Source organism: Pseudophryne corroboree, unplaced genomic scaffold (assembly GCF_028390025.1).
Source record: "Pseudophryne corroboree isolate aPseCor3 unplaced genomic scaffold, aPseCor3.hap2 scaffold_428, whole genome shotgun sequence".
NCBI classification, from domain to species: Eukaryota; Metazoa; Chordata; class Amphibia; order Anura; family Myobatrachidae; genus Pseudophryne; species Pseudophryne corroboree.
In genome coordinates this window covers 277060-333804 of record NW_026970060.1, presented here as the reverse complement: position 1 = coordinate 333804, position 56745 = coordinate 277060, and the positions used below count along the sequence as shown (strand labels likewise).

The 56745-nt window shown below is 39.8% G+C and overlaps 5 non-coding genes across 5 annotated transcripts; all 5 read left to right on the top strand.

Moving 5' to 3' along the window:
• The first annotated feature begins 20397 nt into the window (after positions 1–20397).
• TRNAN-AUU (transfer RNA asparagine (anticodon AUU)) lies at positions 20398–20471 on the top strand. The gene has a single exon. It is a non-coding gene; the product is annotated as a tRNA-Asn (tRNA).
• Positions 20472–23898: 3427 nt separating this feature from the next.
• TRNAN-AUU (transfer RNA asparagine (anticodon AUU)) lies at positions 23899–23972 on the top strand. The gene has a single exon. It is a non-coding gene; the product is annotated as a tRNA-Asn (tRNA).
• A 3432-nt stretch (positions 23973–27404) lies between these two features.
• TRNAN-AUU (transfer RNA asparagine (anticodon AUU)) lies at positions 27405–27478 on the top strand. The gene has a single exon. It is a non-coding gene; the product is annotated as a tRNA-Asn (tRNA).
• Positions 27479–30906: 3428 nt separating this feature from the next.
• On the top strand, positions 30907–30980 carry TRNAN-AUU (transfer RNA asparagine (anticodon AUU)). The gene has a single exon. It is a non-coding gene; the product is annotated as a tRNA-Asn (tRNA).
• A 1093-nt stretch (positions 30981–32073) lies between these two features.
• Positions 32074–32147, top strand: TRNAN-AUU (transfer RNA asparagine (anticodon AUU)). Its single transcript has one exon. It is a non-coding gene; the product is annotated as a tRNA-Asn (tRNA).
• The last annotated feature ends 24598 nt before the right edge of the window (positions 32148–56745 follow it).

The window sequence follows — 56745 nt, the reverse complement described above, 5'->3', positions numbered from 1 at the left end:
TGCATCATTGAAATTCAAGCTGGAAAGATGATTTTAATATATCACTTGTACATTTTGTATTGCTCTTCTGGTGACAATGTAGTTTGTTTTTGTCAATTACCATTTTAATAATAGGGTAAAGAAAATGAAGTGGATTTTTGAAAGAAAACAATACTGTCAATATACTATTAAAACAAATTAAAATGGTAAAAGTTATTGTACTTTAAGTAAAAATAAAAGAGCCAAAATATCAATCCCAGTTTTGGATTACTTTAATTAACAAAAAAAAAATGCATATAGCAGAGGATAGTTTCAATCTGCCTACCTCTGGGTTATGGGCCCAGCATGCTTCCATTGCAGTACTCTGCTGCACATGTAAGTGCAAGAGATCCTGAAGCACTCACTCATCATGGGAAAGTACCAATGTGTTTCTTCATTGGTTGATGGAAGAAACATCTTACAAAAACTCTCCAGATTATTGACTTTTTAAAGTTTTTCTAGGAAACGTTTTAGATGAATGCTTATTAGCCTTTGTCAGTATGAACTTTTGCAAAGTGTCTCTGTGGCGCAATCAGTTAGTATGTACGGCTATTAACCAAAAGGTTGGTGGTTCAATCCCACCCAGGGACCTAATTGACCTTGTTATCAGATTTTGGTGATCTTTAAGTAGACAAGTTAAAATTTCAAACCCCCTGTTATGGTGTAGGGTACCTGGCCTTCTCTGATGTAATCAGAGTTAGATTTGATTCAGTGATTTTATAAAAACAGCTAGGAAGCACAATTTAGCAGTGGGTTGCAGAGAAAAAAAATATGCTGGCAGAAAAATCCAATTGAGTGATTAAACAGCTCTTTATTTTCTGGCTTTATTTTTATGCTAACAAATTTGTTCTCTGAAAAGTGTCCACAAAGCCAAGTCTCTGATTAACACCTTTGTAAGGATGGTTTTTCACCTATTACTAAATTAAACTTGCTTCATTGGAAAGGCAGCAAGATGCATCCTCATTTCAATGTCTACTGAAATAATACAGGTTGACACCAGGAAACATTAACGCCACTGCATCCTTGCTGCTTTCTCATGTGGAAGTATGTTTAATGTGAAAACAAGGTGATATCTAATTAGCACACAGGTAAGGAATTAAGAAAATCTTTATTTAAGGGTGAAGATGTTTCTCACAAAATCGTTGCCCCAATACATCATTGAAATTCAAGCTGGAAAGATGATTTTAATATATCACTTGTACATTTTGTATTGCTCTTCTGGTGACAATGTAGTTTGTTTTTGTCAATTACCATTTTAATAATAGGGTAAAGAAAATTACGTGGATTTTTGAAAGAAAACAATACTGTCAATATACTATTAAAACAAATTAAAATGGTAAAAGTTATTGTACTTTAAGTAAAAATAAAAGAGCCAAAATATCAATCCCAGTTTTGGATTACTTTAATTAACAAACAAAAAAATGCATATAGCAGAGGATAGTTTCAATCTGCCTACCTCTGGGTTATGGGCCCAGCATTCTTCCATTGCTGTACTCTGCTGCACATGTAAGTGCAAGAGATCCTGAAGCACTCACTCATCATGGGAAAGTACCAATGTGTTTCTTCGTTGGTTGATAGAAGAAACATCTTACAAAAACTCTCCAGATTATTGACTTTTTTAAGTTTTTCTAGGAAACGTTTTAGATGAATGCTTATTAGCCTTTGTCAGTATGAACTTTCGCAAAGTGTCTCTGTGGCGCAATCAGTTAGTATGTACGGCTATTAACCAAAAGGTTGGTGGTTCAATCCCACCCAGGGACCTAATTGACCTTGTTATCAGATTTTGGTGATCTTTAAGTAGACAAGTCAAAATTTCAAACCCCCTGTTATGGTGTAGGGTACCTGGCCTTCTCTGATGTAATCAGAGTTAGATTTGATTCAGTGATTTTATAAAAACAGCTAGGAAGCACAATTTAGCAGTGGGTTGCAGAGAAAAAAAATATGCTGGCAGAAAAATCCAATTGAGTGATTAAACAGCTCTTTATTTTCTGGCTTTATTTTTATGCTAACAAATTTGTTCTCTGAAAAGTGTCCACAAAGCCAAGTCTCTGATTAACACCTTTGTAAGGATGGTTTTTCACCTATTACTAAATTAAACTTGCTTCATTGGAAAGGCAGCAAGATGCATCCTCATTTCAATGTCTACTGAAATAATACAGGTTGACACCAGGAAACATTAACGCCACTGCATCCTTGCTGCTTTCTCATGTGGAAGTATGTTTAATGTGAAAACAAGGTGATATCTAATTAGCACACAGGTAAGGAATTAAGAAAATCTTTATTTAAGGGTGAAGATGTTTCTCACAAAATCGTTGCCCCAATGCATCATTGAAATTCAAGCTGGAAAGATGATTTTAATATATCACTTGTACATTTTGTATTGCTCTTCTGGTGACAATGTAGTTTGTTTTTGTCAATTACCATTTTAATAATAGGGAAAAGAAAATTACGTGGATTTTTGAAAGAAAACAATACTGTCAATATACTATTAAAACAAATTAAAATGGTAAAAGTTATTGTACTTTAAGTAAAAATAAAAGAGCCAAAATATCAATCCCAGTTTTGGATTACTTTAATTAACAAACAAAAAAATGCATATAGCAGAGGATAGTTTCAATCTGCCTACCTCTGGGTTATGGGCCCAGCATTCTTCCATTGCTGTACTCTGCTGCACATGTAAGTGCAAGAGATCCTGAAGCACTCACTCATCATGGGAAAGTACCAATGTGTTTCTTCGTTGGTTGATAGAAGAAACATCTTACAAAAACTCTCCAGATTATTGACTTTTTTAAGTTTTTCTAGGAAACGTTTTAGATGAATGCTTATTAGCATTTGTCAGTATGTACTTTTGCAAAGTGTCTCTGTGGTGCAATCAGTTAGTGTGTACGGCTATTAACCAAAAGGTTGGTGGTTCAATCCGACCCAGGGACGTAATTGACCTTGTTTTCAGATTTTGGTGATCTTTAAGTAAACAAGTCAAATTTCATACCCCCTGTTATGGTGTAGGGTACCTGGCCTTCTCTGATGTAATCAGAGTTAGATTTGATTCAGTGATTTTATAAAAACATCTAGGAAGCACAATTTAGCAGTGGGTTGCAGAGAAAAAGAAATATGCTGGCAAAAAAATCAAATTGCGTGATTAAACAGCTCTTCATTTTCTGGCTTTATTTTTATGCTAACAAATTTGTTCTCTGAAAAGTGTCCACAAAGCCAAGTCTCTGATTAACACCTTTGTAGGGATGGTTTTTCACCTATTACTAAATTAAACTTGCTTCATTGGAAAGGCAGCAAGATGTATCCTCATTTCAATGTCTACTGAAATAATACAGGTTGACACCAGGAAACATTAACACCACTGCATCCTTGCTGCTTTCTCATGTGGAAGTCTGTTTAATGTGAAAACAAGGTGATATCTAATTAGCACACAGGTAAGGAATTAAGAAAATCTTTATTTAAGGGTGAAGATGTTTCTCACAAAATCGTTGCCCCAATGCATCATTGAAATTCAAGCTGGAAAGATGATTTTAATATATCACTTGTACATTTTGTATTGCTCTTCTGGTGACAATGTAGTTTGTTTTTGTCAATTACCATTTTAATAATAGGGTAAAGAAAATGAAGTGGATTTTTGAAAGAAAACAATACTGTCAATATACTATTAAAACAAATTAAAATGGTAAAAGTTATTGTACTTTAAGTAAAAAAAAAAGAGACAAAATATCAATCCCAGTTTTGGATTACTTTAATTAACAAAAAAAATGCATATAGCAGAGGATAGTTTCAATCTGCCTACCTCTGGGTTATGGGCCCAGCATGCTTCCATTGCAGTACTCTGCTGCACATGTAAGTGCAAGAGATCCTGAAGCACTCACTCATCATGGGAAAGTACCAATGTGTTTCTTCGTTGGTTGATGGAAGAAACATCTTACAAAAACTCTCCAGATTATTGACTTTTTAAAGTTTTTCTAGGAAACGTTTTAGATGAATGCTTATTAGCCTTTGTCAGTATGGACTTTTGCAAAGTGTCTCTGTGGCGCAATCAGTTAGTATGTACGGCTATTAACCAAAAGGTTGGTGGTTCAATCCCACCCAGGGACCTAATTGACCTTGTTATCAGATTTTGGTGATCTTTAAGTAGACAAGTCAAAATTTCAAACCCCCTGTTATGGTGTAGGGTACCTGGCCTTCTCTGATGTAATCAGAGTTAGATTTGATTCAGTGATTTTATAAAAACAGCTAGGAAGCACAATTTAGCAGTGGGTTGCAGAGAAAAAAAATATGCTGGCAGAAAAATCCAATTGAGTGATTAAACAGCTCTTTATTTTCTGGCTTTATTTTTATGCTAACAAATTTGTTCTCTGAAAAGTGTCCACAAAGCCAAGTCTCTGATTAACACCTTTGTAAGGATGGTTTTTTACCTATTACTAAATTAAACTTGCTTCATTGGAAAGGCAGCAAGATGCATCCTCATTTAAATGTCTACTGAAATAATACAGGTTGACACCAGGAAACATTAACGCCACTGCATCCTTGCTGCTTTCTCATGTGGAAGTCTGTTTAATGTGAAAACAAGGTGATATCTAATTAGCACACAGGTAAGGAATTAAGAAAATCTTTATTTAAGGGTGAAGATGTTTCTCACAAAATCGTTGCCCCAATGCATCATTGAAATTCAAGCTGGAAAGATGATTTTAATATATCACTTGTACATTTTGTATTGCTCTTCTGGTGACAATGTAGTTTGTTTTTGTCAATTACCATTTTAATAATAGGGTAAAGAAAATTAAGTGGATTTTTGAAAGAAAACAATACTGTCAATATACTATTAAAACAAATTAAAATGGTAAAAGTTATTGTACTTTAAGTAAAAATAAAAGAGCCAAAATATCAATCCCAGTTTTGGATTACTTTAATTAACAAACAAAAAAATGCATATAGCAGAGGATAGTTTCAATCTGCCTACCTCTGGGTTATGGGCCCAGCATTCTTCCATTGCTGTACTCTGCTGCACATGTAAGTGCAAGAGATCCTGAAGCACTCACTCATCATGGGAAAGTACCAATGTGTTTCTTCGTTGGTTGATAGAAGAAACATCTTACAAAAACTCTCCAGATTATTGACTTTTTTAAGTTTTTCTAGGAAACGTTTTAGATGAATGCTTATTAGCATTTGTCAGTATGTACTTTTGCAAAGTGTCTCTGTGGTGCAATCAGTTAGTGTGTACGGCTATTAACCAAAAGGTTGGTGGTTCAATCCCACCCAGGGACGTAATTGACCTTGTTATCAGATTTTGGTGATCTTTAAGTAGACAAGTCAAATTTCATACCCCCTGTTATGGTGTAGGGTACCTGGCCTTCTCTGATGTAATCAGAGTTAGATTTGATTCAGTGATTTTATAAAAACATCTAGGAAGCACAATTTAGCAGTGGGTTGCAGAGAAAAAGAAATATGCTGGCAAAAAAATCAAATTGCGTGATTAAACAGCTCTTCATTTTCTGGCTTTATTTTTATGCTAACAAATTTGTTCTCTGAAAAGTGTCCACAAAGCCAAGTCTCTGATTAACACCTTTGTAGGGATGGTTTTTCACCTATTACTAAATTAAACTTGCTTCATTGGAAAGGCAGCAAGATGTATCCTCATTTCAATGTCTACTGAAATAATACAGGTTGACACCAGGAAACATTAACGCCACTGCATCCTTGCTGCTTTCTCATGTGGAAGTCTGTTTAATGTGAAAACAAGGTGATATCTAATTAGCACACAGGTAAGGAATTAAGAAAATCTTTATTTAAGGGTGAAGATGTTTCTCACAAAATTATTGACCCAATGCATCATTGAAATTCAAGCTGGAAAGATGATTTTAATATATCACTTGTACATTTTGTATTGCTCTTCTGGTGACAATGTAGTTTGTTTTTGTCAATTACCATTTTAATAATAGGGTAAAGAAAATGAAGTGGATTTTTGAAAGAAAACAATAATGTCAATATACTATTAAAACAAATTAAAATGGTAAAAGTTATTGTACTTTAAGTAAAAATAAAAGAGCCAAAATATCAATCCCAGTTTTGGATTACTTTAATTAACAAAAAAAAATGCATATATCAGAGGATAGTTTCAATCTGCTTACCTCTGGGTTATGGGCCCAGCATGCTTCCATTGCAGTACTCTGCTGCACATGTAAGTGCAAGAGATCCTGAAGCACTCACTCATCATGGGAAAGTACCAATGTGTTTCTTCGTTGGTTGATGGAAGAAACATCTTACAAAAACTCTCCAGATTATTGACTTTTTAAAGTTTTTCTAGGAAACGTTATAGATGAATGCTTATTAGCCTTTGTCAGTATGACCTTTTGCAAAGTGTCTCTGTGGCGCAATCAGTTAGTGTGTACGGCTATTAACCAAAAGGTTGGTGGTTCAATCCCACCCAGGGACCTAATTGACCTTGTTATCAGATTTTGGTGATCTTTAAGTAGACAAGTCAAATTTCATACCCCCTCTTATGGTGTAGGGTACCTGGCCTTCTCTGATGTAATCAGAGTTAGATTTGATTCAGTGATTTTATAAAAACATCTAGGAAGCACAATTTAGCAGTGGGTTGCAGAGAAAAAGAAATATGCTGGCAAAAAAATCAAATTGCGTGATTAAACAGCTCTTTATTTTCTGGCTTTATTTTTATGCTAACAAATTTGTTCTCTGAAAAGTGTCCACAAAGCCAAGTCTCTGATTAACACCTTTGTAGGGATTGTTTTTCACCTATTACTAAATTAAACTTGCTTCATTGGAAAGGCAGCAAGATGCATCCTCATTTCAATGTCTACTGAAATAATACAGGTTGACACCAGGAAACATTAACGCCACTGCATCCTTGCTGCTTTCTCATGTGGAAGTCTGTTTAATGTGAAAACAAGGTGATATCTAATTAGCACACAGGTAAGGAATTACGAAAATCTTTATTTAAGGGTGAAGATGTTTCTCACAAAATTGTTGCCCCAATGCATCATTGAAATTCAAGCTGGAAAGATGATTTAAATATATCACTTGTACATTTTTTATTGCTCTTCTGGTGACAATGTAGTTTTTTTGTCAATTACCATTTTAATAACAGGGTAAAGAAAATTAAGTGGATTTTTGAAAGAAAACTATACTGTCAATATACTATTAAAACAAATTAAAATGGTAAAAGTTATTGTACTTTAAGTAAAAATAAAAGAGCAAAAATATCAATCCCAGTTTTGATTACTTAAATTAACAAAAAAAATGCATATAGCAGAGGATAGTTTCAATCTGCCTACCTCTGGGTTATGGGCCCAGCATGCTTCCATTGCAGTACTCTGCTGCACATGTAAGTGCAAGAGATCCTGAAGCACTCACTCATCATGGGAAAGTACCAATGTGTTTCTTCGTTGGTTGATGGAAGAAACATCTTACAAAAACTCTCCAGATTATTGACTTTTTAAAGTTTTTCTAGGAAACGTTTTAGATGAATGCTTATTAGCCTTTGTCAGTATGAACTTTTGCAAAGTGTCTCTGTGGCGCAATCAGTTAGTATGTACGGCTATTAACCAAAAGGTTGGTGGTTCAATCCCACCCAGGGACCTAATTGACCTTGTTATCAGATTTTGGTGATCTTTAAGTAGACAAGTCAAAATTTCAAACCCCCTGTTATGGTGTAGGGTACCTGGCCTTCTCTGATGTAATCAGAGTTAGATTTGATTCAGTGATTTTATAAAAACAGCTAGGAAGCACAATTTAGCAGTGGGTTGCAGAGAAAAAAAATATGCTGGCAGAAAAATCCAATTGAGTGATTAAACAGCTCTTTATTTTCTGGCTTTATTTTTATGCTAACAAATTTGTTCTCTGAAAAGTGTCCACAAAGCCAAGTCTCTGATTAACACCTTTGTAAGGATGGTTTTTCACCTATTACTAAATTAAACTTGCTTCATTGGAAAGGCAGCAAGATGCATCCTCATTTCAATGTCTACTGAAATAATACAGGTTGACACCAGGAAACATTAACGCCACTGCATCCTTGCTGCTTTCTCATGTGGAAGTCTGTTTAATGTGAAAACAAGGTGATATCTAATTAGCACACAGGTAAGGAATTAAGAAAATCTTTATTTAAGGGTGAAGATGTTTCTCACAAAATCGTTGCCCCAATGCATCATTGAAATTCAAGCTGGAAAGATGATTTTAATATATCACTTGTACATTTTGTATTGCTCTTCTGGTGACAATGTAGTTTGTTTTTGTCAATTACCATTTTAATAATAGGGTAAAGAAAATGAAGTGGATTTTTGAAAGAAAACAATACTGTCAATATACTATTAAAACAAATTAAAATGGTAAAAGTTATTGTACTTTAAGTAAAAATAAAAGAGCCAAAATATCAATCCCAGTTTTGGATTACTTTAATTAACAAACAAAAAAATGCATATAGCAGAGGATAGTTTCAATCTGCCTACCTCTGGGTTATGGGCCCAGCATTCTTCCATTGCTGTACTCTGCTGCACATGTAAGTGCAAGAGATCCTGAAGCACTCACTCATCATGGGAAAGTACCAATGTGTTTCTTCGTTGGTTGATAGAAGAAACATCTTACAAAAACTCTCCAGATTATTGACTTTTTTAAGTTTTTCTAGGAAACGTTTTAGATGAATGCTTATTAGCATTTGTCAGTATGTACTTTTGCAAAGTGTCTCTGTGGTGCAATCAGTTAGTGTGTACGGCTATTAACCAAAAGGTTGGTGGTTCAATCCCACCCAGGGATGTAATTGACCTTGTTATCAGATTTTGGTGATCTTTAAGTAGACAAGTCAAATTTCATACCCCCTGTTATGGTGTAGGGTACCTGGCCTTCTCTGATGTAATCAGAGTTAGATTTGATTCAGTGATTTTATAAAAACATCTAGGAAGCACAATTTAGCAGTGGGTTGCAGAGAAAAAGAAATATGCTGGCAAAAAAATCATATTGCGTGATTAAACAGCTCTTCATTTTCTGGCTTTATTTTTATGCTAACAAATTTGTTCTCTGAAAAGTGTCCACAAAGCCAAGTCTCTGATTAACACCTTTGTAGGGATGGTTTTTCACCTATTACTAAATTAAACTTGCTTCATTGGAAAGGCAGCAAGATGTATCCTCATTTCAATGTCTACTGAAATAATACAGGTTGACACCAGGAAACATTAACGCCACTGCATCCTTGCTGCTTTCTCATGTGGAAGTCTGTTTAATGTGAAAACAAGGTGATATCTAATTAGCACACAGGTAAGGAATTAAGAAAATCTTTATTTAAGGGTGAAGATGTTTCTCACAAAATTATTGACCCAATGCATCATTGAAATTCAAGCTGGAAAGATGATTTTAATATATCACTTGTACATTTTGTATTGCTCTTCTGGTGACAATGTAGTTTGTTTTTGTCAATTACCATTTTAATAATAGGGTAAAGAAAATGAAGTGGATTTTTGAAAGAAAACAATACTGTCAATATACTATTAAAACAAATTAAAATGGTAAAAGTTATTGTACTTTAAGTAAAAATAAAAGAGCCAAAATGTCAATCCCAGTTTTGGATTACTTTTATTAACAAAAAAAAATGCATATAGCAGAGGATAGTTTCAATCTGCCTACCTCTGGGTTATGGGCCCAGCATGCTTCCATTGCAGTACTCTGCTGCACATGTAAGTGCAAGAGATCCTGAAGCACTCACTCATCATGGGAAAGTACCAATGTGTTTCTTCGTTGGTTGATGGAAGAAACATCTTACAAAAACTCTCCAGATTATTGACTTTTTAAAGTTTTTCTAGGAAACGTTTTAGATGAATGCTTATTAGCCTTTGTCAGTATGAACTTTTGCAAAGTGTCTCTGTGGCGCAATCAGTTAGTATGTACGGCTATTAACCAAAAGGTTGGTGGTTCAATCCCACCCAGGGACCTAATTGACCTTGTTATCAGATTTTGGTGATCTTTAAGTAGACAAGTCAAAATTTCAAACCCCCTGTTATGGTGTAGGGTACCTGGCCTTCTCTGATGTAATCAGAGTTAGATTTGATTCAGTGATTTTATAAAAACAGCTAGGAAGCACAATTTAGCAGTGGGTTGCAGAGAAAAAAAATATGCTGGCAGAAAAATCAAATTGAGTGATTAAACAGCTCTTTATTTTCTGGCTTTATTTTTATGCTAACAAATTTGTTCTCTGAAAAGTGTCCACAAAGCCAAGTCTCTGATTAACACCTTTGTAAGGATGGTTTTTCACCTATTACTAAATTAAACTTGCTTCATTGGAAAGGCAGCAAGATGCATCCTCATTTCAATGTCTACTGAAATAATACAGGTTGACACCAGGAAACATTAACGCCACTGCATCCTTGCTGCTTTCTCATGTGGAAGTCTGTTTAATGTGAAAACAAGGTGATATCTAATTAGCACACAGGTAAGGAATTAAGAAAATCTTTATTTAAGGGTGAAGATGTTTCTCACAAAATCGTTGCCCCAATGCATCATTGAAATTCAAGCTGGAAAGATGATTTTAATATATCACTTGTACATTTTGTATTGCTCTTCTGGTGACAATGTAGTTTGTTTTTGTCAATTACCATTTTAATAATAGGGTAAAGAAAATGAAGTGGATTTTTGAAAGAAAACAATACTGTCAATATACTATTAAAACAAATTAAAATGGTAAAAGTTATTGTACTTTAAGTAAAAATAAAAGAGCCAAAATATCAATCCCAGTTTTGGATTACTTTAATTAACAAACAAAAAAATGCATATAGCAGAGGATAGTTTCAATCTGCCTACCTCTGGGTTATGGGCCCAGCATTCTTCCATTGCTGTACTCTGCTGCACATGTAAGTGCAAGAGATCCTGAAGCACTCACTCATCATGGGAAAGTACCAATGTGTTTCTTCGTTGGTTGATAGAAGAAACATCTTACAAAAACTCTCCAGATTATTGACTTTTTTAAGTTTTTCTAGGAAACGTTTTAGATGAATGCTTATTAGCATTTGTCAGTATGTACTTTTGCAAAGTGTCTCTGTGGTGCAATCAGTTAGTGTGTACGGCTATTAACCAAAAGGTTGGTGGTTCAATCCCACCCAGGGACGTAATTGACCTTGTTATCAGATTTTGGTGATCTTTAAGTAAACAAGTCAAATTTCATACCCCCTGTTATGGTGTAGGGTACCTGGCCTTCTCTGATGTAATCAGAGTTAGATTTGATTCAGTGATTTTATAAAAACATCTAGGAAGCACAATTTAGCAGTGGGTTGCAGAGAAAAAGAAATATGCTGGCAAAAAAATCAAATTGCGTGATTAAACAGCTCTTCATTTTCTGGCTTTATTTTTATGCTAACAAATTTGTTCTCTGAAAAGTGTCCACAAAGCCAAGTCTCTGATTAACACCTTTGTAGGGATGGTTTTTCACCTATTACTAAATTAAACTTGCTTCATTGGAAAGGCAGCAAGATGTATCCTCATTTCAATGTCTACTGAAATAATACAGGTTGACACCAGGAAACATTAACGCCACTGCATCCTTGCTGCTTTCTCATGTGGAAGTCTGTTTAATGTGAAAACAAGGTGATATCTAATTAGCACACAGGTAAGGAATTAAGAAAATCTTTATTTAAGGGTGAAGATGTTTCTCACAAAATTATTGACCCAATGCATCATTGAAATTCAAGCTGGAAAGATGATTTTAATATATCACTTGTACATTTTGTATTGCTCTTCTGGTGACAATGTAGTTTGTTTTTGTCAATTACCATTTTAATAATAGGGTAAAGAAAATGAAGTGGATTTTTGAAAGAAAACAATACTGTCAATATACTATTAAAACAAATTAAAATGGTAAAAGTTATTGTACTTTAAGTAAAAATAAAAGAGACAAAATATCAATCCCAGTTTTGGATTACTTTAATTAACAAAAAAAATGAATATAGCAGAGGATAGTTTCAATCTGCCTACCTCTGGGTTATGGGCCCAGCATGCTTGCATTGCAGTACTCTGCTGCACATGTAAGTGCAAGAGATCCTGAAGCACTCACTCATCATGGGAAAGTACCAATGTGTTTCTTCGTTGGTTGATCGAAGAAACATCTTACAAAAACTCTCCAGATTATTGACTTTATAAAGTTTTTCTAGGAAACGTTTTAGATGAATGCTTATTAGCCTTTGTCAGTATGGACTTTTGCAAAGTGTCTCTGTGGCGCAATCAGTTAGTATGTACGGCTATTAACCAAAAGGTTGGTGGTTCAATCCCACCCAGGGACCTAATTGACCTTGTTATCAGATTTTGGTGATCTTTAAGTAGACAAGTCAAAATTTCAAACCCCCTGTTATGGTGTAGGGTACCTGGCCTTCTCTGATGTAATCAGAGTTAGATTTGATTCAGTGATTTTATAAAAACAGCTAGGAAGCACAATTTAGCAGTGGGTTGCAGAGAAAAAAAATATGCTGGCAGAAAAATCCAATTGAGTGATTAAACAGCTCTTTATTTTCTGGCTTTATTTTTATGCTAACAAATTTGTTCTCTGAAAAGTGTCCACAAAGCCAAGTCTCTGATTAACACCTTTGTAAGGATGGTTTTTCACCTATTACTAAATTAAACTTGCTTCATTGGAAAGGCAGCAAGATGCATCCTCATTTCAATGTCTACTGAAATAATACAGGTTGACACCAGGAAACATTAACGCCACTGCATCCTTGCTGCTTTCTCATGTGGAAGTCTGTTTAATGTGAAAACAAGGTGATATCTAATTAGCACGAAGGTAAGGAATTAAGAAAATCTTTATTTAAGGGTGAAGATGTTTCTCACAAAATCGTTGCCCCAATGCATCATTGAAATTCAAGCTGGAAAGATGATTTTAATATATCACTTGTACATTTTGTATTGCTCTTCTGGTGACAATGTAGTTTGTTTTTGTCAATTACCATTTTAATAATAGGGTAAAGAAAATGAAGTGGATTTTTGAAAGAAAACAATACTGTCAATATACTATTAAAACAAATTAAAATGGTAAAAGTTATTGTACTTTAAGTAAAAATAAAAGAGCCAAAATATCAATCCCAGTTTTGGATTACTTTAATTAACAAAAAAAAAATGCATATAGCAGAGGATAGTTTCAATCTGCCTACCTCTGGGTTATGGGCCCAGCATGCTTCCATTGCAGTACTCTGCTGCACATGTAAGTGCAAGAGATCCTGAAGCACTCACTCATCATGGGAAAGTACCAATGTGTTTCTTCGTTGGTTGATGGAAGAAACATCTTACAAAAACTCTCCAGATTATTGACTTTTTAAAGTTTTTCTAGGAAACGTTTTAGATGAATGCTTATTAGCCTTTGTCAGTATGAACTTTTGCAAAGTGTCTCTGTGGCGCAATCAGTTAGTATGTACGGCTATTAACCAAAAGGTTGGTGGTTCAATCCCACCCAGGGACCTAATTGACCTTGTTATCAGATTTTGGTGATCTTTAAGTAGACAAGTTAAAATTTCAAACCCCCTGTTATGGTGTAGGGTACCTGGCCTTCTCTGATGTAATCAGAGTTAGATTTGATTCAGTGATTTTATAAAAACAGCTAGGAAGCACAATTTAGCAGTGGGTTGCAGAGAAAAAAAATATGCTGGCAGAAAAATCCAATTGAGTGATTAAACAGCTCTTTATTTTCTGGCTTTATTTTTATGCTAACAAATTTGTTCTCTGAAAAGTGTCCACAAAGCCAAGTCTCTGATTAACACCTTTGTAAGGATGGTTTTTCACCTATTACTAAATTAAACTTGCTTCATTGGAAAGGCAGCAAGATGCATCCTCATTTCAATGTCTACTGAAATAATACAGGTTGACACCAGGAAACATTAACGCCACTGCATCCTTGCTGCTTTCTCATGTGGAAGTATGTTTAATGTGAAAACAAGGTGATATCTAATTAGCACACAGGTAAGGAATTAAGAAAATCTTTATTTAAGGGTGAAGATGTTTCTCACAAAATCGTTGCCCCAATACATCATTGAAATTCAAGCTGGAAAGATGATTTTAATATATCACTTGTACATTTTGTATTGCTCTTCTGGTGACAATGTAGTTTGTTTTTGTCAATTACCATTTTAATAATAGGGTAAAGAAAATTACGTGGATTTTTGAAAGAAAACAATACTGTCAATATACTATTAAAACAAATTAAAATGGTAAAAGTTATTGTACTTTAAGTAAAAATAAAAGAGCCAAAATATCAATCCCAGTTTTGGATTACTTTAATTAACAAACAAAAAAATGCATATAGCAGAGGATAGTTTCAATCTGCCTACCTCTGGGTTATGGGCCCAGCATTCTTCCATTGCTGTACTCTGCTGCACATGTAAGTGCAAGAGATCCTGAAGCACTCACTCATCATGGGAAAGTACCAATGTGTTTCTTCGTTGGTTGATAGAAGAAACATCTTACAAAAACTCTCCAGATTATTGACTTTTTTAAGTTTTTCTAGGAAACGTTTTAGATGAATGCTTATTAGCCTTTGTCAGTATGAACTTTTGCAAAGTGTCTCTGTGGCGCAATCAGTTAGTATGTACGGCTATTAACCAAAAGGTTGGTGGTTCAATCCCACCCAGGGACCTAATTGACCTTGTTATCAGATTTTGGTGATCTTTAAGTAGACAAGTCAAAATTTCAAACCCCCTGTTATGGTGTAGGGTACCTGGCCTTCTCTGATGTAATCAGAGTTAGATTTGATTCAGTGATTTTATAAAAACAGCTAGGAAGCACAATTTAGCAGTGGGTTGCAGAGAAAAAAAATATGCTGGCAGAAAAATCCAATTGAGTGATTAAACAGCTCTTTATTTTCTGGCTTTATTTTTATGCTAACAAATTTGTTCTCTGAAAAGTGTCCACAAAGCCAAGTCTCTGATTAACACCTTTGTAAGGATGGTTTTTCACCTATTACTAAATTAAACTTGCTTCATTGGAAAGGCAGCAAGATGCATCCTCATTTCAATGTCTACTGAAATAATACAGGTTGACACCAGGAAACATTAACGCCACTGCATCCTTGCTGCTTTCTCATGTGGAAGTATGTTTAATGTGAAAACAAGGTGATATCTAATTAGCACACAGGTAAGGAATTAAGAAAATCTTTATTTAAGGGTGAAGATGTTTCTCACAAAATCGTTGCCCCAATGCATCATTGAAATTCAAGCTGGAAAGATGATTTTAATATATCACTTGTACATTTTGTATTGCTCTTCTGGTGACAATGTAGTTTGTTTTTGTCAATTACCATTTTAATAATAGGGTAAAGAAAATTACGTGGATTTTTGAAAGAAAACAATACTGTCAATATACTATTAAAACAAATTAAAATGGTAAAAGTTATTGTACTTTAAGTAAAAATAAAAGAGCCAAAATATCAATCCCAGTTTTGGATTACTTTAATTAACAAACAAAAAAATGCATATAGCAGAGGATAGTTTCAATCTGCCTACCTCTGGGTTATGGGCCCAGCATTCTTCCATTGCTGTACTCTGCTGCACATGTAAGTGCAAGAGATCCTGAAGCACTCACTCATCATGGGAAAGTACCAATGTGTTTCTTCGTTGGTTGATAGAAGAAACATCTTACAAAAACTCTCCAGATTATTGACTTTTTTAAGTTTTTCTAGGAAACGTTTTAGATGAATGCTTATTAGCATTTGTCAGTATGTACTTTTGCAAAGTGTCTCTGTGGTGCAATCAGTTAGTGTGTACGGCTATTAACCAAAAGGTTGGTGGTTCAATCCGACCCAGGGACGTAATTGACCTTGTTTTCAGATTTTGGTGATCTTTAAGTAAACAAGTCAAATTTCATACCCCCTGTTATGGTGTAGGGTACCTGGCCTTCTCTGATGTAATCAGAGTTAGATTTGATTCAGTGATTTTATAAAAACATCTAGGAAGCACAATTTAGCAGTGGGTTGCAGAGAAAAAGAAATATGCTGGCAAAAAAATCAAATTGCGTGATTAAACAGCTCTTCATTTTCTGGCTTTATTTTTATGCTAACAAATTTGTTCTCTGAAAAGTGTCCACAAAGCCAAGTCTCTGATTAACACCTTTGTAGGGATGGTTTTTCACCTATTACTAAATTAAACTTGCTTCATTGGAAAGGCAGCAAGATGTATCCTCATTTCAATGTCTACTGAAATAATACAGGTTGACACCAGGAAACATTAACACCACTGCATCCTTGCTGCTTTCTCATGTGGAAGTCTGTTTAATGTGAAAACAAGGTGATATCTAATTAGCACACAGGTAAGGAATTAAGAAAATCTTTATTTAAGGGTGAAGATGTTTCTCACAAAATCGTTGCCCCAATGCATCATTGAAATTCAAGCTGGAAAGATGATTTTAATATATCACTTGTACATTTTGTATTGCTCTTCTGGTGACAATGTAGTTTGTTTTTGTCAATTACCATTTTAATAATAGGGTAAAGAAAATGAAGTGGATTTTTGAAAGAAAACAATACTGTCAATATACTATTAAAACAAATTAAAATGGTAAAAGTTATTGTACTTTAAGTAAAAAAAAAAGAGACAAAATATCAATCCCAGTTTTGGATTACTTTAATTAACAAAAAAAATGCATATAGCAGAGGATAGTTTCAATCTGCCTACCTCTGGGTTATGGGCCCAGCATGCTTCCATTGCAGTACTCTGCTGCACATGTAAGTGCAAGAGATCCTGAAGCACTCACTCATCATGGGAAAGTACCAATGTGTTTCTTCGTTGGTTGATGGAAGAAACATCTTACAAAAACTCTCCAGATTATTGACTTTTTAAAGTTTTTCTAGGAAACGTTTTAGATGAATGCTTATTAGCCTTTGTCAGTATGGACTTTTGCAAAGTGTCTCTGTGGCGCAATCAGTTAGTATGTACGGCTATTAACCAAAAGGTTGGTGGTTCAATCCCACCCAGGGACCTAATTGACCTTGTTATCAGATTTTGGTGATCTTTAAGTAGACAAGTCAAAATTTCAAACCCCCTGTTATGGTGTAGGGTACCTGGCCTTCTCTGATGTAATCAGAGTTAGATTTGATTCAGTGATTTTATAAAAACAGCTAGGAAGCACAATTTAGCAGTGGGTTGCAGAGAAAAAAAATATGCTGGCAGAAAAATCCAATTGAGTGATTAAACAGCTCTTTATTTTCTGGCTTTATTTTTATGCTAACAAATTTGTTCTCTGAAAAGTGTCCACAAAGCCAAGTCTCTGATTAACACCTTTGTAAGGATGGTTTTTTACCTATTACTAAATTAAACTTGCTTCATTGGAAAGGCAGCAAGATGCATCCTCATTTAAATGTCTACTGAAATAATACAGGTTGACACCAGGAAACATTAACGCCACTGCATCCTTGCTGCTTTCTCATGTGGAAGTCTGTTTAATGTGAAAACAAGGTGATATCTAATTAGCACACAGGTAAGGAATTAAGAAAATCTTTATTTAAGGGTGAAGATGTTTCTCACAAAATCGTTGCCCCAATGCATCATTGAAATTCAAGCTGGAAAGATGATTTTAATATATCACTTGTACATTTTGTATTGCTCTTCTGGTGACAATGTAGTTTGTTTTTGTCAATTACCATTTTAATAATAGGGTAAAGAAAATTAAGTGGATTTTTGAAAGAAAACAATACTGTCAATATACTATTAAAACAAATTAAAATGGTAAAAGTTATTGTACTTTAAGTAAAAATAAAAGAGCCAAAATATCAATCCCAGTTTTGGATTACTTTAATTAACAAACAAAAAAATGCATATAGCAGAGGATAGTTTCAATCTGCCTACCTCTGGGTTATGGGCCCAGCATTCTTCCATTGCTGTACTCTGCTGCACATGTAAGTGCAAGAGATCCTGAAGCACTCACTCATCATGGGAAAGTACCAATGTGTTTCTTCGTTGGTTGATAGAAGAAACATCTTACAAAAACTCTCCAGATTATTGACTTTTTTAAGTTTTTCTAGGAAACGTTTTAGATGAATGCTTATTAGCATTTGTCAGTATGTACTTTTGCAAAGTGTCTCTGTGGTGCAATCAGTTAGTGTGTACGGCTATTAACCAAAAGGTTGGTGGTTCAATCCCACCCAGGGACGTAATTGACCTTGTTATCAGATTTTGGTGATCTTTAAGTAGACAAGTCAAATTTCATACCCCCTGTTATGGTGTAGGGTACCTGGCCTTCTCTGATGTAATCAGAGTTAGATTTGATTCAGTGATTTTATAAAAACATCTAGGAAGCACAATTTAGCAGTGGGTTGCAGAGAAAAAGAAATATGCTGGCAAAAAAATCAAATTGCGTGATTAAACAGCTCTTCATTTTCTGGCTTTATTTTTATGCTAACAAATTTGTTCTCTGAAAAGTGTCCACAAAGCCAAGTCTCTGATTAACACCTTTGTAGGGATGGTTTTTCACCTATTACTAAATTAAACTTGCTTCATTGGAAAGGCAGCAAGATGTATCCTCATTTCAATGTCTACTGAAATAATACAGGTTGACACCAGGAAACATTAACGCCACTGCATCCTTGCTGCTTTCTCATGTGGAAGTCTGTTTAATGTGAAAACAAGGTGATATCTAATTAGCACACAGGTAAGGAATTAAGAAAATCTTTATTTAAGGGTGAAGATGTTTCTCACAAAATTATTGACCCAATGCATCATTGAAATTCAAGCTGGAAAGATGATTTTAATATATCACTTGTACATTTTGTATTGCTCTTCTGGTGACAATGTAGTTTGTTTTTGTCAATTACCATTTTAATAATAGGGTAAAGAAAATGAAGTGGATTTTTGAAAGAAAACAATAATGTCAATATACTATTAAAACAAATTAAAATGGTAAAAGTTATTGTACTTTAAGTAAAAATAAAAGAGCCAAAATATCAATCCCAGTTTTGGATTACTTTAATTAACAAAAAAAAATGCATATATCAGAGGATAGTTTCAATCTGCTTACCTCTGGGTTATGGGCCCAGCATGCTTCCATTGCAGTACTCTGCTGCACATGTAAGTGCAAGAGATCCTGAAGCACTCACTCATCATGGGAAAGTACCAATGTGTTTCTTCGTTGGTTGATGGAAGAAACATCTTACAAAAACTCTCCAGATTATTGACTTTTTAAAGTTTTTCTAGGAAACGTTATAGATGAATGCTTATTAGCCTTTGTCAGTATGACCTTTTGCAAAGTGTCTCTGTGGCGCAATCAGTTAGTGTGTACGGCTATTAACCAAAAGGTTGGTGGTTCAATCCCACCCAGGGACCTAATTGACCTTGTTATCAGATTTTGGTGATCTTTAAGTAGACAAGTCAAATTTCATACCCCCTCTTATGGTGTAGGGTACCTGGCCTTCTCTGATGTAATCAGAGTTAGATTTGATTCAGTGATTTTATAAAAACATCTAGGAAGCACAATTTAGCAGTGGGTTGCAGAGAAAAAGAAATATGCTGGCAAAAAAATCAAATTGCGTGATTAAACAGCTCTTTATTTTCTGGCTTTATTTTTATGCTAACAAATTTGTTCTCTGAAAAGTGTCCACAAAGCCAAGTCTCTGATTAACACCTTTGTAGGGATTGTTTTTCACCTATTACTAAATTAAACTTGCTTCATTGGAAAGGCAGCAAGATGCATCCTCATTTCAATGTCTACTGAAATAATACAGGTTGACACCAGGAAACATTAACGCCACTGCATCCTTGCTGCTTTCTCATGTGGAAGTCTGTTTAATGTGAAAACAAGGTGATATCTAATTAGCACACAGGTAAGGAATTACGAAAATCTTTATTTAAGGGTGAAGATGTTTCTCACAAAATTGTTGCCCCAATGCATCATTGAAATTCAAGCTGGAAAGATGATTTAAATATATCACTTGTACATTTTTTATTGCTCTTCTGGTGACAATGTAGTTTTTTTGTCAATTACCATTTTAATAACAGGGTAAAGAAAATTAAGTGGATTTTTGAAAGAAAACTATACTGTCAATATACTATTAAAACAAATTAAAATGGTAAAAGTTATTGTACTTTAAGTAAAAATAAAAGAGCAAAAATATCAATCCCAGTTTTGATTACTTAAATTAACAAAAAAAATGCATATAGCAAAGGATAGTTTCAATCTGCCTACCTCTGGGTTATGGGTCCAGCATGCTTCCATTGCAGTACTCTGCTGCCCATGTAAGTGCAAGAGATCCTGAAGCACTCACTCATCATGGGAAAGTACCAATGTGTTTATTCGTTGGTTGATGGAAGAAACATCTTACAAAAACTCTCCAGATTATTGATTTTTTAATGTTTTCTAGGAAACGTTCTAGATGTATGCTTATTAGCCTTTGTCAGTATGTACTTTTTGCAAAGTGTCTCTGTGGCGCAATCGGTTAGTGTGTTTGGCTATTAACCAAAAGGTTGGTGGTTCAATCCCACCCAGGGACGTAATTAACCTTGTGATCAGATTTTGGTGATATTTAAGTAGACAAGTCAAAATTTCAAACCTCCTCTTATGGTGTAGGGTACATGGCCTTCTCTGATGTAATCAGAGTTAGATTTGATTCAGTGATTTTATAAAAAACAGCTAGGAAGCACAATTTAGCAGTGGGTTGCAGAGAAAAAAAATATGCTGGCAGAAAAATCCAATCGAGTGATTAAACAGCTCTTCATTTTCTGGCTTTATTTTTATGCTAACAAATTTGTTCTCTGAAAAGTGTCCACAAAGCCAAGTCTCTGATTAACACCTTTGTAAGGATGGTTTTTCACCTATTACTAAATTAAACTTGCTTCATTGGAAAGGCAGCAAGATGCATCCTCATTTCAATGTCTACTGAAATAATACAAGTTGACACCAGGAAATATTAACGCCACTGCATCCTTGCTGCTTTCTCATGTGGAAGTCTGTTTAATGTGAAAACAAGGTGATATCTAATTAGCACACAGGTAAGGAATTAAGAAAATCTTTATTTAAGGGTGAAGATGTTTCTCACAAAATTGTTGACCCAATGCATCATTGAAATTCAAGCTGGAAAGATGATTTTAATATATCACTTGTACATTTTGTATTGCTCTTCTGGTGACAATGTAGTTTGTTTTTGTCAATTACCATTTTAATAATAGGGTAAAGAAAATGAAGTGGATTTTTGAAAGAAAACAATAATGTCAATATACTATTAAAACAAATTAAAATGGTAAAAGTTATTATACTTTAAGTAAAAATAAAAGAGACAAAATATCAATCCCAGTTTTGGATTACTTTAATTAACAAAAAAAAAATGCATATAGCAGAGGATAGTTTCAATCTGCTTACCTCTGGGTTATGAGCCCAGCATGCTTCCATTGCAGTACTCTGCTGCACATGTAAGTTCAAGAGATCCTGAAGCACTCACTCATCATGGGAAAGTACCAATGTGTTTCTTCGTTGGTTGATGGAAGAAACATCTTACAAAAACTCTCCAGATTATTGACTTTTTAAAGTTTTTCTAGGAAACGTTTTAGATGAATGCTTATTAGCCTTTGTCAGTATGGACTTTTGCAAGGTGTCTCTGTGGTGCAATCAGTTAGTATGTACGGCTATTAACCAAAAGGTTGGTGGTTCAATCCCACCCAGGGACCTAATTGACCTTGTTATCAGATTTTGGTGATCTTTAAGTAGACAAGTCAAAATTTCAAACCCCCTGTTATGGTGTAGGGTACCTGGCCTTCTCTGATGTAATCAGAGTTAGATTTGATTCAGTGATTTTATAAAAACAGCTAGGAAGCACAATTTAGCAGTGGGTTGCAGAGAAAAAAAATATGCTGGCAGAAAAATCCAATTGAGTGATTAAACAGCTCTTTATTTTCTGGCTTTATTTTTATGCTAACAAATTTGTTCTCTGAAAAGTGTCCACAAAGCCAAGTCTCTGATTAACACCTTTGTAAGGATGGTTTTTCACCTATTACTAAATTAAACTTGCTTCATTGGAAAGGCAGCAAGATGCATCCTCATTTCAATGTCTACTGAAATAATACAGGTTGACACCAGGAAACATTAACGCCACTGCATCCTTGCTGCTTTCTCATGTGGAAGTCTGTTTAATGTGAAAACAAGGTGATATCTAATTAGCACACAGGTAAGGAATTAAGAAAATCTTTATTTAAGGGTGAAGATGTTTCTCACAAAATCGTTGCCCCAATGCATCATTGAAATTCAAGCTGGAAAGATGATTTTAATATATCACTTGTACATTTTGTATTGCTCTTCTGGTGACAATGTAGTTTGTTTTTGTCAATTACCATTTTAATAATAGGGTAAAGAAAATGAAGTGGATTTTTGAAAGAAAACAATACTGTCAATATACTATTAAAACAAATTAAAATGGTAAAAGTTATTGTACTTTAAGTAAAAATAAAAGAGCCAAAATATCAATCCCAGTTTTGGATTACTTTAATTAACAAACAAAAAAATGCATATAGGAGAGGATAGTTTCAATCTGCCTACCTCTGGGTTATGGGCCCAGCATGCTTCCATTGCTGTACTCTGCTGCACATGTAAGTGCAAGAGATCCTGAAGCACTCACTCATCATGGGAAAGTACCAATGTGTTTCTTCGTTGGTTGATAGAAGAAACATCTTACAAAAACTCTCCAGATTATTGACTTTTTAAAGTTTTTCTAGGAAACGTTTTAGATGAATGCTTATTAGCCTTTGTCAGTATGTACTTTTGCAAAGTGTCTCTGTGGCGCAATCAGTTAGTGTGTACGGCTATTAACCAAAAGGTTGGTGGTTCAATCCCACCCAGGGACGTAATTGACCTTGTTATCAGATTTTGGTGATCTTTAAGTAGACAAGTCAAATTTCATACCCCCTGTTATGGTGTAGGGTACCTGGCCTTCTCTGATGTAATCAGATTTGATTCAGTGATTTTATAAAAACATCTAGGAAGCACAATTTAGCAGTGGGTTGCAGAGAAAAAGAAATATGCTGGCAAAAAAATCAAATTGCGTGATTAAACAGCTCTTCATTTTCTGGCTTTATTTTTATGCTAACAAATTTGTTCTCTGAAAAGTGTCCACAAAGCCAAGTCTCTGATTAACACCTTTGTAGGGATGGTTTTTCACCTATTACTAAATTAAACTTGCTTCATTGGAAAGGCAGCAAGATGTATCCTCATTTCAATGTCTACTGAAATAATACAGGTTGACACCAGGAAACATTAACGCCACTGCATCCTTGCTGCTTTCTCATGTGGAAGTCTGTTTAATGTTAAAACAAGGTGATATCTAATTAGCACACAGGTAAGGAATTAAGAAAATCTTTATTTAAGGGTGAAGATGTTTCTCACAAAATTGTTGACCCAATGCATCATTGAAATTCAAGCTGGAAAGATGATTTTAATATATCACTTGTACATTTTGTATTGCTCTTCTGGTGACAATGTAGTTTGTTTTTGTCAATTACCATTTTAATAATAGGGTAAAGAAAATGAAGTGGATTTTTGAAAGAAAACAATACTGTCAATATACTATTAAAACAAATTAAAATGGTAAAAGTTATTGTACTTTAAGTAAAAATAAAAGAGACAAAATATCAATCCCAGTTTTGGATTACTTTAATTAACAAAAAAAATGCATATAGCAGAGGATAGTTTCAATCTGCCTACCTCTGGGTTATGGGCCCAGCATGCTTCCATTGCAGTACTCTGCTGCACATGTAAGTGCAAGAGATCCTGAAGCACTCACTCATCATGGGAAAGTACCAATGTGTTTCTTCGTTGGTTGATGGAAGAAACATCTTACAAAAACTCTCCAGATTATTGACTTTTTAAACTTTTTCTAGGAAACGTTTTAGATGAATGCTTATTAGCCTTTGTCAGTATGGACTTTTGCAAAGTGTCTCTGTGGCGCAATCGGTTAGTGTGTTTGGCTATTAACCAAAAGGTTGGTGGTTCAATCCCACCCAGGGACGTAATTAACCTTGTGATCAGATTTTGGTGATCTTTAAGTAGACAAGTCAAAATTTCAAACCCCCTGTTATGGTGTAGGGTACCTGGCCTTCTCTGATGTAATCAGAGTTAGATTTGATTCAGTGATTTTATAAAAACAGTTAGGAAGCACAATTTAGCAGTGGGTTGCAGAGAAAAAAAATATGCTGGCAGAAAAATCCAATTGAGTGATTAAACAGCTCTTTATTTTCTGGCTTTATTTTTATGCTAACAAATTTGTTCTCTGAAAAGTGTCCACAAAGCCAAGTCTCTGATTAACACCTTTGTAAGGATGGTTTTTCACCTATTACTAAATTAAACTTGCTTCATTGGAAAGGCAGCAAGATGCATCCTCATTTCAATGTCTACTGAAATAATACAAGTTGACACCAGGAAACATTAACGCCACTGCATCCTTGCTGCTTTCTCATGTGGAAGTCTGTTTAATATGAAAACAAGGTGATATCTAATTAGCACACAGGTAAGGAATTAAGAAAATCTTTATTTAAGGGTGAAGATGTTTCTCACAAAATTGTTGATCCAATGCATCATTGAAATTCAAGCAGGAAAGATGATTTTAATATATCACTTGTACATTTTGTATTGCTCTTCTGGTGACAATGTAGTTTGTTTTTGTCAATTACCATTTTAATAATAGGGTAAAGAAAATGAAGTGGATTTTTGAAAGAAAACAATAATGTCAATATACTATTAAAACAAATTAAAATGGTAAAAGTTATTATACTTTAAGTAAAAATAAAAGAGACAAAATATCAATCCCAGTTTTGGATTACTTTAATTAACAAAAAAAAAATGCATATAGCAGAGGATAGTTTCAATCTGCTTACCTCTGGGTTATGGGCCCAGCATGCTTCCATTGCAATACTCTGCTGCACATGTAAGTTCAAGAGATCCTGAAGCACTCACTCATCATGGGAAAGTACCAATGTGTTTCTTCGTTGGTTGATGGAAGAAACATCTTACAAAAACTCTCCAGATTATTGACTTTTTAAAGTTTTTCTAGGAAACGTTTTAGATGAATGCTTATTAGCCTTTGTCAGTATGGACTTTTGCAAGGTGTTTCTGTGGCGCAATCAGTTAGTATGTACGGCTTTTAACCAAAAGGTTGGTGGTTCAATCCCACCCAGGGACCTAATTGACCTTGTTATCAGATTTTGGTGATCTTTAAGTAGACAAGTCAAAATTTCAAACCCCCTGTTATGGTGTAGGGTACCTGGCCTTCTCTGATGTAATCAGAGTTAGATTTGATTCAGTGATTTTATAAAAACAGCTAGGAAGCACAATTTAGCAGTGGGTTGCAGAGAAAAAAAATATGCTGGCAGAAAAATCCAATTGAGTGATTAAACAGCTCTTTATTTTCTGGCTTTATTTTTATGCTAACAAATTTGTTCTCTGAAAAGTGTCCACAAAGCCAAGTCTCTGATTAACACCTTTGTAAGGATGGTTTTTCACCTATTACTAAATTAAACTTGCTTCATTGGAAAGGCAGCAAGATGCATCCTCATTTCAATGTCTACTGAAATAATACAGGTTGACACCAGGAAACATTAACGCCACTGCATCCTTGCTGCTTTCTCATGTGGAAGTCTGTTTAATGTGAAAACAAGGTGATATCTAATTAGCACACAGGTAAGGAATTAAGAAAATCTTTATTTAAGGGTGAAGATGTTTCTCACAAAATCGTTGCCCCAATGCATCATTGAAATTCAAGCTGGAAAGATGATTTTAATATATCACTTGTACATTTTGTATTGCTCTTCTGGTGACAATGTAGTTTGTTTTTGTCAATTACCATTTTAATAATAGGGTAAAGAAAATTAAGTGGATTTTTGAAAGAAAACAATACTGTCAATATACTATTAAAACAAATTAAAATGGTAAAAGTTATTGTACTTTAAGTAAAAATAAAAGAGCCAAAATATCAATCCCAGTTTTGGATTACTTTAATTAACAAACAAAAAAATGCATATAGGAGAGGATAGTTTCAATCTGCCTACCTCTGGGTTATGGGCCCAGCATGCTTCCATTGCTGTACTCTGCTGCACATGTAAGTGCAAGAGATCCTGAAGCACTCACTCATCATGGGAAAGTACCAATGTGTTTCTTCGTTGGTTGATAGAAGAAACATCTTACAAAAACTCTCCAGATTATTGACTTTTTTAAGTTTTTCTAGGAAACGTTTTAGATGAATGCTTATTAGCCTTTGTCAGTATGTACTTTTGCAAAGTGTCTCTGTGGCGCAATCAGTTAGTGTGTATGGCTATTAACCAAAAGGTTGGTGGTTCAATCCCACCCAGGGACGTAATTGACCTTGTTATCAGATTTTGGTGATCTTTAAGTAGACAAGTCAAATTTCATACCCCCTGTTATGGTGTAGGGTACCTGGCCTTCTCTGATGTAATCAGAGTTAGATTTGATTCAGTGATTTTATAAAAACATCTAGGAAGCACAATTTAGCAGTGGGTTGCAGAGAAAAAGAAATATGCTGGCAAAAAAATCAAATTGCGTTATTAAACAGCTCTTCATTTTCTGGCTTTATTTTTATGCTAACAAATTTGTTCTCTGAAAAGTGTCCACAAAGCCAAGTCTCTGATTAACACCTTTGTAGGGATGGTTTTTCACCTATTACTAAATTAAACTTGCTTCATTGGAAAGGCAGCAAGATGTATCCTCATTTCAATGTCTACTGAAATAATACAGGTTGACACCAGGAAACATTAACGCCACTGCATCCTTGCTGCTTTCTCATGTGGAAGTCTGTTTAATGTTAAAACAAGGTGATATCTAATTAGCACACAGGTAAGGAATTAAGAAAATCTTTATTTAAGGGTGAAGATGTTTCTCACAAAATTGTTGACCCAATGCATCATTGAAATTCAAGCTGGAAAGATGATTTTAATATATCACTTGTACATTTTGTATTGCTCTTCTGGTGACAATGTAGTTTGTTTTTGTCAATTACCATTTTAATAATAGGGTAAAGAAAATGAAGTGGATTTTTGAAAGAAAACAATACTGTCAATATACTATTAAAACAAATTAAAATGGTAAAAGTTATTGTACTTTAAGTAAAAATAAAAGAGACAAAATATCAATCCCAGTTTTGGATTACTTTAATTAACAAAAAAAATGCATATAGCAGAGGATAGTTTCAATCTGCCTACCTCTGGGTTATGGGCCCAGCATGCTTCCATTGCAGTACTCTGCTGCACATGTAAGTGCAAGAGATCCTGAAGCACTCACTCATCATGGGAAAGTACCAATGTGTTTCTTCGTTGGTTGATGGAAGAAACATCTTACAAAAACTCTCCAGATTATTGACTTTTTAAACTTTTTCTAGGAAACGTTTTAGATGAATGCTTATTAGCCTTTGTCAGTATGGACTTTTGCAAAGTGTCTCTGTGGCGCAATCGGTTAGTGTGTTTGGCTATTAACCAAAAGGTTGGTGGTTCAATCCCACCCAGGGACGTAATTAACCTTGTGATCAGATTTTGGTGATCTTTAAGTAGACAAGTCAAAATTTCAAACCCCCTGTTATGGTGTAGGGTACCTGGCCTTCTCTGATGTAATCAGAGTTAGATTTGATTCAGTGATTTTATAAAAACAGTTAGGAAGCACAATTTAGCAGTGGGTTGCAGAGAAAAAAAATATGCTGGCAGAAAAATCCAATTGAGTGATTAAACAGCTCTTTATTTTCTGGCTTTATTTTTATGCTAACAAATTTGTTCTCTGAAAAGTGTCCACAAAGCCAAGTCTCTGATTAACACCTTTGTAAGGATGGTTTTTCACCTATTACTAAATTAAACTTGCTTCATTGGAAAGGCAGCAAGATGCATCCTCATTTCAATGTCTACTGAAATAATACAAGTTGACACCAGGAAACATTAACGCCACTGCATCCTTGCTGCTTTCTCATGTGGAAGTCTGTTTAATATGAAAACAAGGTGATATCTAATTAGCACACAGGTAAGGAATTAAGAAAATCTTTATTTAAGGGTGAAGATGTTTCTCACAAAATCGTTGCCCCAATGCATCATTGAAATTCAAGCTGGAAAGATGATTTTAATATATCACTTGTACATTTTGTATTGCTCTTCTGGTGACAATGTAGTTTGTTTTTGTCAATTACCATATTAATAATAGGGTAAAGAAAATGAAGTGGATTTTTGAAAGAAAACAATACTGTCAATATACTATTAAAACAAATTAAAATGGTAAAAGTTATTGTACTTTAAGTAAAAATAAAAGAGACAAAATATCAATCCCAGTTTTGGATTACTTTAATTAACAAAAAAATTCATATAGCAGAGGATAGTTTCAATCTGCCTACCTCTGGGTTATGGGCCCAGCATGCTTCCATTGCAGTACTCTGCTGCACATGTAAGTGCAAGAGATCCTGAAGCACTCACTCATCATGGGAAAGTACCAATGTGTTTCTTCGTTGGTTGATGGAAGAAACATCTTACAAAAACTCTCCAGATTATTGACTTTTTAAAGTTTTTCTAGGAAACGTTTTAGATGAATGCTTATTAGCCTTTGTCAGTATGGACTTTTGCAAAGTGTCTCTGTGGCGCAATCGGTTAGTGTGTTTAGCTATTAACCAAAAGGTTGGTGGTTCAATCCCACCCAGGGACGTAATTAACCTTGTGATCAGATTTTGGTGATATTTAAGTAGACAAGTCAACATTTCAAACCTCCTCTTATGGTGTAGGGTACATGGCCTTCTCTGATGTAATCAGAGTTAGATTTGATTCAGTGATTTTATAAAAAACAGCTAGGAAGCACAATTTAGCAGTGGGTTGCAGAGAAAAAAAATATGCTGGCAGAAAAATCCAATCGAGTGATTAAACAGCTCTTCATTTTCTGGCTTTATTTTTATGCTAACAAATTTGTTCTCTGAAAAGTGTCCACAAAGCCAAGTCTCTGATTAACACCTTTGTAAGGATGGTTTTTCACCTATTACTAAATTAAACTTGCTTCATTGGAAAGGCAGCAAGATGCATCCTCATTTCAATGTCTACTGAAATAATACAAGTTGACACCAGGAAACATTAACGCCACTGCATCCTTGCTGCTTTCTCATGTGGAAGTCTGTTTAATGTGAAAACAAGGTGATATCTAATTAGCACACAGGTAAGGAATTAAGAAAATCTTTATTTAAGGGTGAAGATGTTTCTCACAAAATTGTTGACCCAATGCAACATTGAAATTCAAGCTGGAAAGATGATTTTAATATATCACTTGTACATTTTGTATTGCTCTTCTGGTGACAATGTAGTTTGTTTTTGTCAATTACCATTTTAATAATAGGGTAAAGAAAATGAAGTGGATTTTTGAAAGAAAACAATACTGTCAATATACTATTAAAACAAATTAAAATGGTAAAAGTTATAGTACTTTAAGTAAAAATAAAAGAGACAAAATATCAATCCCAGTTTTGGATTACTTTAATTAACAAAAAAAAATGCATATAGCAGAGGATAGTTTCAATCTGCCTACCTCTGGGTTATGGGCCCAGCATGCTTCCATTGCAGTACTCTGCTGCACATGTAAGTTCAAGAGATCCTGAAGCACTCACTCATCATGGGAAAGTACCAATGTGTTTCTTCGTTGGTTGATGGAAGAAACATCTTACAAAAACTCTCCAGATTATTGACTTTTTTAAGTTTTTCTAGGAAACGTTTTAGATGAATGCTTATTAGCCTTTGTCAGTATGTACTTTTGCAAAGTGTCTCTGTGGCGCAATCAGTTAGTGTGTACGGCTATTAACCAAAAGGTTGGTGGTTCAATCCCACCCAGGGACGTAATTGACCTTGTTATCAGATTTTGGTGATCTTTAAGTAGACAAGTCAAATTTCATACCCCCTGTTATGGTGTAGGGTACCTGGCCTTCTCTGATGTAATCAGAGTTAGATTTGATTCAGTGATTTTATAAAAACATCTAGGAAGCACAATTTAGCAGTGGGTTGCAGAGAAAAAGAAATATGCTGGCAAAAAAATCAAATTGCGTGATTAAACAGCTCTTCATTTTCTGGCTTTATTTTTATGCTAACAAATTTGTTCTCTGAAAAGTGTCCACAAAGCCAAGTCTCTGATTAACACCTTTGTAGGGATGGTTTTTCACCTATTACTAAATTAAACTTGCTTCATTGGAAAGGCAGCAAGATGTATCCTCATTTCAATGTCTACTGAAATAATACAGGTTGACACCAGGAAACATTAACGCCACTGCATCCTTGCTGCTTTCTCATGTGGAAGTCTGTTTAATGTTAAAACAAGGTGATATCTAATTAGCACACAGGTAAGGAATTAAGAAAATCTTTATTTAAGGGTGAAGATGTTTCTCACAAAATTGTTGACCCAATGCATCATTGAAATTCAAGCTGGAAAGATGATTTTAATATATCACTTGTACATTTTGTATTGCTCTTCTGGTGACAATGTAGTTTGTTTTTGTCAATTACCATTTTAATAATAGGGTAAAGAAAATGAAGTGGATTTTTGAAAGAAAACAATACTGTCAATATACTATTAAAACAAATTAAAATGGTAAAAGTTATTGTACTTTAAGTAAAAATAAAAGAGACAAAATATCAATCCCAGTTTTGGATTACTTTAATTAACAAAAAAAATGCATATAGCAGAGGATAGTTTCAATCTGCCTACCTCTGGGTTATGGGCCCAGCATGCTTCCATTGCAGTACTCTGCTGCACATGTAAGTGCAAGAGATCCTGAAGCACTCACTCATCATGGGAAAGTACCAATGTGTTTCTTCGTTGGTTGATGGAAGAAACATCTTACAAAAACTCTCCAGATTATTGACTTTTTAAACTTTTTCTAGGAAACGTTTTAGATGAATGCTTATTAGCCTTTGTCAGTATGGAATTTTGCAAAGTGTCTCTGTGGCGCAATCGGTTAGTGTGTTTGGCTATTAACCAAAAGGTTGGTGGTTCAATCCCACCCAGGGACGTAATTAACCTTGTGATCAGATTTTGGTGATCTTTAAGTAGACAAGTCAAAATTTCAAACCCCCTGTTATGGTGTAGGGTACCTGGCCTTCTCTGATGTAATCAGAGTTAGATTTGATTCAGTGATTTTATAAAAACAGCTAGGAAGCACAATTTAGCAGTGGGTTGCAGAGAAAAAAAATATGCTGGCAGAAAAATCCAATTGAGTGATTAAACAGCTCTTTATTTTCTGGCTTTATTTTTATGCTAACAAATTTGTTCTCTGAAAAGTGTCCACAAAGCCAAGTCTCTGATTAACACCTTTGTAAGGATGGTTTTTCACCTATTACTAAATTAAACTTGCTTCATTGGAAAGGCAGCAAGATGCATCCTCATTTCAATGTCTACTGAAATAATACAAGTTGACACCAGGAAACATTAACGCCACTGCATCCTTGCTGCTTTCTCATGTGGAAGTCTGTTTAATATGAAAACAAGGTGATATCTAATTAGCACACAGGTAAGGAATTAAGAAAATCTTTATTTAAGGGTGAAGATGTTTCTCACAAAATCGTTGCCCCAATGCATCATTGAAATTCAAGCTGGAAAGATGATTTTAATATATCACTTGTACATTTTGTATTGCTCTTCTGGTGACAATGTAGTTTGTTTTTGTCAATTACCATATTAATAATAGGGTAAAGAAAATGAAGTGGATTTTTGAAAGAAAACAATACTGTCAATATACTATTAAAACAAATTAAAATGGTAAAAGTTATTGTACTTTAAGTAAAAATAAAAGAGACAAAATATCAATCCCAGTTTTGGATTACTTTAATTAACAAAAAAAATGCATATAGCAGAGGATAGTTTCAATCTGCCTACCTCTGGGTTATGGGCCCAGCATGCTTCCATTGCAGTACTCTGCTGCACATGTAAGTGCAAGAGATCCTGAAGCACTCACTCATCATGGGAAAGTACCAATGTGTTTCTTCGTTGGTTGATGGAAGAAACATCTTACAAAAACTCTCCAGATTATTGACTTTTTAAAGTTTTTCTAGGAAACGTTTTAGATGAATGCTTATTAGCCTTTGTCAGTATGGACTTTTGCAAAGTGTCTCTGTGGCGCAATCGGTTAGTGTGTTTGGCTATTAACCAAAAGGTTGGTGGTTCAATCCCACCCAGGGACGTAATTAACCTTGTGATCAGATTTTGGTGATATTTAAGTAGACAAGTCAAAATTTCAAACCTCCTCTTATGGTGTAGGGTACATGGCCTTCTCTGATGTAATCAGAGTTAGATTTGATTCAGTGATTTTATAAAAAACAGCTAGGAAGCACAATTTAGCAGTGGGTTGCAGAGAAAAAAAATATGCTGGCAGAAAAATCCAATCGAGTGATTAAACAGCTCTTCATTTTCTGGCTTTATTTTTATGCTAACAAATTTGTTCTCTGAAAAGTGTCCACAAAGCCAAGTCTCTGATTAACACCTTTGTAGGGATGGTTTTTCACCTATTACTAAATTAAACTTGCTTCATTGGAAAGGCAGCAAGATGTATCCTCATTTCAATGTCTACTGAAATAATACAGGTTGACACCAGGAAACATTAACGCCACTGCATCTTTGCTGCTTTCTAATGTGGAAGTCTGTTTAATGTGAAAACAAGGTGATATCTAATTAGCACACAGGTAAGGAATTAAGAAAATCTTTATTTAAGGGTGAAGATGTTTCTCACAAAATCGTTGCCCCAATGCATCATTGAAATTCAAGCTGGAAAGATGATTTTAATATATCACTTGTACATTTTGTATTGCTCTTCTGGTGACAATGTAGTTTGTTTTTGTCAATTACCATTTTAATAATAGGGTAAAGAAAATGAAGTGGATTTTTGAAAGAAAACAATACTGTCAATATACTATTAAAACAAATTAAAATGGTAAAAGTTATAGTACTTTAAGTAAAAATAAAAGAGACAAAATATCAATCCCAGTTTTGGATTACTTTAATTAACAAAAAAAAAAATGCATATAGCAGAGGATAGTTTCAATCTGCCTACCTCTGGGTTATGGGCCCAGCATGCTTCCATTGCAGTACTCTGCTGCACATGTAAGTTCAAGAGATCCTGAAGCACTCACTCATCATGGGAAAGTACCAATGTGTTTCTTCGTTGGTTGATAGAAGAAACATCTTACAAAAACTCTCCAGATTATTGACTTTTTTAAGTTTTTCTAGGAAACGTTTTAGATGAATGCTTATTAGCATTTGTCAGTATGTACTTTTAGCAAAGTGTCTCTGTGGCGCAATCAGTTAGTGTGTACGGCTATTAACCAAAAGGTTGGTGGTTCAATCCCACCAGGGACGTAATTGACCTTGTTATCAGATTTTGGTGATCTTTAAGTAGACAAGTCAAATTTCATACCCCCTGTTATGGTGTAGGGTACCTGGCCTTCTCTGATGTAATCAGAGTTAGATTTGATTCAGTGATTTTATAAAAACATCTAGGAAGCACAATTTAGCAGTGGGTTGCAGAGAAAAAGAAATATGCTGGCAAAAAAACCAAATTGCGTGATTAAACAGCTCTTAATTTTCTGGCTTTATTTTTATGCTAACAAATTTGTTCTCTGAAAAGTGTCCACAAAGCCAAGTCTCTGATTAACACCTTTGTAGGGATGGTTTTTCACCTATTACTAAATTAAACTTGCTTCATTGGAAAGGCAGCAAGATGTATCCTCATTTCAATCTCTACTGAAATAATACAGGTTGACACCAGGAAACATTAACGCCACTGCATCCTTGCTGCTTTCTCATGTGGAAGTCTGTTTAATGTGAAAACAAGGTGATATCTTATTAGCACACAGGTAAGGAATTAAGAAAATCTTTATTTAAGGGTGAAGATGTTTCTCACAAAATCGTTGCCCCAATGCATCATTGAAATTCAAGCTGGAAAGATGATTTTAATATATCACTTGTACATTTTGTATTGCTCTTCTGGTGACAATGTAGTTTGTTTTTGTCAATTACCATTTTAATAATAGGGTAAAGAAAATGAAGTGGATTTTTGAAAGAAAACAATACTGTCAATATACTATTAAAACAAATTAAAATGGTAAAAGTTATTGTACTTTAAGTAAAAATAAAAGAGCCAAAATATCAATCCCAGTTTTGGATTACTTTAATTAACAAAAAAAAATGCATTAAGCAGAGGATAGTTTCAATCTGCCTACCTCTGGGTTATGGGCCCAGCATGCTTCCATTGCAGTACTCTGCTGCACATGTAAGTGCAAGAGATCCTGAAGCACTCACTCATCATGGGAAAGTACCAATGTGTTTCTTCGTTGGTTGATGGAAGAAACATCTTACAAAAACTCTCCAGATTATTGACTTTTTAAAGTTTTTCTAGGAAACGTTTTAGATGAATGCTTATTAGCCTTTGTCAGTATGGACTTTTGCAAAGTGTCTCTGTGGCGCAATCAGTTAGTATGTACGGCTATTAACCATAAGGTTGGTGGTTCAATCCCACCCAGGGACCTAATAGACCTTGTTATCAGATTTTGGTGATCTTTAAGTAGACAAGTCAAAATTTCAAACCCCCTGTTATGGTGTAGGGTACCTGGCCTTCTCTGATGTAATCAGAGTTAGATTTGATTCAGTGATTTTATAAAAACATCTAGGAAGCACAATTTAGCAGTGGGTTGCAGAGAAAAAGAAATATGCTGGCAAAAAAATCAAATTGCGTGATTAAACAGCTCTTCATTTTCTGGCTTTATTTTTATGCTAACAAATTTGTTCTCTGAAAAGTGTCCACAAAGCCAAGTCTCTGATTAACACCTTTGTAAGGATGGTTTTTCACCTATTACTAAATTAAACTTGCTTAATTGGAAAGGCAGCAAGATGCATCCTCATTTCAATGTCTACTGAAATAATACAGGTTGACACCAGGAAACATTAACGCCACTGCATCCTTGCTGCTTTCTCATGTGGAAGTCTGTTTAATGTGAAAACAAGGTGATATCTAATTAGCACACAGGTAAGGAATTGAGAAAATCTTTATTTAAGGGTGAAGATGTTTCTCACAAAATCGTTGCCCCAATGCATCATTGAAATTCAAGCTGGAAAGATGATTTTAATATATCACTTGTACATTTTGTATTGCTCTTCTGGTGACAATGTAGTTTGTTTTTGTCAATTACCATTTTAATAATAGGGTAAAGAAAATTAAGTGGATTTTTGAAAGAAAACAATACTGTCAATATACTATTAAAACAAATTAAAATGGTAAAAGTTATTGTACTTTAAGTAAAAATAAAAGAGACAAAATATCAATCCCAGTTTTGGATTACTTTAATTAACAAACAAAAAAATGCATATAGCAGAGAATAGTTTCAATCTGCCTACCTCTGGGTTATGGGCCCAGCATGCTTCCATTGCAGTACTCTGCTGCACATGTAAGTGCAAGAGATCCTGAAGCACTCACTCATCATGGGAAAGTACCAATGTGTTTCTTCGTTGGTTGATAGAAGAAACATCTTACAAAAACTCTCCAGATTATTGACTTTTTTAAGTTTTTCTAGGAAACGTTTTAGATGAATGCTTATTAGCATTTGTCAGTATGTACTTTTAGCAAAGTGTCTCTGTGGCGCAATCAGTTAGTGTGTACAGCTATTAACCAAAAGGTTGGTGGTTCAATCCCACCCAGGGACGTAATTGACCTTGTTATCAGATTTTGGTGATCTTTAAGTAGACAAGTCAAATTTCATACCCCCTGTTATGGTGTAGGGTACCTGGCCTTCTCTGATGTAATCAGAGTTAGATTTGATTCAGTGATTTTATAAAAACATCTAGGAAGCACAATTTAGCAGTGGGTTGCAGAGAAAAAGAAATATGCTGGCAAAAAAATCAAATTGCGTGATTAAACAGCTCTTCATTTTCTGGCTTTATTTTTATGCTAACAAATTTGTTCTCTGAAAAGTGTCCACAAAGCCAAGTCTCTGAATAACACCTTTGTAAGGATGGTTTTTCACCTATTACTAAATTAAACTTGCTTCATTGGAAAGGCAGCAAGATGCATCCTCATTTCAATGTCTACTGAAATAATACAGGTTGACACCAGGAAACATTAACGCCACTGCATCCTTGCTGCTTTCTCATGTGGAAGTCTGTTTAATGTGAAAACAAGGTGATATCTAATTAGCACACAGGTAAGGAATTAAGAAAATCTTTATTTAAGGGTGAAGATGTTTCTCACAAAATTATTGACCCAATGCATCATTGAAATTCAAGCTGGAAAGATGATTTTAATATATCACTTGTACATTTTGTATTGCTCTTCTGGTGACAATGTAGTTTGTTTTTGTCAATTACCATTTTAATAATAGGGTAAAGAAAATGAAGTGGATTTTTGAAAGAAAACAATACTGTCAATATACTATTAAAACAAATTAAAATGGTAAAAGTTATTGTACTTTTAGTAAAAATAAAAGAGACAAAATATCAATCCCAGTTTTGGATTACTTTAATTAACAAAAAAAATGCATATAGCAGAGGATAGTTTCAATCTGCCTACCTCTGGGTTATGGGCCAAGCATGCTTCCATTGCAGTACTCTGCTGCACATGTAAGTGCAAGAGATCCTGAAGCACTCACTCATCATGGGAAAGTACCAATGTGTTTCTTCGTTGGTTGATGGAAGAAACATCTTACAAAAACTCTCCAGATTATTGACTTTTTAAAGTGTTTCTAGGAAACGTTTTAGATGAATGCTTATTAGCCTTTGTCAGTATGGACTTTTGCAAAGTGTCTCTGTGGCGCAATCAGTTAGTATGTACGGCTATTAACCAAAAGGTTGGTGGTTCAATCCCACCCAGGGACCTAATTGACCTTGTGATCAGATTTTGGTGATCTTTAAGTAGACAAGTCAAAATTTCAAACCCCCTGTTATGGTGTAGGGTACCTGGCCTTCTCTGATGTAATCAGAGTTAGATTTGATTCAGTGATTTTATAAAAACATCTAGGAAGCACAATTTAGCAGTGGGTTGCAGAGAAAAAGAAATATGCTGGCAAAAAAATCAAATTGCGTGATTAAACAGCTCTTTATTTTCTGGCTTTATTTTTATGCTAACAAATTTGTTCTCTGAAAAGTGTCCACAAAGCCAAGTCTCTGAATAACACCTTTGTAAGGATGGTTTTTCACCTATTACTAAATTAAACTTGCTTCATTGGAAAGGCAGCAAGATGCATCCTCATTTCAATGTCTACTGAAATAATACAGGTTGACACCAGGAAACATTAACGCCACTGCATCCTTGCTGCTTTCTCATGTGGAAGTCTGTTTAATGTGAAAACAAGGTGATATCTAATTAGCACACAGGTAAGGAATTAAGAAAATCTTTATTTAAGGGTGAAGATGTTTCTCACAAAATCGTTGCCCCAATGCATCATTGAAATTCAAGCTGGAAAGATGATTTTAATATATCACTTGTACATTTTGTATTGCTCTTCTGGTGACAATGTAGTTTGTTTTTGTCAATTACCATTTTAATAATAGGGTAAAGAAAATGAAGTGGATTTTTGAAAGAAAACAATACTGTCAATATACTATTAAAACAAATTAAAATGGTAAAAGTTATTGTACTTTAAGTAAAAATAAAAGAGCCAAAATATCAATCCCAGTTTTGGATTACTTTAATTAACAAAAAAAAATGCATATAGCAGAGGATAGTTTCAATCTGCCTACCTCTGGGTTATGGGCCCAGCATGCTTCCATTGCAGTACTCTGCTGCACATGTAAGTGCAAGAGATCCTGAAGCACTCACTCATCATGGGAAAGTACCAATGTGTTTCTTCGTTGGTTGATGGAAGAAACATCTTACAAAAACTCTCCAGATTATTGACTTTTTAAAGTTTTTCTAGGAAACGTTTTAGATGAATGCTTATTAGCCTTTGTCAGTATGAACTTTTGCAAAGTGTCTCTGTGGCGCAATCAGTTAGTATGTACGGCTATTAACCAAAAGGTTGGTGGTTCAATCCCACCCAGGGACCTAATTGACCTTGTTATCAGATTTTGGTGATCTTTAAGTAGACAAGTCAAAATTTCAAACCCCCTGTTATGGTGTAGGGTACCTGGCCTTCTCTGATGTAATCAGAGTTAGATTTGATTTAGTGATTTTATAAAAACAGCTAGGAAGCACAATTTAGCAGTGGGTTGCAGAGAAAAAAAATATGCTGGCAGAAAAATCCAATTGAGTGATTAAACAGCTCTTTATTTTCTGGCTTTATTTTTATGCTAACAAATTTGTTCTCTGAAAAGTGTCCACAAAGCCAAGTCTCTGATTAACACCTTTGTAAGGATGGTTTTTCACCTATTACTAAATTAAACTTGCTTAATTGGAAAGGCAGCAAGATGCATCCTCATTTCAATGTCTACTGAAATAATACAGGTTGACACCAGGAAACATTAACGCCACTGCATCCTTGCTGCTTTCTCATGTGGAAGTCTGTTTAATGTGAAAACAAGGTGATATCTAATTAGCACACAGGTAAGGAATTAAGAAAATCTTTATTTAAGGGTGAAGATGTTTCTCACAAAATCGTTGCCCCAATGCATCATTGAAATTCAAGCTGGAAAGATGATTTTAATATATCACTTGTACATTTTGTATTGCTCTTCTGGTGACAATGTAGTTTGTTTTTGTCAATTACCATTTTAATAATAGGGTAAAGAAAATGAAGTGGATTTTTGAAAGAAAACAATACTGTCAATATACTATTAAAACAAATTAAAATGGTAAAAGTTATTGTACTTTAAGTAAAAATAAAAGAGACAAAATATCAATCCCAGTTTTGGATTACTTTAATTAACAAACAAAAAAATGCATATAGCAGAGAATAGTTTCAATCTGCCTACCTCTGGGTTATGGGCCCAGCATGCTTCCATTGCAGTACTCTGCTGCACATGTAAGTGCAAGAGATCCTGAAGCACTCACTCATCATGGGAAAGTACCAATGTGTTTCTTTGTTGGTTGATAGAAGAAACATCTTACAAAAACTCTCCAGATTATTGACTTTTTTAAGTTTTTCTAGGAAACGTTTTAGATGAATGCTTATTAGCATTTGTCAGTATGTACTTTTAGCAAAGTGTCTCTGTGGCGCAATCAGTTAGTGTGTACGGCTATTAACCAAAAGGTTGGTGGTTCAATCCCACCCAGGGACGTAATTGACCTTGTTATCAGATTTTGGTGATCTTTAAGTAGACAAGTCAAATTTCATACCCCCTGTTATGGTGTAGGGTACCTGGCCTTCTCTGATGTAATCAGAGTTAGATTTGATTCAGTGATTTTATAAAAACATCTAGGAAGCACAATTTAGCAGTGGGTTGCAGAGAAAAAGAAATATGCTGGCAAAAAAATCAAATTGCGTGATTAAACAGCTCTTTATTTTCTGGCTTTATTTTTATGCTAACAAATTTGTTCTCTGAAAAGTGTCCACAAAGCCAAGTCTCTGAATAACACCTTTGTAAGGATGGTTTTTCACCTATTACTAAATTAAACTTGCTTCATTGGAAAGGCAGCAAGATGCATCCTCATTTCAATGTCTACTGAAATAATACAGGTTGACACCAGGAAACATTAACGCCACTGCATCCTTGCTGCTTTCTCATGTGGAAGTCTGTTTAATGTGAAAACAAGGTGATATCTAATTAGCACACAGGTAAGGAATTAAGAAAATCTTTATTTAAGGGTGAAGATGTTTCTCACAAAATCGTTGCCCCAATGCATCATTGAAATTCAAGCTGGAAAGATGATTTTAATATATCACTTGTACATTTTGTATTGCTCTTCTGGTGACAATGTAGTTTGTTTTTGTCAATTACCATTTTAATAATAGGGTAAAGAAAATGAAGTGGATTTTTGAAAGAAAACAATACTGTCAATATACTATTAAAACAAATTAAAATGGTAAAAGTTATTGTACTTTAAGTAAAAATAAAAGAGCCAAAATATCAATCCCAGTTTTGGATTACTTTAATTAACAAAAAAAAATGCATATAGCAGAGGATAGTTTCAATCTGCCTACCTCTGGGTTATGGGCCCAGCATGCTTCCATTGCAGTACTCTGCTGCACATGTAAGTGCAAGAGATCCTGAAGCACTCACTCATCATGGGAAAGTACCAATGTGTTTCTTCGTTGGTTGATGGAAGAAACATCTTACAAAAACTCTCCAGATTATTGACTTTTTAAAGTTTTTCTAGGAAACGTTTTAGATGAATGCTTATTAGCCTTTGTCAGTATGAACTTTTGCAAAGTGTCTCTGTGGCGCAATCAGTTAGTATGTACGGCTATTAACCAAAAGGTTGGTGGTTCAATCCCACCCAGGGACCTAATTGACCTTGTTATCAGATTTTGGTGATCTTTAAGTAGACAAGTCAAAATTTCAAACCCCCTGTTATGGTGTAGGGTACCTGGCCTTCTCTGATGTAATCAGAGTTAGATTTGATTTAGTGATTTTATAAAAACAGCTAGGAAGCACAATTTAGCAGTGGGTTGCAGAGAAAAAAAATATGCTGGCAGAAAAATCCAATTGAGTGATTAAACAGCTCTTTATTTTCTGGCTTTATTTTTATGCTAACAAATTTGTTCTCTGAAAAGTGTCCACAAAGCCAAGTCTCTGATTAACACCTTTGTAAGGATGGTTTTTCACCTATTACTAAATTAAACTTGCTTAATTGGAAAGGCAGCAAGATGCATCCTCATTTCAATGTCTACTGAAATAATACAGGTTGACACCAGGAAACATTAACGCCACTGCATCCTTGCTGCTTTCTCATGTGGAAGTCTGTTTAATGTGAAAACAAGGTGATATCTAATTAGCACACAGGTAAGGAATTAAGAAAATCTTTATTTAAGGGTGAAGATGTTTCTCACAAAATCGTTGCCCCAATGCATCATTGAAATTCAAGCTGGAAAGATGATTTTAATATATCACTTGTACATTTTGTATTGCTCTTCTGGTGACAATGTAGTTTGTTTTTGTCAATTACCATTTTAATAATAGGGTAAAGAAAATTAAGTGGATTTTTGAAAGAAAACAATACTGTCAATATACTATTAAAAGAAATTAAAATGGTAAAAGTTATTGTACTTTAAGTAAAAATAAAAGAGACAAAATATCAATCCCAGTTTTGGATTACTTTAATTAACAAACAAAAAAATGCATATAGCAGAGAATAGTTTCAATCTGCCTACCTCTGGGTTATGGGCCCAGCATGCTTCCATTGCAGTACTCTGCTGCACATGTAAGTGCAAGAGATCCTGAAGCACTCACTCATCATGGGAAAGTACCAATGTGTTTCTTCGTTGGTTGATAGAAGAAACATCTTACAAAAACTCTCCAGATTATTGACTTTTTTAAGTTTTTCTAGGAAACGTTTTAGATGAATGCTTATTAGCATTTGTCAGTATGTACTTTTAGCAAAGTGTCTCTGTGGCGCAATCAGTTAGTGTGTACGGCTATTAACCAAAAGGTTGGTGGTTCAATCCCACCCAGGGACGTAATTGACCTTGTTATAAAATATAACATATATACAGCTGGGCACTTTATATATGTATAAGCCTCCACCAATTTTACAGTTTAAGCGGGACAGAAGCCCACCTCCGAGGGGGCGGGGCTTCTCCCTCAGCACTCACCAGAGCCATTTTTTCTCCACAGCACCGCTGAGAGGAAGCTCCCCGGACTCTACCCTGCTTATACCACGTTAGACAAGAGGGTTGAAAAGAGGGGGGGGGGCACATAATTCGCAAATTACATACAGCAGCACTACTGGGCAAACATTAAGTTACTGTTTTATTCCTGGGTTATATAGCGCTGGGGGGTGTGCTGGCATACTCACTCTCTGTCTCTCCAAAGGGCCTTGTGGGGAAATTGTCTTCAGAAAAAGCATTCCCTGTGTGTGAAGTGTGTCGGTACACATGTGTCGACATGTCTGAGGAAGAAGGCTATATTAGAGAGGAGCGGGAGCAAATGAATGTGGTGTCTCCGCCGACAGCTGATTGGATGGATATGTGGAATGTTTTAAATGCTAGTGTAAACTCATTGCACAAAAGATTAGACAAGGCAGAAGCTTTGGGACAGTCAGGGTTTCAACCCATGCCTGATCCTATGTTGCAGGGACTGTCAGGGTCTCATAAGCGCCCACTATCCCAGATTGTTGACACAGATACCGACACGGATTCTGACTCCAGTGTCGATTACGATGATGCAAAGTTACAGCCAAAATTGGCAAAATCCATTCGATTTATGATTATGGCAATAAAAGATGTTTTGCACATCACAGAGGAACCCCCTGACGCTGACAAGAGGGTACATATGTACAAGGGAAAGAAGCCTGAGGTAACCTTTCCCCCCTCACACGAGCTGAACGAGTTATGTGAAAAAGCTTGGGAATCTCCAGATAAAAGACTGCAGATTTCCAAAAGGATTCTTATGGCGTATCCTTTCCCATCAACGGATAGGTTACGATGGGAATCCTCCCCTAGGGTGGACAAAGCATTAACACGCTTATCCAAGAAGGTAGCCCTCCCGTCCCAGGATACGGCTACCCTCAAAGAGTGTGCTGACCGCAAACAGGAGATTACCCTGAAGTCCATTTATACACATTCAGGTACCTTACTCAGACCGGCAATTGCGTCGGCCTGGGTGTGTAGTGCTGTAGCGGCATGGACAAATACCTTATCTGAGGGGATGGATAGCCTAGACAAGGATACTATTTTATTGACCCTGGGGCATATAAGAGATGCTGTCCTATATATGTGTGTATGCAAACTACAGGTGGTGCTGCAGGGCCCACACCCTTTTACTTGTCTTGTAGAGCAGCTCTGAAGCTGTTACAGTGCCCAGCTGCTGCAAGAAATCAGCTTGAATGCTTCAGGGGCTTGGGCATGGCCAACATGAGCCCCACACCGAAGGAGGGTGGGGGTGTTTAATGCAAACTTGGGGTTATCCAAGCGCCGCAAAAGGCCGCCATGCCCTGCATGCCCCTTTTCTCTTTTCATATACAGATGAGGGTTCCAGCCAACTTTGGCCCACTGCTTGGATGACATCACCGTATGCAAATCCGTCTGCTGCAGACCTTCCCCCAGGAATGCTTGCAATAGTTGTTGCATATGGTTTAATGTCTGAGGGTGCTTCAGTATTAGGCAGCCTTCCGCCCTCCCATGTTCATCTGAAAAGATGTGGTCTCCCTGCAGTTGTTGTCCCCAGACGAGAGTTCCCTTGTGCTTCCTCAGTTTAATCTCCTTAACTTGACGGGGGTATGCCCGAGCAGCCACCCTCCCCAGCCCTATCCCAACACATACTTATCTTGCATATGAGATCTCTTGATCATGAAGATAGTTCTCACAGGTTGAGGTTCATCCTGGCCCCGCTCCCCGCTGGAGAGCGCTGATGGGGACAGCAGCGGGGCTTCAGCAGAAGGGTGAGTACGTGTGGCCAGAGACCTCCCTTCCCATGTGCAGGCCTGCAGAGTCTGCCGCGCAGGATGGGGCATGTGGCACTCTCCCTCCCAGGGGCTCTTCCAGATGTAGCTCCTCAGCAGTATTTTTCCAGGGCTGCGCGGCGCTCTCCCCGACTGGCATCCGCCCTGGAACACTGCCTTCCTCAACGCAACATCAGCAGGGGGCCCTGGCCTCATCACCATCCCAGGTCTTTCTCATGTATGTATCATGTATGTGTGTGTGATATATGTATGAATCATATATGTTTGTGATATATATATATATATGTATCTATCTATCTATCTATCTATCTATCTATCTATCTATCGTATGTGTGTGTGTGTATATATATGTATCTATAATGTATGTATGTATCTATCTTGTATGTATGTGTTCTATCTATCTATCCTATCTATCGTGTGTGTGATATATGTATGTATCTATCTATCATGTATGTATGTATGTATGTATCACACCTTCCTCTATACATATACATACATACATACACACACACACACACACACACACACACACACACACCTATATCTGTACGTACACTGACATACACACACCAACATCTATACATTAACACGCTGACCCCTAAACGTACACCAACGTACCCACACCTGCATCTATACCTACACATGCTGACACGTGGACGTACACCGGCTTACCCACATGTGAATCTATACATACATGTGCTGACACCTGGACATACACTGATGTACCCACACCTAACATCTATACATACACATGCTAACACCTGGACGTATACAGACGTACCCACATTTGCATCCATGCATATATAGATGTAGGTGTGTGTACGTCAGTGTACGTCCAGGTGTCAACGCGTGTATGTATAGATGCAGGTGTGGGTACGTCTGTGTATGTCCAGGTGTCAGAATGTGTATGTATAGATGCAGGTGTGGGAAGGTCAGTGTAGGTTCAGGTGTCAGCGCGTGTATGTATAGATGCAGGTGCTTGTATGTCCAGATGTCAGTGCATGTATGTATAGATGCAAGTGTGGGTACGTCGGTGTATGTCCATTTGTCAGCGCGTGTATATATAGATGCAGGTGCTTGTATGTTGGTGTATGTCCAGGTGTCAGCATGTGTATGTATAGATGCAGGTGTGGGAATGTTGGTGTATGTCCAGGTGTCAGGGCGTGTATGTATGGATATTAGGTGTGGGTACATCAGTGTATGTCCAGGTGTTAGCGCATGTATGTATAGATGTATATATACACACACATACGATAGATAGATAGATAGATAGATAGATAGATAGATAGATACATATTATAAGGGCACGGTCGTGCCCTTATATTAAGGCTGAATCGAACAAACGGAATTCTCCCATAGGGAACTTCTGAGATGGGGGCATGGTGTTTGAGGGGCTACACCTCAAAACTGATTGGACGTACTGAGCTGAAATTTGGCCTGGGCGTGTAGAATCGTCACCCGGTGCTGCATGCCAAATTTCAGGGCAAAATAATAAAAAATGAGGAATTGGGAGTAACCTAAAGTTCCAACTGTCAGTTTTTTTCTGTGACTTCCTTTGTGGCTTTTTGACACCGTTTTCCTATAGAGTGAATTAGATATTTTTTGGGAAGGCATAACTCCGGATAGAGGACGAATTAAGACTTGGAGTTTGTTTTACTAGATAGAGTATGCCCCAGTGTAGTGCCTTTTGGGGTTGTGGTTTTTCAGAAAGTTATAGGGTTTTTTTAATTAAGAGAAATATGCCCCATTATAGAGATAGGGCTTTTCAATTTGTTGCGGCTGCGCAGTGGCCGCCAGGAGAGCGAGAGTGAGTGAGGGAAGGGGTCTCGTGCAGGCTGAGGTTATAAAAGTAGCTGCTGGCGGCAGGAGGAGAGCCAGCGGTTCCTGGGTGTGTGCACCTGCGGTCCCTTACAGACTGCAGCGACCCATTAGGACTGTGGAGGAGAGCGGTAGCGGCATAGCAGCCGCAGGCTTACCGAAAGTGCTCACTACTGAGCAATATGGTCCCCTTACCCGAAGTGGGAGCCGCAGCGGGAGGAATAGCTGGAGTTGCGCCGCAGGAGAAAGTCAGAGGACATCCAGAAGAGACATCCGGTGCAGCGCTGACTCCTGACTGACAGCGCTTGCCTACTGAGCGGTGTGGTACCCTCACACCTGAAGCGGGTGCGGGAGCGGCAGCGGCAGCCGGAGAAGACAGCTGTGCTGCACGGAAGAAGTCAGGCAGCAGCACCAGCGGGCTGAGGTGGGGAGGATCAGTATGGTCCCTTACGTGCGGCTCACATTCAGATCCATCCGGCTCCCTTCCCCTCCTCCCCTGCACCCTTAGCAGCCTGCCCCCACATCTCATTCACCCACCGCCGCAGACTCCTCCCCCATACGGTTATTATAATAAGGCCACCCCCCTACCCCCTTCCCTCCCTGCTGTGTGTCCAGCCACCCCCCCCCCTCACCTGCTGTGTGTCCGGCCTACCCCCCCCTCACCTGCTGTGTGTCCAGCCCCCCCCCTCACCTGCTGTGTGTCCAGCCCCCCCCCCTCACCTGCTGTGTGTCCGGCCTACCCCCCCCCCCTCCCTGCTGTGTGTCCAGCCACCCCCCTTTCCTCACCTGCTGTGCGTCTGGCCTACCTCCCCCCCCTCCCTGCTGTGTGTCCAGCCACCCCTTCCCTCACCTGCTGTGCGTCTGGCCTACCCCCCCCCCCTGCTGTGTGTCCAGCCCCCCCCCCCTCCCTGCTGTGTGTCCGGCCTACCCCCCCCCTCCCTGCTGTTTGTCCGGCCTACCCCCCCCCTCCCTGCTGTGTGTCCAGACCCCCCCCCCCCTCACCTGCTGTGTGTCCAGCCACCCCCCCCCTCACCTGCTGTGTGTCCGGCCCACCCCCCCCTCCCTGCTGTTTGTCCGGCCACCCTCCCCTCCCCTGCTGTGTGTCCGGCGGCCTACCCCCCCCCTCCCTGCTGTGTGTCCGGCCTACCCCCCCCTCACCTGCTGTGTGTCCAGCCCCCCCCTCACCTGCTGTGTGTCCAGCCCCCCCCTCCTCCCCTGCTGTGTGTCCGGCCTACCCCCCCCTCCCTGCTGTTTGTCCGGCCACCCTCCCCTCCCCTGCTGTGTGTCCGGCCACCCTCCCCTCCCCTGCTGTGTGTCCGGCCACCCTCCCCTCCCCTGCTGTGTGTCCGGCCACCCTCCACTACCCTGCTGTGTGTCCGGCTTCCCCCCCCCTCACCTGCTGCGTGTCCAGCCCCCCCCCTCACCTGCTGCGTGTCCAGCCCCCCCCTCACCTGCTGCGTGTCCAGCCCCCCCCCTCACCTGCTGCGTGTCCAGCCCCCCCCCTCACCTGCTGCGTGTCCAGCCCCCCCTCACCTGCTGTGTGTCCAGCCCCGCCCCCCTCACCTGCTGTGTGTCCAGCCCCCCCTCACCTGCTGTGTCCAGCCCCCCCCCTCACCTGCTGTGTCCAGCCCCCCCCCTCACCTGCTGTGTGTCCAGCCCCCCCCCTCACCTGATGTGTGTCCAGCCCCCCCCTCACCTGCTGCGTGTCCAGCCCCTCCCCCTCACCTGCTGTGTGTCCAGCCCCGCCCCCCTCACCTGCTGTGTGTCCAGCCCCCCCTCACCTGCTGTGTGTCCAGCCCCCCCCCCCTCACCTGCTGTGTCCAGCCCCCCCCCCCTCTCCTGCTGTGTGTCCAGCCCCCCCCCCCCTCACCTGCTGTGTCCAGCCCCCCCCCCTCACCTGCTGTGTGTCCAGCCCCCCCCCCCCCTCACCTGCTGTGTGTCCAGCCACCCCCCCTCCCCTGCTGTGTGTCCGGCCTACCCCCCCCCCCTCCCTGCTGTTTGTCCGGCCACCCTCCCCTCCCCTGCTGTGTGTCCTGCCTACCCCCCCTCCCTGCTGTGTGTCCAGCCCCCCCCCCCCCCCTCACCTGCTGTGTGTCCGGCCTACCCTCCCCCCCCTCCCCTCCCCTGCTGTTTGTCTGGCCACCATCCCCTCCCCTCCCCTGCTGTGTGTTCGGCAACTCCCCCCTCTTCCTGCTGTGTTCGGCCACCCCCTACCCCCTCCCCTCCCTGCCGTGTGTCCGGTCACCCTCCCCTCTCTGCTGTGTGTCCAGCCACCCCCCCCCTCTCTGCTGTGTGTCCGGCCACCCCCCCAGACACGCAGCGCCTGACACACACAGACATGCAACGCCTGACACGCATAAGCATATGCAGCGCCTGACACACACGCACACACACAGCACCTGACACACACACACACACACACACACGCACACACACAGCACCTGACACACACACACACACACAGCACCTGACACACACGCACACACACAGCACCTGACACACACACACAGCACCTGACACTAACACGGACCTGACACACGCGCATACACTCACACGCAGCACCTGACACACACGCAGCACCTGACACACGCACACACAGACGCAGCACCTGACACTCACACGGACCTGACACACACGCACACACTCACACGCGGCGCCTGACGCACATAGACACGCGGCGCCTGGCGCACACGCGGCGCCTGATGCACATGCGGTGCCTGACGCACACGCGGCGCCTGACACACACGCACAGGCAGCGCCTGGCACACACGCACAGGCAGCGCCTGGCACACACGCACAGGCAGCGCCTGGCACACAAGCAGCGCCTGACACACACAGACATGCAGCGCCTGACACACAAAGACACGCAGCGCCTGACACACACAGACACGCAGCGCCTGACGCACAGGCAGCGCCTGACACACACGCACACGCAGCGCCTGACACACGCAGCGCCTGACACACACACGCACCTGACACTCACATGCTCCTGACACACGCAGCACCTGACATACTCACACGCAGCACCTGACACACACGCAGACACGCAGCATCTGACACACACACACGCAGCACCTGACACACACACGCAGCACCTGACACACAAACACGCAGACACGCAGCGCCTGACACACACGCAGACACGCAGCGCCTGACACACACGCAGACACGCAGCGCCTGACACACACGCAGACACGCAGCGCCTGACACACACGCAGCGCCTGACACACACGCAGCGCCTGACACACACGCAGGCACGCAGCGCCTGACACACATGCAGACACGCAGCGCCTGACACACACGCAGCGCCTGACACACACGCAGCGCCTGACACACACGCAGCGCCTGACACACACACAGCGCCTGACACACACGCAGACACGCAGCGCCTGACACACACGCAGACACGCAGCGCCTGACACACACGCAGACACGCAGCGCCTGACACACGCAGACACGCAGCGCCTGACACACACGCAGACACGCAGCGCCTGACACACACGCACACACACACACACACACAGCACCTGACACAGATATGCAGCGCCTGACACACACACGCAGACATACAGCGCCTGACACACACACACGCAGACATGCAGCACCTGACACACACATGCAGCACCTGACAGACACACACACACCCACACACACCCACACACACACACAGACATGCAGCACCTGACACACCCACACACACACACATGCATCACCTGACACACCCACACACACACAGACATGCATCACCTGACACACCCACACACATATACAGACATGCAGCACCTGACACACACACACACACACACACACACAGACATGCAGCGCCTGACACACACACATACAGACATGCAGCACCTGACACACACACACACACATACAAACATGCAGCACCTGACACACACACACACACACGCAGCACCTGACACACATATATACATGTGGCATTTAACACACACACGCACAGCACCTGACACACAATCATATACACTCAGAGCACCTAACACACACATACACTCGCAGCACCTCACACACACTCGTATACACACGCAGCACCTGCCACTCACACATATATACACATGCAGCACCTGCCACTCCCACATACATGAACAGCACCTGACACACACATACACGCGCAGCACCTGACAGTCACACACATACAGATGCGACAGCTGACACAAACACATACACGCTCAACACCTGACACCCACGTGGCAGCTGACGCATACAAATGTAGCACCTGAAATACACACATATACACGTGCAGCACCTGAGACACACACATACACGTACAGCACCTGAGACACACACACACACATGTATGTACACGCGCGGCTCCAGGCACACACATACGTACGTACACACACGGCACTTGACACACACACGTACAAGCGTGGCACCTGACACACACACACACACATGTACGTACGTACGTACGTACGTACGTATGTACGTACGTACATGTGTGGCACCTGACACACACACGTATGCACACGTGTGGCTCCTGACACACACGCGCGTTGCTCCTGACACACACACATGTACGTATGCGCTCGGCTCCTGACACACACACGTATGTATACGCGCGGCACCTGAAACCTACACGTATGTACGTATACGCGCGGCTCCTGACACCCTCACGCATGTACACGCGTGGCTCACTGGCACACACACACGTACACGCGCGGCACCTGACACATACACGCGTGTACGTACACACATGCACAGCACCTGACATACACACATGTAGGTACGCGCCACCTGACACACACACACACACACACACACACGTACACGCACGACACCTGACACACACGTACGTACGTACGTACGTACGTACGTACGCGCACGGCACCTGACACACACGTACATACTAGTGATGAGTGGGTTCGGTTCGTCGGAATCCGGACCCCCCGAACTTCACCCATTTTACATGGGTCCGAGGCAGGTTCGAACCTTCCCGCCTTGCTCGGCTAACCCGAGCGCGCCCGAACGTCATCATCCCGCTGTCGGATTCCCGCGAGATTCGGATGTCTGCATTCGTGGAAAGGGGTCCCATGTGTAAACATGGGACCCCTTTCAGTCCGTCTGGTCCGGGTGTTCGGTTTGTTGTTTTGCCAAGTACGTGGAGTTAATCTGGAACCTGGATCAGGTGAGTATAATTATCTTTTATTTTCAGTTACCCGTGGATTCTACTTGGAGAAGAGGACCGACTGCTTCGTGTCAACATAGGTAAGTATGTGTGTGTCGGCAGGTGTGAAATAAAGTTATACTTTCACGGTGTCTGTGTCCTGTTTTTATTTGGGTATTTTTTCCCCAGTAGAACTACAGGTACCAGCGGGCCCGTTTTTCTCCCGCATGCTGGTACTTGTGGTTCTCAAAGTACCAGATTGCGGGGGAGGCTTGCTGGGACTTGTAGTACTACTGGAAAAAACAATATTCTTTCAATTTTCTCAAGGCTATCAGCCTCCCATCCGCAGCCCTTGGATGGGGGGGACAGCCTCGGGATTCACCCCTGGCCCTTGGGTGGCTGGGGGGGGGGGGCCTTGATTGAAGGGGTCCCCACTCCCCCAGGGTACCCCGGCCAGGGGTGACTAGTTGGATATTTAATGCCACGGCCGCAGGGCACTGTATAAAAGTGACCCCCGGCTGTGGCATTATCTGTCCAGCTAGTGGAGCCCGATGCTGGTGTAAAAATAATGGGGGACCCTACTCTTTTTGTCCCCCGTATTTTTTGCACCAGCACCAGGCGCAGAGCCCGGAGCTGGTTTTAAAAATACGGGGGATCCCCTGTCCGTTTTTCCCCCGGATTTTTAGAACCAGGACCGGCTCAAAGAGCCCGAGGCTGGTTATGCTTTGGAGGGGGGACCCCACGCAATTTTTCTTTTCCGGGTTTTTCACATTCCATTTAAAAAATAATAATAATAATAATAATCTTTTAAAAAATATATAAATAATACTTGTGCCTCCAAAAAAGACAAACCAAGTACCTAATCCCTTCTAATATAAATAGATATGCTATTACCCCAAAAAAATATTATTTTTTATTAGATTCCGCCTGCAAAGTGTGGCGGATTGAAAATGACGAATTTACTGTTTAAAAGCACTGTTGTCGAATTTACAAACTTCAATTGAATATACTTTTGTTGAATTGCCGCATTTGTACCATTGCAGAAAAGTCGAATTTGTCAAATGTCGAATTTTAAAAAGTCGAATTTTGAAAGGATGCAAGATTAGGCCCCGCCCCCTTCTTCACATCAGCCGTCCCCTTCTGCCCCTGTACCTTGCTCTCTCCTGTCTGTGCTCTCTCCCGTCTGTAGGACTAGGCCCCGCCCCCTTCTTACCCTCCAGTGACTGCTCTCTCCTGACAAGTGGACCAGGCCTGCCCCCTACACGCTGCTGGTGTCTTCATTGTTACTTGGTCTGGAGCTCCGTTGGGGAGAGAACTCACGTGAGCTCATTAAGAATGAGGAACTGGGATGTTTTAATTTTATTGTGAGTAGTGTAGTGTGGTGATGTAGTATGTTGTATGGGGGGTATAGTGTAACTATGAAGTGCAGCATATGGGAGGGCTATAGCATAGTGATGTAGTGTGGCATATGGGGGGTGGTAGCGCATAGGCGTGCGTACAGGGGGTGCCTGGTGCGCACAGGCACTCCCTAATGTCCAGCACCGCTGCACGCCACGCTTGCTGTGGCACAGTGATCGCTGAGTGTGTGATCGGTGGAGCCTAGCCTGTAGCTCATTTCCGTACCTCCCACCACCGCTGCGCCCGCCCCCCCTCTGCCTGCTGCTAATACTATGCTGAGTGCATTCGTCGGCGGCCTCACTGGGGGGACTGGTGTCACCTTGCAATGTGACGTGGTGATGTCCGCCTATGCTCTCCTCCCGCCCACCCGTGCTTTCCTCCCGCTGCGGTCTCTCAGTCCTAGTGTGCCGCAGCTGCCACACCACTAGCAGTGTTCCTCTAGGGGGGACTGGGAGCCGCCGGCAGACACATTCTGCTGAGACTTACTTGTCAGTGCGGGTTCCGGATGGCAGGCGGCGGGTGGGAGGGCAGACGGGGAGCAGGTGTCACAAGGAGTGTGTGGGTAACTAATTCACAATACTTCCGCTCAACGTGGCACTGCTGGTCCTTCATCTCCCATGTCTCTTCACCAGGTGGCGGGCGGCCCGGAAATTAAGTGATGTGTTGTGCAGCAGTCAGTGTGAAGTGACTGTGAGTAACACTGATGGTGCTGATGATGCTGCTGCAGAATCGGGAAGCAATTAATTCATAAATATAATGTACTCAGTGTATTATACATACATAAACATGTACATACGTGTATTTGTGTATACATGTATATACATGAGTGTGTGTGCATATATATATATATATATACAGCCAGTTCCCAGGAACAAAAGTCCTCCCCCGCTTCCGCTAAGTCCACAGCATGACGCTGGGGCTCCACTGGTGGAGCCAGGTGCGGTGGGGGCCCGTCTCAAGTGCTTCAGCAATCAGTGGGCTTGCTCACAGGTGGATCCCTGGATTCTACAAGTAGTGTCTCAGGGATTCAAGCTGGAATTCGAGACGTCTCCCCCTCGCCGTTTCCTAAAATCTGCCTTGCCAACATCTCCCTTGGACAGGGAGGCTGTGATAGAGGCAAATTCACAAGCTGTATTTGCAGCAGGTGATAGTCAAGGTACCCCTCCTTCAACAAGGAAGGGGTTACTATTCCACAATGTTTGTGGTACCGAAACCGGACGGTTCGGTGAGACCCATTTTAAATTTTAAATCTTTGAACACGTATATAAAACGGTTCAAGTTCAAGATGGAATCGCTCAGGGCGGTTATCTCAAGCCTGGAGGAAGGGGATTACATGGTATCACTGGACATCAAGGATGCTTACCTGCATGTCCCCATTTACTCTCCTCACCAGGAGTACCTCAGATTTGTGGTACAGGACTGTCATTCTGCGGCAGGACTGCCGCATTCTAGATCAGTAAAAGCCCATTCCACGAGGAAGGTGGGCTCTTCTTGGGCGGCTGCCCGAGGGGTCTCTGCTTTACAACTTTGCCGAGCTGCTACTTGGTCGGGGTCAAACACATTTGCAAGATTTTACAAGTTTGACACCCTGGCTGAGGAGGACCTAGAGTTCGCTCATTCGGTGCTGCAGAGTCATCCGCACTCTCCCTCCCGTTTGGGAGCTTTGATATAATCCCCATGGTCCTTACGGAGTCCCAGCATCCACTTAGGACGTCAGAGAAAATAAGATTTTACTCACCGGTAAATCTATTTCTCGTAGTCCGTAGTGGATGCTGGGCGCCCATCCCAAGTACTTGTACATAGTTATTGTTAACAAAAGGGTTATTGTTGAGAGCCATCTGTGCATAGGCTCCGTTGTTGTCATACTGTTAACTGGGTATAATATCACGAGTTGTACGGTGTGATTGGTGTGGCTGGTATGAGTCTTACCCGGGATTCAAAATCCTTCCTTAGTGTCAGCTCTTCCGGGCACAGTATCCTAACTGAGGTCTGGAGGAGGGTCATAGGGGGAGGAGCCAGTGCACACCAGGTAGTCCTAAAGCTCTCTTTAGTTGTGCCAAGTCTCCTGCGGAGCCGCTATTCCCCATGGTCCTTACGGAGTCCCAGCATCCACTACGGACTACGAGAAATTGATTTACCGGTGAGTAAAATCTTATTTTATATATATATATATATATATATATATATATGACTTGGGGTTTGTTTTATTAGATAGAGCATGTCCCTGTGAAGTGCCTTTTGGGGTTGTGGTTTTTCAGAAAGTTTTAGGTTTTTTTTAATTAAGAGAAATATGCCCCATTATAGAGATCGGGCATTTCAATTTGTTGCGCCTGCGCAGTGGCCGCCAGCAGGGGGTGTACTAGAGTGCCTTCTCTTGAGAGCCGCAATATGGCCGCCTTCTCCCCGGTTATTCTGTAAATAGGAAAATAACCTCACAGGTTCACATAGGGCAGAGTTGCCACTACTAGTGCAGGGCTGTAACTTACAGTACTAAGGAAAAGCCATATACTAAAGCGGCACGGTGACCTCACCCCTCTCAGAGACACCAGGGCGCAGCACACTGGTACACACACCTGTTAGCTCAGGGCAGCACTATAGGACCCTCCTGTAATGCTGTGCTGGCGGCGTGTAGTGATCAGGGCACTGGGAGACTGGCTGGCTGGTCTCCGTCTCTGCTGCCTATAGAACTTCCACCTCTGTTATATATCAGGGCTGCTCTCCTGTTATGATTCCAATACTCTGGTCTGGGGATATCTTATAGCAAGGACCTGAGTACTGGAACGTAATGCTTGGAAAGGGAGTGGGAACTGGAATAGCCCCTGGCGCCCTATCTCCGTTGTCTCGCCCGTGCTGTCAGAAATCTCTTGCGAGACTATGGTTGCTTGGGCCCATGGCAGCCGCGTTTGAAGGGCGGATTACGTCTGCCCAACTCCGATGCCCCCTCAGGTCTTAATGGGAGACAAAGAGAAATCCGAGACAGGGTGATAACAAGGGGCCCTCTACTTAACAACAAAGCCAGGGGCTCAAAACTAACTTTAAACTAGAGTATGTGCGGAAAACCGCCAGGGAAAAGGACAACCAAAATACCCACTTGTCCACTCTTCTACCCGGCACCGGCGAGTTCCGGAGAGGAGTGTGGGAGCGTAAACCTCCGCAAATGCACCAACACAGAATACAAAATAAAGCGGCCTAGGCCGCAGCACGCGGCAGAGCCGCCACTCACGAAAACCACACGAGATCCTCTAGCGACTGTTGCGGGTAAATGAGGACTGGAAGACTCCTTGGGAAGAGATGACAACACTAAGATTCAGGAACTCTGAGGACAGGAATGACCGGACACAGCAGAACTGGAACAGACGTCAGCAAACCAAAGCAGCATGCAGGAAGCTATTACCGGCGTCTGTGTGAAGCACTGAGAAGGTATTTAGCAGGGAGTCCTTCAATCAGAAGTTCAGAGCCTGATTAGCACAATGCCGTGCAGCTGCCTTGCTGCACGACCAGAAGACAATGTGTGTGTGTAGTTCACTTGATTGACCCTGCAAGGGGAGCGCAGTCCGTCCGTGGCGTCCCCGTTGCTAGGGTCCAGGCGGCTCAGCGCGCCCGGCATCCTAGCGTTGCTAGGGAGCCGGCGGCTAGCACGCTCGGCGTCCCTAGTTGCTAGGCGCCGGGCCGCGAGGACATCGCGGACCACGGCGCCTAACACCTGTGTGTTCTCTTCCTCTCCTACCTCACACTGGAACTGGCCGCCCAGAGAACGAGAGGGCAGCGGCTGACATCAGAGAGGGTGCAGCAATCTGTGTGGGCAGAGCCCCTCACAGCAAGGTGTCCTTATGCTGTGCCCCGTGTAATCACTGTGATCCATACAGACTCACCCTGGTATGCTCTCTATTATTTATTTTTTTACACTGCGGCATGCTCGAGGGAAGGGAGCAGGCACCACCCCACCGCCACTACTCCTCCGCCAGCATCACTGCCGAGCCGGTCAGTGTTCCGGCGGCAATGAGCAGTAGGCAGCCACCAGCAACAACAGTCAGGAAGCTGTTACTCCCGGCAGCAGTAGCGTCAAGCTGCAATTCAGCCAGCGGCACGATGATCCGGGAGACAGTGGCAGCACAGGGAAGCAGTACCCCCTCCAATCGCAGCACCAACTAGGAAACTGAGGCAGCAACCTGCCCCCAGCAGCAGCACCACCCTGATGATAGGTAAGATGCATTTTGGTGTCACAAGAAGGTGGCCGGAGTAGTGGCTGGCTGTGGTCACACCCCGGGGAAAAGTGATAGTGATTTCAGTGTTCCCTTGCGCGGGGATTGGATGTGTAGATGTATGGAGGCTATGTATGTATAGATGTGAGCGGCAGTGTGCGGATGTATGAGAGCGGCAGTGTGCGGATGTATGAGAGCGGCAATGTACGGCTGTATAACTGCGTCGGTGTGCGGCTGTATGAGTGCGATGGTGTGCGGCTGTATGCGTGCGGCGGTGTGCGGCTGTAAGAGTGCGGTAGTGTGCGGCTGTAAGAGTACGGCTGTAAGAGTACGGCTGTAAGAGTACGGCTGTAAGAGTGCGGGGTTGTAAGGATGTATGAGAGCGGGGTTGTACGGATGTATGAGAGCGGGGTTGTACGGATGTATGAGAGCGGCAGTGTATGGATGTATGAGAGCAACAGTGTACAGTTGTGTGAGAGCGGCAGTGTGCGGATGTATGAGAGTGGCGGTGTACGGATGTATGAGAGCGGCAGTGTATAGGGAGGGATGTCGGAATGCTGTTATAGGGTTCCTAATACAAAATGCCACGTTGGGCTTGATGGGCAGGTAGTGCGGCAAGCACACCCAAATTGGCATCTGACGTCGCCTGCAGTCCACACTGTTGTGAGGAGTCAGAGTTAATTTTGACTGTGTAGTGTACTCACAGAGGACCTACCGCCCGTCCCCTCCTCGCATCTGAGCAGCAGGTCAGG